This window comes from Triturus cristatus, chromosome 11 (assembly GCF_964204655.1).
Source record: "Triturus cristatus chromosome 11, aTriCri1.1, whole genome shotgun sequence".
Taxonomy (NCBI): domain Eukaryota; kingdom Metazoa; phylum Chordata; class Amphibia; order Caudata; family Salamandridae; genus Triturus; species Triturus cristatus.
In genome coordinates, this window is record NC_140594.1 from 398,684,030 (window position 1) to 398,756,118 (window position 72,089).

Consider the following 72,089-nt stretch of genomic DNA (forward strand, 5'->3'; position numbering starts at 1 on the left):
CAATGAAAGACCCAATAATCTTAAGGGATGGTTCATTAAATTAGAAAGAACCTATGAGAAAGAAATTAGAAAGTGGTGGGAAGCTACTTCCCTACAGCGGTATTTGGATGTGGAAAGGATACCGCAAGGGTTACGGATTTACACCGTTCCCTCCTATGAGAATCCGGATCTGAATCTACTAAGAAACTGGGCAGAATACACCAGTGCCTCGGCAAAAGGCATGGTAGAAATACTAATCCAATACGCCAAAAGCGATAGAGCAAAGTTGCTAGATGATATCAACAACATCGAGAGCAACATATTGACTTTCTCCGATAAAGAACAAGCAGAAAGTCTGAGGGCGAAAATGAAGACACGACTTGTCGCATATGAAAACGATATCAAAGGCCGCAAACAGAGTAAGTTTGCTCGTGATCAACAGGACTATGAGACAGGTAGAGTCCTAACATTCGCCAAACAATATGATGCTCCACGTAAAGCACTACAGGAAAATAGGAATACAAAAGAAGTGGCCCCACGAGATACATCAGAATCAGAATTGGACACTGACCTCTCAGAAACGGAATGAGCCAGGAGGGACACAGCTCCAGCCCCTAACAAGGAACAGAATTTTCCCCAGGAGTATCAACTCATCAAGGAATCATGGAGGAGATATCCTCAACGCACATGCCCACCACAACAAGGCAGTGTAAAGTCAGGCAGCGTATGACGAGAGGCAAGAGGGATGGAACAAAGAAGTAAACCAACTCTCTGTGGTAAATCTATCACAAAGACATCTCACAGATGTAGAAATACGAACTTTGCAAAGAGGATTAACCTTCTGCCCAACAACTGAATGGGACTACGCGCAAACAAGAATTGACATTTATCAATTTATTAGGAAGCTGAAACTCAAGAAAATCTTTGTTCAGCATCCTAGGCAAAATCGTAATATGGCAATAACATCTTCAGTCGCTACTGACAATTTAACCGGCAATGGCTATGTTGCATTACAGACCTTGCATGGACTACAGGATTCACAACTGAGCACAACATCAAGAGAGACATCCAGCATGAGTAAAACACTTGAACCCCTGGGAATTGAACAATTAAGTGGTAAGAGCAACTTGAAACCGAAATCGAGGTTCATTCCAAAGACCCCTTGTGATGCTATTGACTGCTTCCATGAGGCAATAATCAAAGATCTGGACAAATTGAGAACTGCACCAATTCAATAAGGAGCAAGGAGGAAATACAATCTCTCTAAAGCACAATGGAATGCAGTGAAATCTCTCAAAGAAGATGAGAGTATTGTTATTAAGCAATCAGATAAGGGGGGAAATGCTGTTGTTCTATCCAAAATCCAATATAAGGAGGAAGCCTTACGCCTTTTGGGGGACACTGATAGCTACAAGAAAATCAATAGAGAAGAATACAATACCAGTGTCCTATTGTTCTATGAGATGTTAAATCATTGGAGGGGTATAGGCTTTTTGGAAGAGGAAGACTTTCAATTTATGAAGATAGACCATCTGTTTCTGCCTACATTCTATCAGCTACCAAAAATACACAAGGACATATGGAGACCTCCGGGTCGTCCATAATGTCCAGCAAAGGTAGTTTGTTAGAAAAAGCATCTATCTATGCAGACTCTTTCCTCTTTCCTTTGGTAAAGAACCATAGTTCCTTTATCCAGGATTCAACTGATTTCATTAGAATGACACAAAATATTCGCTGGGAGGAGAATTTTCTTCTCATTACCTTAGACATCACAAGTCTCTAAACTTGTATTTCACATCAGCATGGCCTTTCTGCCCTTGAATTTTTCTTGAAACTGAGACCTTTACACCTACACAGCAAAATGATACTCCAAATTGTTGAGTTATGTCTGTTTAACAACATCTTTTTGTTTGCTGGCCAATTATATCGGCAAACTCAAGGTACTGCGATGGGCACGTGCTTCGCCCCCAGCTACGCAAATCTTTTCGTGGGCTGGTGGGAGAAGCACGTGGCCTGGGCGGACGAATGCGAAAAGTGGGTAGACAAAATTAAGTTATGGGCAAGATATATCAATGACCTCTTCATAAAATGGAGAGGTACAAGAGCAGAAGCAGAGGAATATATCAGATATTTAACCAACAATGATCTAAATCAAAAATTAACCAGCAATTTTAGAAGGGAGGAGATTGCCTTTCTAGACCTACTTGTTTTTAGATCTCAAGTTAAACTATGCACCAAGCTCTATCGTAAGCCCACTTCTGGAAACACAGTCTTGCATTCACAAAACCAGCACACCCGCAGTCTAATTAACAGCATCCCGTACGGGGAGCTGTTAAGACTTAAATGTAATTGTTCACTTTCTGAAGATTACGATGAGGCAGAAAGAGAATCGATTTGCAGATTCAAAGCCAGGGGTTACAAACAGAATGTTCTAACTAGTGCTGTAGAAAAGGTTCATGTCAGTAAAAGAGATGATCTGATAACTAAAAAATCTGAGAATAAATCAGAGATGACAGAAGATCAGACAACAAGGTTGATTCTTGCTTTTTCAGCAGAATCCCCGAAGATCAGGGATCTGGTCCAAAAGAATTGGGGGATTCTACAAACAGACAGTGTTATTGGGAACCTAGTATCTGATAGGTCCAATATCACATATAAGAAAAATGCATCACTAAAAGACATTTTAGTTCATAGTCATTACACAGAAAAATCTACTACCAGAATAATGCTAATCACAGGATTTTTTCCATGTACCAAATGTAAGGCTTGTAAAAACAGTATCAAAGTAAAGGAATACTCAGTCCCAGGGAAGAAAAACAAATGCAGTATCGACAAACTCATAAATTGCAATTCCAGTTTTGTCGTTTATTGTCTGGTTTGCCCTTGTGGTCTCCAGTACATTGGGAGTACTATTCACCCTGCCAAAAAACGTGTGCTGGAACACACAAGGGCAATCACAAACAGTGATACTTCGTATACAGTAGCGAGACATTTTTCTGACTTTCACTATGCAAAAAGTGATAAACTCCGCTATTTTTGTGTAGATCAAATTATTCTGACAGAAAGAGGGGGTGATAAAGTAAAACTCCTTAGACAGTTAGAATCGAGGTACATTGTAGAATTGAGAACTCGTACACCCCTGGGACTTAATACCGAGGAAGAATTATGGTCCTATATAGGATAATGTTTAAATTCGCTGCAAGATCTGTTTTGCACTCTCTTATATTGGTATGCACCACTTTCTCTTAATACATTACTTTATACATTTCTTTATATATTCCTCTTAACATTTATAAAAAAAAGTCTTGTGTTTGAACCCCTATAGATTACGTAGATTACGGAGTACAGTACATAGTATTTTACCGGTGATCAACATTTGACACTATGACATTGCCCATTCAGGTCATGATTGTAGGAGTTGAACGTATAATCACGAAGCGCGTGCCGATTCAAATAGTGTTAATCCAGGCCAAATTTGGCAACATTGCTTTTATGATAGGATCTATGGGTATTTACCGATCCTTATACTAGCATTAAATGGAAACACTAACATGAACAATATTATAAATCAAAAAATTAATTAAAAAAATAAAAATTGTCAAAACTGATTTTTTGATCTCAGCACGCATATTTAATGTGTAATTTTATGTTTATTGTGGTTTTTTGATTTTTTGATTTATCAAAGAACCTAGGAAATGGTCATTTGAATATGGCGGATATACTCTTAAGGATGTTGTGTCAAACTATTTGGTCCATTAACTATGTCAATTTCTCATGACGGCTGTTGCTAACCAATGAAATGTAATGTTGTTAAAAGGCCCAATGTGGCGTGAGTTTACTGACACAGACGAAGGCCAGGCGGCTGAAACGCGTTTGTCAGTTTTGTTTCCTTTGAGAGGCATGGAAGAATACATTTCTTTAAAATTTAATGAGCCTGAGTGCACTGAGTGAACTTTAGTTGTGTGTATATATATATATTTCATATATATATATATGTGTGTGTGTGTGTATATAGATGTCATCAGCGATGTCATGAGTGATGTCACTGACCATGTCATGGATGATGTAATATGTGAGGTCATAAGCAGTGCATTGTGGGGGCGTAAGTTATAGGTAACTCAGCTAACTATAACTGCTTAATTTCTCTGGTTTTGTAGAATTGCAATCTGATCCTAACTATAAAGTCCCCGTTACCTTTGTTTTTTTCACTGAACTTCTACGTTTTTTTTAAATTCTATATCCTAAATATAACATCCTTGTAACCTTTGTTTTTTTCAGTGAACTTCTAAGTTTAAAAAAAATTCTTTATCCTAAATATAACATACCTGTAACCTTTGGTTTTTCCAGTGAATATATAAATATATATATACATACATACATATATATATATATTAGGCCCGGGAAGTAAACTCCGCTTCGTGTGTGGAGTTTGCAGAATACGGGCACTCTACGCAGGAACACGCTAATAACCACACTAATTGATATTATTTGTTTGTATTGCTAATTAAAATGCAACAATGCCATATTTCAATTATGTTCTTCTTGTTTTTTTGCTTTTAGGTGCACAAGAGAAGAGACATCACCCACAGTAATGCCAGACAGAATGCCTGTGCATGACGAGATGCGTGACTGAGTACGCAACACCTGCATCTCTTCAGCTTGTGAAGCTAAGTCCCACTTCCAACTGACAGCTTGCAGAGAAAGTGGCCAGTTGGGAGGAGCAGAAGCAGATTTCCACCACTCGCATGCCAACCACAACCTTTTTCAGCAAAAGTTGTGCCTGCCACACGGATCTCCAGCGAGCAAGCTGAGAGCAGCACTCCTGCATCAACAGCACCACCCCCCAACCTAAGCCTAGGACCAGGTCTGTCAGTGAGGCAGCCAGTGCAATCATGTTGAAGCTGATGAGTAGTGACGTTAAATTGGATTTGTCCTTTTCACAAAGTAGTACACAATTGTTTCAGGAAACAGAGCAAATTGGACAGCAGCTGCAGCCAGCAATAGTACATTTGCCTGATGTTGGAGCAGAACAGGAGGTTGAGCTTCCAAGCAAAAAGTTGAACCTCCTTTTTTAGAATCATTGACTCCCATATCTCCAGCAAGGAAAAGGAAGGGTGCTACTGCACCATCTTCTCCAAGCAACACTTCTGATGATGATGATGATAGGGACATGGAGTGGGACCCTGTCAGCCTCCAGGAGACAACAGGAGAGGCAAGTGAAAAGAAAAGTTCCCTAAGGACTTAGACTAATGGAAGGGGCTGATGAGGAAGATGACAACAACGAGGGAGTCATGGTGGAAGGTGACAGTGAAGAGTCTGACATTGCTTTTCAGCCTGCTCAGAGGGATGTGGCACAGGTAGCACCACCACCAACTCCTGTATTTGCAAAGCCCCAGCGGAGACCTGCACCAAACCTACCTTACGAGAAGCAGAGGCAATCAACTCCAGTTCTTCTTCAGGCATTGGGATTGGGGCACAGTAAAATAAGTACTCCTCCCCAGTTTGGGACTTTTTTACGGTTACCAAAGAGGGGTAGCACATTGCAGTATGCAGCATTTGCAGCACGAGTGTTAATTGAAGTAATCTTCGTACACATTATGGTACTGGAGGACAAACGACCCATATGAAAAAAAACACACAATCCAGTGGGAGGAGCACCTTAAAACAATTGCTGAATGTGGTCATGGTGGTGAGGAGAGCCAGGGACATAATCTACAAGTCCAATGACGTAGATGGTGATGAGGAAGAATATGGTGACTTCATCACACAAAGCAACCCTGTCCCCAGCAGTGCGCCAGCAGATTCACCCACCTCTGCGACTTCACAATGGCACAAGATTTGGAGTGAAATGGAGACACCACGGCATACAGTGACTGCCCCACCATGACGCACATTGAGTCTACCACCACCTACTTCTTGAAAGATACCTGCATCAGTGACCCCAGAAAAAGGAAAATCCTGCATTCTATTTTGGGCATGTTTAGGCAGGAGGGGCCCTATGAGCAGAACCACCCAACCGCATGTTTGTACAATAGGAACGCTTGCAAAAATGTTAGCGCTTGGCCTCCTCCCTTTTTCTTTTGTGGAAGGAGTGGGATTCTTAGAATTTGTGGCAGTCATCTGCCCGAAATGGAAGGTACCAAGTAGGACCTATTTTGCCAGAGTTGCTGTTCCAGCGCTGCATCACGATGTGCTAAAGTTAGTTGGACTAGCTTTGCAACAAAGTGTTGTTCACACCATCCACCTGACGACAGACATGTGGACCAACTGTCAGGTGACTGATTACATGGAATGAAGCCATTGTACCCGACCGCTACCTGCTCCCCTGCTACACATAGCGCAAAGACGCCTCGGCATTCGTGCGATCCACAAGTTTCTTACTTAATATGTGCATCACTGCACACTGGATCTCTTTTGCGGGGTTAAAGCAAAAGATATCTTCAGGTCTTGGCCCTGAAGAAAGTTTTAAGAGCGCTCAGTGGCATGCAACAGTGGCCATGTTCACCATGGAGAAATCACATACAGCTTTAAACATCTTGGAGGAACTTAACAGCAAGTGTATGAATGACTGTAACCCAGAGGTCTCAGAATTGGGTTTGTTGCCACGGACAATGGCAGTAACAAAGTCAAGGCCATGTCAGATGGAGCCTACTTCAGGGTCCTGTGTTTGGCCCATTGCATCAACCTGGTGGTGCAAGATTTCTTCAAAAAAGAAGACATAGTCAGCAACATGCTGACCACCTGCAGAAGAATCTGCACTCTTTTCAGCCATTATTTAAAAGCCGGGAATCAGTTGCAGATTATTCAGCGTAATAATAGAGCCCCAATTAAATCCCTGATACAGGAGGTGCCAACATGTTGGAACTCGACCTTTTACATGTTGCAACATCTGTTTGAGCAATACAAACAGATCAATGACTGTGTCATTCAAAAAGGAGGGGAAGCAGCCGTGAAAGCTATGACCATGGATGCGGACAAAAGGGGCCTAGTCAAATGCCTGACACAGATGCTACTCCGTTTTGTCGGTTTCCCATGGGAAGTTAGCAGGGAGGACAGTACGATGGTCAAGCTAGTCCGTTGTTGCATCTCCTATAAGACCAGGTAAAGAAGGTGTCTGAAACGTTCGTCCCCACAGGTGTGAATGAAAATACAGAATCACATGACTTGGTTGAGACCTTAATCCCTCGCTTGGCTTGTAAGACAAGGCTGCAACATGACATCATCGAGTCCAAAGAGTACATCTGTGCCACACTACTTGATCCATGGTACAAAAATATTCTGCCCACTTTCATTCCCTTTTCTGAAGGGGATGTTTTAAAATACAAGAGGTGGATTGTAGAGCAAGCATGAGACTTGAAAGATGAACGGCTTGTCCTGTCGCCAGTGTGTCTGCTGAACGTGTGTTTAGTGCAGCTGATGAGGTTATTACAGTGAGAAGCACCAGTCTCTCACCTCAAAACGTGGAGAGATTGACTATGATCAAAATGATCCAACATTTTTAACCACACAATTACACCATTCCTGAAACAGCAGCACAGGAGGAAGAGGAGGATAATTGGTCTGAAATTGAATCAGATTTGTTAGCTGACCAACTTCTGGGTAAACCACCTGAGTTTGAGGACAAATTCTACTTCCTGGACTAAGTACGCCCATGACCCTATTACGTTTTTTAATTATATCTCGTTGAATTTTGTTTTATCTTCGCAAAAAAAGGAGCTAGTGAAACATTATTATTTTTGTGTCCGATTTAAGCTGCCACACCTTTCTTAAGCTGATAATCAATAGATATGCAATGTTTGGGGCCTGAGTAATGGGCAATCGTTTTTTTCCCTGGGGAAGATGAACTCTCCATTCTCACTTAGCCAGATTTAATTGCTGGGTCCTCTTCTTTTTTCTGGTTCTTCAGAGACTAGAAAAGTCACTATAGTTAACAAACAAAAAGCTATGTAAAATACTTAAATTCTGTTTCTCTACTTGTTCTTCAACAGCAGTGCACTGCACGTCTATCTTACTCGGGTCATGATGATGAGTGGTCTCGGACAGAGTTACTCGGAGTCAGGACTCAGGAGGAGGATGGAAGAACTCAGGGCAGGCTCTGCGGGACTACCTCATCAACAGCTATAACCAAGACATTATTGACTGCTGTGCTCTGTTCAAAGGTAAACTAAGAGTCTGAGGCCTAGTACTCAGCTATGTGGAATAGAGAGAGGTGCATTTGTGAAATGCTGCTGCGTGTATGTGTGTTGGACTTCTGGCAAAAGTGAAACTCTGAGTCACCCTCTTGGTTTTTTTGTTCCGCATCTGAGTCTTCTTGACACACTCCTCATGAAACTTACTTTCCTTCTGTCCTTTTCCTTGACTCTAAAATACAGTTTCTCTTTTACAATCCGCAGGCCTTCTGCTAGTCTCCTGCATAAACGAAAAGTGAAAGCTGAGCTCAACAACACTCCTGCTTCTTATCTACCGGGCCAATCCAGACAGACACCAAGGAGTGGACATTCCTGAGGAAAATGCAGATGCACCACCTAATTTTGCAATACAATATCATTTTTCTTTTAACAATTTGGAGAACTTGGTGGGTGGGTTCACTCCCCAACCTAGAAGGCAGAACAATTTGAGATGCCTGATAACTTGGGACTCAGGAGCAGAAGGACTGTTTGCAATGCATTTATCTGAACTCTGTCTTACTCATTCCTTTGTTTCCTTCCAAAACAGATTGATGATAAATTATTTGCTGCTGCAGTCATTGCCTAGATGAACGTTGTCCTTGTGTAGTATTTGTTTTTGTCAAACCTTTCCCCAAATCCCCCTTCCCATCCATTCACCGAACCCCTAACCCTCTACTTCCCCCGGGGTGTGTGATTTATTGAGCTGTGGCTTAATTTACACCATCAATAGATCACACTCTTGGTGGGACGGATGTTTTGAAAACAACACCAACTTACTGCAGGATCTTCTAAGCAATAGCCCACACTGGCCAAATACACTCCTGTGCAGGAAAAAAGATTCATATTTTAGATATAGAATGAAGAACATAATTTGTCAGCATGATCATTCAGGCCTTCTGTTACGTAACCTTAAACACCTAACCTAAGCTTGTCCACTCTAGACTTTGAGTCCATTTTTTATAACGCGAGGATTTCACAAATAATACTACTAGCTCAACATCAGCCACAACTTAACTTAGTAGTATTGCTATTTTTTTGTATTTTAGCACTATCAGGCATTCTCGTTGCATTATCATGCAGTACTAAGTGGTGTCAATTCTTTATAAAGCTTTGATAAAATATAACCCACTAACTCAGTCTTTCTTTTTCCATTTAGTTGCCTACAATGGATAATCAATCAATCATTCAGATTAATCCTACAGTTGAAGCTCAACTGGGTGAAACAGACAGTGGACCTTGCCTGTGAAGTTGTGATTGTGATGCTTTCCCTGTTATTGTTTCATCTATATTCATGTAAGACAACTAGTATGGCTACAATTGAACTAGTTAACTTAGTAAGTAAGTAACTAACTGCTACTATTGTTTATCTAGGTTGTTGTACACAATACAGGTAATCATGGCAGTATTACCCCTAATGGTGAAAATAGTTAGAGAAGTATAAATCTATAATTAAGCGCTACACTCTCTCCGAAGCACAGAAACAGCACATAAACAGGCTGTATAAAACTAGCTGAAGGCAGCAGTGCAAAGTAAAACAAACTACTGCAGGCATACATTTAGATTGAATAAAATAGTTTCCCCTTTATTTATTTACAAAGAAACCCACCCTCTCCACTTAAACAACATGCCCACCCCTCTCCCCAAACGAAACTGACCCAAGCCCCAAAACTCAAAATGTCCAAGGAAAAAGTCACTCCAGTCCCAAATCTCTTCCCACCCTCTCCACCAAGCCCCAACAAACAACAATTTCCTCCCACCAAAACAATTTTTTTTAAAAGATCTATAAAAGGGTGTTGTGTATGTCAGTCCGGAGCTAATGCAGGCACTACTCTTTTGTGGTAAGCTGGCCCTCAATGGTGTACAGTCGCTGCAGGATGCAGCGCAGCAATGCCCTCTTGTCAGTGTGCTAGGGGGTGGCAGCAGTTTGCTGGCACTGGCGATGGGGTGACCTGGAAGCTGGCAGCTGAGGGGGACTGGCTGCACTGGGGCCTGGCAGAGAGACATTTATTTCCTCCTCCTCTTCTTCTTTTATAAGATAGATAATTGCGTCCAATCAAGGGGGTCAGAGAGTATCATATTAATTTAAGGAAAGCTGCTCATGAAATAATAACGGCAAGAACTTGAGCTGCATTGTGGAATTCGCAGTCATTGTGAGAGACATTACCTACCGAAGGTGATTTTTTTCAGTCCACAGGCACTGTAATTGGATGGTTAAAAGATCTAGCAACCATGGAAGTGTGTTTTGGTAAATAAATGAACAAAAATGATAACATCAGAACTCTGGGGGAGACAAGCATTGAAAAAGGCGAATTCTCGTCGAAACACGTCTGCTTGGCACAATAAAAGGGCTGTGGAATCCGCTGCGTGCTCCTATTGGAGCATTGTTGTTGTAAATGTTAAATGCGTGCAGCCACTTCCACGCTAAAGGAGGCACCTGATTTGAAAAGTGTTCACCGATCTCGAGTGACATTTGGTGAAATGTTGAAGCTGAGGCTGCCATATCCATCGCTTCACTAAAAGCACAATCATACCCATGGACACTGAGTCCCCATTACTAAATGGTAAGCGTGATTTACAAAACGTCCCAGGAACCACTGCATGCTCTTAAAAAATTTAACAGAAACGTTTAATTTTTCTTGTTTAAAAGCATCCCGTTTTCCTTAAGGAAAATGGGCTGCATTTAAAACAGAAAAGCTGCTTTATTAAAGAAGTAGTCACAGACATGGTAGTCAAATTAATGAGGCAGGCAATTTGGGACCCCATTAGGAATCGCTAACAGTGTCTGAGATACTGTTGTGAATTGCATTTTGTGAGTCGCAAATTTTGAGTCACAAAGCGACACAATTTGCGAATCGCAAAATGTAAGGGTCGTACATCTGGCCCTTAGACAGAGCAATCATGGGGAGAGAAACTTTGAGACCTTATTTTCTGGAGACCTGTTTACGAGTAGGGGAAATAATTCTACAGGAGTGATCTTTTACATGCTTTTAACTAGCCCGAAAGCATCCGACTCCCTACTAGTAACTAGCATTGGCAAAGCCAATAGGTCTCACCTATGCAAGTGCTATTGGATTTGCCAATATGCATTAGCCATGTTGTACACCAGCGTGGCTGCTGTTCAGCATGACTAAAAGTTAGTGATGTAGAGGAGAGTGGGGTGGGGTGTAAAGTGGAATGGCGAAGAGTGAAGTAGAGATTTGTAGAGTGGAGTGGCAGAGAGTGTAGTGTATTGGAATGGCATAGAGTGGAGTCACGTAGAGCGGTGTACAGTGGAGTGGCGTAGAGTAGAGTGGACTGGTGTAGAGTGGACTGGTGTGATTTGGATTGGCGTAGAGTGTTGCAGAATATAGTGGTACAGAGTTCAGTGGCATTGAGTGGAGTAGAATTGAATTCAGTGCTTACAATGCAGAGTAATTTAATGCAGTAGCATAGATTAGAGTGGTGCATAGTAGAGAGGTGTGGCACAGAGTGGAGTGGTGCAGAATGACATGTCGCAGAGTAGAGTGGTGCAGTGTAGAGTGGCGCAGAATACAGTGGGGCATAGTAGAGTGCAATGGTACAGAGTAGAGTGCAGTAACATAGAGTACATTAGCATAGAGTACAGTGGTGTGGAGTGGTGCAGAGGGAAGTGGTGCAGAGTAGAATCGTGTGGCATAGAGTGCAGTGACATTGAGGGGTGCAGAGTAGAGAAGCAGAGTGGTGCAGAGTAGAATATCGTGCCATGGAGTGCAGTGGCCTAGAGTGGAGTAGCGTAAATTGGAGTAGTGTAGAGTAGAGTGGTGGAGAGTTCAGTGGTGCAGAGTGCAGTGTTGCAGAGCAGAGTGTCAGAGTGCAGTGGTGTACAGTGGAGTAGAGTGGCATAGAGAGCAGTGACGTAGAGAATAGTGATACAGAGTATAGTGCTGTGGCGTGAGTGCAGTGACAGAGTGCAGTTGTATAGTGTGCAGTGGTGCAGTGGTGCAGAGTACAGTGGTTTAGAGTAGAGTGGAGTAGAGTGCAGTAGCATAGAGTGGAGTGGCAAACAGTGGAGTAGAGTGGCATGTAGTCCAATGCAATAGAGTACATTGTTTCGGAGTAGAGTGAAGTCGCGTAGAGTGAAGTGCTGCAGGGAAGAGTGCAGTGTGTAGAGTGGCACAGAGTAAAATGGCATAGAGTAAAGTGGTGTAAAGTGCAGTGGCATAGAGTGCAGTTGTGCAGAGTAGATTAGAGCGGCATGCAGAGGATTGGCATAGAGTGCACAGGCTTAGAGTTGAGTGTTACAGATTAAAGTGCATTGGCGCAGGAAGTATTGGCAGTGTTGCAGAGTGGGTTGGAGTACAGTAGCATAGAGTGGAGCTGTGCAGAGTAGTTTGGTGTGACCTAGACTGGAGTGATGTAGAGTGCAGAGTCAAGAGTGCAGCAGTGTAGAGTAGAGTGGTGTAGAATAGATGGTAAAGAGTGCATTGGCATAGAGTAGAGTGGGACACAGTAGTGTAGAGAGACATAGCGTGAAGTGGCATGGAGTGCAGTGGCATAGAGTGGAGTAGTGCAGTTTGTAGTGCCATGGGGTGGTGTAAAAGTGGAGTGGTGCAGAGTTGAGTACAGTGGTGTGGTGGCTCCCTGCCATTACAGACAACACATTTTCAATTGAAATGAAAATTACCATTACATTTGCACAAGCATATGCTTTTAGTAATATAACTATACAGTGCACAGATGAAAATAGGTGGAAATTGTATCACCTAAGTGCAATGATTTGTTTAGATCATATTTGTTTCCAACACACTTAAGAAATAACAAAACATGTGCTTTATTTGTCTTCCTAATTCTGATTGATATATTCAGAAATACTTACACAGTTTAAATGTTGTTGTGTGATAGAAAATAACTCTTTCCTACCTACCCCCAGTATCCAGCAAGATTGTCACATAAATCCTCTCACTTTGAAGTCAGAGAAAGAAAAGTAAACAAGTGACCTCAGAAGCCAGTACCTATCATTTAACCTCGGTCTTGGAATGCGCAGCAAATGTGACAAGATAAAGAACAAAATTTACAGGCCTGTTTACAGAAAGAGAGCACTCAGATGGATAAGAAAAGCTCTGACATTTGTCCTTGGTCTTTGAATGCCCAGCAAACGTGACGAGATAAGAACAAGATTTAAAGGCCTGTTTACAGAAAATGCATTAGTGGAAGAATACTGTAAATACGGTTTAGGCAACGGGAGGGACTAACTGAATCTGACAGCCTAAAGCAAATAAAGCCAGCAAATGGAAAGCAAGATAATCTGAGTTACAAACCACAAAGCCAATAGCAAGCAACGGGCGGAATGTATTCCTAGGTCAACTTTCTGGAAGTCTATAAGATGTCTTTAGCAAACACAGACAGCTGCACTGTCTGGTAGGCTGCAACCTAATATGAGGGTATGTTCCTTTCTAAATGTATTAATTGTACATATTATCTGACTTTTCTCATTTTATTCTCACTTTGGATGTTTTGGGGCAAATTCACAAGAGCATGTAAGAGTATGTAAAACAGTACTACAGGGATACTACTTAGATACTCCAAAATCCCTTTGTGAATCCACCCCATGCCTGTAAGAGACTTTGAGGACTCAAGCCTTTACACTACCAAACTATTGTGTGCTCTCATTTCTATATATAACATAACAAGGGTAATGAGAAAGTAGGGGTCATTGCATTACATGTTGCAGAGGTCAATTACAGTTAACTATTGATAGCATTTTTTATAAGTTATAAACTATTTAATGATGTATTAACGTAAGTACAGTTTGCTCAAACTCAATTAAAAGTGATAACTTTTCATTCAGTGCTTAATTTGTGAAAGAAAGAGTACCAGTTCCCGAAGCTCCACTCAGAAGCCAGCAGCTGGTGCAATAAAATTTCAGCATGACGAATACCAATGCTGGTAGTCTGTAATCCACTATCAGGCACTCCCTGCCCCCTTTTCTTCCACTTACAGGTTTATGCTTTCTGTTTGTGACAGTTTTGTTGTCTTTTTCTTCCTCTTTCTTTCAAATCAGTGTGTTTTTTCATCTCTTGACCTCGGTTAATATTTGATAGGGAACAATAAGTACCAGTTCCCCAAAATAAGTCCCAGTTCGCCCCCCCACCGGCAACTACTGGCTCAAAACTAGTTGTTGTGCCTAATTTATTGCCCAGACAGATATTAGGCCACAGTAAGACACAAAAGTTCCCCTTGCAATAGCTCAGAGACCAGGGTGCTGGAATCCTGAGATTCAATTGGTGATTCAACCACTGTTGTAATTCTATACGCAGAATTTGAATTATCATCTGAACTCCTTTCTAGCTTTGTGCAATTTATGGCTGCAATAAACGAAATAGCTCTGGGATCCCCTGGAAAGATTACACAGCAGAACCGGAAGGCTCTTCCCATCATCTGACTTTCTTAAGTACATTTTAACACTTCATGTCAACTATACTAATAGGGCCCCGATTACGATGTCAAACAGACCTGAGTCCGTCCAACATCGTTAGGGAACTCGGACCGAACGACCTCCTGTCATCGGTCCCAACCCACCAATTAGGATGCGACTGAACACTGTATAGTCGCATTCCTAATTTTTAGAGTAGGAGCATGCATTCCGACCAGAATGCATGCTCTCATTGTAAAGAGCTGAGGTGCAGTTCATCCCTGTACCCGGTGGCAGGCACCTAAAGGTGCCTGACTCCGGATGCAGGGATCAACAGGGTGCTAGGGCACCATAGGTGCCCCCTGGGACACCATCTGGAGCCTTGCAACCATGGGGCCCTGCTTGGGGCCCCCAAAGTCGGATTCCCACAGCCTTTCTGTGTCGGAAATACTGTGGGAACCTGCCATTGTAATCCATCGGGTGGAAAGAGCTACTGGAGGCTTTCTCTCCGAGCCCTTCAGAGGCCATTCAGAAATCCAGTTCTCAGTCCTTTCCGACCGACCCCATCAAAATGGGTCGGTTGGAAAGGAATCCAAACAGCCAATTATGATGCCGTAGGAACAGCTCCGACCAAGGGTCGGAGCCTTTTGCTACGGTACCGTAATCGGGCCCTAAATTGGAGACTTAAAAAAAAAGTGTAAATTACTGATATGGGCCTGTAATAGAGAAAAAGAAGCACAAGAATTCCTCCAAGTTCAAAATATACAATATGCTATAACTGGAGAACACATATGGGCCACTTATATTTCCAGTGGCAGCCGCTACGGAACGGGGGTGGGGGAGCGGGGTGGCGGGGAGGATAGCATTTTTTTTTAAAAACACTTTCCTGTTTACGGCCGTAACTTCTCCCCCATCCTCTTCTCTTCCTGGCTCCAGTACACATGCTCTCCTAAGCCAATTATGACACTGCTGTCATCAGCATGACAGCAGCATTGTGATTGGTCTGAGCAGCCTGTTTGGCCACTCAGACAGTGCCTGGGAGCCTTGAGACTGTTCTCCACCCGGCTGTGCAACACAGCCAGGTGGAGAAATGCTAAGTGCGCATGACTGGCTGGCCCAAGACGGCCAGTCAACCTTTTGTGCGCACTTATGGTGCAAAAAACCACTCCTCCTCCCTGTTACCTCAGCCCTGCCCCACCCTAACAGCTCCGTAGCCACTACGAAAAATAAAATAACAATAACGTTATTATCATTTTATTTTTCCTCCTTCCTATGCTCTGAGAGCAGAGGGGCAACGCTCTTCCACCTTAGCAGAGGAGCCGCCGCTGTATATTTGTCAACGGTGCTGGTGATCTTCGTTATGCCTAGGATTCTCCTTAATCAGTGAAGGAAACTCAGTTTCTGATGTACAGCCTCCTTTGGCATAGGCTATAAAACAAATAACACCTAAAACAAAATTGACCAGAGCTCAGAGACAAGATATTGAGCCAACATCTGTGATAAAAAAAATCCAGAACAAGGTGCCAAGATTGTTGGACTAGTACGTGCAGCCTGTTTACAGATTGGTCGAATGCCATTCTTTTGGAGCAGTAGCGTAGTGTTGCCATATATAGAGAAAGGTTCCCACTCTTTGCCTGCAAGCTACCAGGTGATTCCGATACTGGATGCGATTGAAAAGATGTTTGCGATACAACTGTCCTTGATTTGGAGTTGGTCAATAATAGTAAAGCCGTAAATTTGTAGATGAGATGCTGAATACAGAGGATGCCTCAGCAGAGGAATATCCTTCACCGCAGAAATACGATGGTGAAAGCAATTCCATGAATACATTTGCCTTCTGAATTAGCTTTTTCTCCAGCAATCTCTGGACTTTATATTAACCTTGAACTCTTAACCAGTCTTTTTGTATGTGGTCGACAAGATGCTTCATGGCGTTTCCAGTGCATTCCTATCAAGATGCTTCCGGACATTCCTTCCAACGAGGGACCAGAAATCATTCTCTTACAACATACTCTCCATCTGTCCGTCCATCCATCCATCCATCCAGATACAGAATAGTTATAGCCTGCTCCTGCACTCTTAATGATCCAAGCACTGGAGCGCCTTTTGGGCACTTCTCATAGTTATAAAAAATTTGCGGAACCGTGATGACACCCCTCTTCTGCTCCATATATGCCTAGATTAGGTGTCATCATGCAGGGCACCTCCTGTCTGTTGGGTGACTGACACTGACTCCCTCGGCCCACAGCATTCATTCACCTAGGCAGGCATGTCCGAAGTTCTTGCGGGGACCAGGCCAGAATATTGAAGTGGGGCCCTTCCTAGGCAGGGAACGTCTTTCAAAGTTTAAAAATATGTCCTGTAGGGAAAGAGAAAACATGGCAGACAAACACCATCAGCACCTTGCTCCAACTACTGCATTTGTTTTTAACCTTTTGACTTCTCTGGAACACCACCACCAAATCACTATTGGAAGCCGGAAGGTCCAGCCTAAGCAATTTTTAGGAAATGAACCTCACAAATGTACATAAGACTACATAAACAGGTATATATCAATAGAAACACAATTTATGAAAATGTTATTTAATTCACAAACAACAAATACACACAGATTCAAAGTGTTATTTTAATTGGAAACTTGGAGCCTTTCAAAATTTGGTTTTGTTTATAAAAGACAAAGCTCTGTACTTGATTTTACAATTTCAATTTGTCTTTTTGCTCCTAATGCAACCTCTCTTTTTGTGACTTCAACTGATGTAACCAATTGTCCATGATACTGTTTGACATAATTCTCCCATGAATGAGGCTAAGGATATCAACTTAATTTTTATCCCCCCAATTTCAAATTCCTTCATATTTACAGAGCTTTTTACATTTAAAAAAATTATATTTGCTTTTTTATGTATATATACTTTATTAATCTTCTAACATCATTTAGTTTTCCATACAGTCACCGACTCCCTAAATAAGCATTGCGGAGCACCGAAGGTCTGCAGACACGGGGTTAAAAAGCACGGATTAAGTGGAATAAGTCATGTTAGCTACCTCATCATTAATAAAGGCAGAAGTTTTTGTGTTCAAGATATTTTATTCAATTTTTAGAAACAAGCACATTCACAAAGACCATACAAAAAAGAGCACCAGAGAAGGTACATAATAATAGTATCAATAAATATTTAAACTATAAAACAATAAAATATAATGTACAGAAAAATGTAGACAATTAAATATGGTACCTATTCTATACCAGATATGCTAATATATTAACAAGTAAATAGATTCAACAATACAAATACTTCTAAGCAGGGCTACAAATTCAACCAACACACTTATTCTTAGAGAAAACCACTAACAATTATAAATAAGACTTATTTAAAGATATACAGGCACATGCATCAAGGTAGGATTTAATAGCCATATGCATTTCCTCTAAAGTTATTGGTATCTCTAGCTTATTCTTAACTGAAGGAAAAATTTGAGGTAGGCCACACTTCTCCAAAAATTGATCAATAAGTAGCCTATCTTGAGGAGGAGGTTTGTTATATAAGGTTGAAAAATAATTCAAAAATTAATTAACTATTTCTTTATGGGAAATAACCATTATATCATTGGAACTCTTCATGGCATTAATTTGATTTTTGTCTTTCTTGATGTGAAGATAATTGGCCAGAGGTCTTCCAGATCTATTAGCTTTGAAACACAGTGTAGCTTTGTTGTTAGATAATTGTATGCCAGCCTTTTTGCTTGATATAGAATTCAATTCAAACAAAGTTTTTGTAAGTGTGTCTTATATTTAATGTAATTAGATCTAATAAAAATATGTTCATATTTTGCAATTTGTTTATTCAATTTGTTTAATTCTTGAATGAAATTATTTATTATTATGAGCCATAATAGAAATCGTCACCCCTCTAACATATGCCTTGAAAGCAGCTCATCGATTAACCATTGAAGTCGAACCTTCAGGACTGAATGAAAAGTAATCATTAATTGCTGTTAAAATATGTAGGTCTGTTTTCATCAATAAGAACAACTTTGGTATTCATGCGCCACTGACCCTGTGAATGTTGAGAGGAAGTCGACATAAAATGCATGACACAAGTGCATGATCAGAAATATCAATATTCTGGATAGTAGAATTAAAAACTGAAGGTATTAAGTGATGGGATATAAAAAAATAGTCAACTCTAGAGTAGGACAAACATCTACCAATTTAGTAATTTGAAAAAGGGCTTTCAAAGCAAAAAAAAGCTTTTGAAGGACGAAATTTGGCTAGAGAAGTTCTATCGAGTAAAGGATCACATATAAGGTTAAAATCACCACCAATAATAAGTGGAACTTTTCCCAGTTTTAGCACTTCTGACGTGAAAAGAGACCAAAAATCCAGATCATCATTTGCAGGACCATACACATTGATTAGGTGTAAGAGCGTAGTATCTAGTTTGATTTTAACTATGAGAGAGCGGCCTTCAGAATCAGAATATTCATGTAATATCTGAAGAATAAATCTTTTTGCAAAAAGAATAGCAACTCCATAATTCCTATGCAGAGCAGGAGAAGAGATAATATTACCAACCCATTTTCTATTCATGTATACTAAAACATTATCGTCTATATGGGTCTCTTGCAATAAACATAGATCAGCTTTATGTCCGGCTAAATAATCTAGAACCTTAATACTCGCATCCGTATTTTTTTACGTACGAATCGTACAAGTCCCGTACAAACGGCGAAGTAGGATTCGTACTTGAAAAATCCATACGAATGACTTCGGGAAAAGTCTACGAGACGTCCCCTGACATTTTTACATACAAATTGTAAAAGTGAAGTCCGAGCGCGCAAGTACGATCCGTACCGGCCGTCCGAAAACACAAGCGCATGGGAAAGGCTCCGTACGGATCGAACGCCGTACCACTCGTATCCGGGTAAACTTGTGCCCGGGATACGAGTCGTTCAGCCCCCCCCCCTCCCCCCAGATGTCTGCCTCGTAACCCCCCATGTCCGCACTGTACCTCAGCCCCGTACGTGTATGCACCATACCCCACCACTGTACCCCAGCCCCATACCCCAGCCCCGTACATGTATGCACCGTACCCCACCAACCTACCCCAGCCCCTAACTTGTACGCACCATACCCCACCACCGTCCCCCAGCCCCTTACTTGTACGCACCATACCCCACCACTGTACCCCAGCCCCGTACAAGTACACACCGTACCCCACCACCCTACCCCAGCCCCTTACTTGTACGCACCGTACCCCAACACCGTCCCCCAGTCCCATACTTGTACGCACCGTACCCCGCCACCGTACCCCAGCCGCGTACTTGGATGCACCGTACCCCACCACCATACCCCACCACCGTACCCCAGCCTCGTACATGTACGCACCGTACCCCCCCCACCCTACCCCAGCCCCGTACATGTATGCACCGTACCCCACCACCCTACCCCAGCACCTTACTTGTACGCACCGTACACCAACACCGTCCCCAGCCCCATACTTGTACGCACCGTACCCCACCACCGTACCCCAGCCGCGTACTTGGATGCACCGTACCCCACCACCGTACCCCACCACCCTACCCCAGCCACGTACTTGGACGCACCGTACCCCACCACCGTACCCCAGCATCCCATATGTACGAACCGTACAACAACATTGCATATGTGAGCACTGTACAACAACATCGCATATGTACACACGTTGCATATGCTAAAACGACTCGTACAGAACCAGGACACTGCAAAACAGCACAAGGAGGGTCAATTTGAATCGCACAACACCACAAAACACATCTACAGTACTAAAAACATCTAAAAGACTGACCTGGCACATCCAAACAGGCAAACAGAGGCCCAAACTCACAACCACCTCTTATAACACACCCACCAAAATTTCAAACCCAGCCACACCCACAAATGGACCAATAAAAAGGGCCCACACTCACAAACCATGAGCCTTTGCAACAGACTCACTGCTGACAGACACCACACACAAACAACTGCACCCATACACCTTAACTTACACACCATCACACAACCTCCTTTACACATACCCCCTGTAAACATTCACACACACACCTACACATTCACACCCACACACCCACAACCATCCACACCCACACCCCACACCATGCCCACAGGCAAGAATCCAAAGTTCACAAGGGAGGAGCTGAACATCCTTGTCAACGAAGTCATCAGAGTCGAGCCACAGCTCTTTGGAACATTGGTCAGACAGACCAGCATAGCTGAAAAATCACACCTGTGGCAGAGGATCGTTGATCGGGTGAATGCTGTTGCGCCCATCAGAAGGACCAGGAATGAATGCCAAGCCAGGTGGTACGATCTGCGCAGGGCAGTCAAGCGCAAAATGAACGAGGACTACGCCCAGAGTAACATCACAGGAGGTGGGCTGCCCCGCAGACCGGTACATTACCATCCCTGGGAGGAGAAGGTGATGGCCCTGCTTCCACCGGTGGGAGTACACGGAGTCGAAGGAGTTGCCGAGCCTGGTGAGTACACAAACAACTTACGTAACATGGGGGTTATGACATCCACACCCCAACTACAACAAATGCACACACCTACCCCCAAGCCCTCACCGGACACAACCACACTCAAAAACAACGCTCATGCCACTAACATGTGTATGCCCCATTCACAAAGCAAGGCCATGCCATGTCCCAGGCTACACAAACCACAAACCCAAGACTGGATGTCCGGGATGCTGGGAGGGTGGGGATCACTAAACATATTGTACAACTCAGAAACAGACACCATTGCCCTCAGCCCATATGGGCCAGGTACATACCCATGCACCATGCGCAATGCACAGGGACTGTCAAAGTACTGACAAGGTAGCTGACACTTGGCCCTGCTGTAGCCAGCACAAGGCCCTCCTGTGACAACTGCAAAATATAACACAAACACAACCAGCTCAGATATCTAGGACAGGAACTCACACTCACTGACTGACATGGCAGCATGCTCCATGGGGGGACAGATACATCACCTGGGAGACCCACTGCCAAATCACACTACACCCACCAGCAGGCACCGTCAATCAATCAACAATCAATCAGGGTACTTGTAAGGCGCACTACTTATCTGTGAGGGTCTCAAGGTGCTGAGGGGGTGGGGTTCCACTACTGCTCGAAGAGCCAGGTCTTGAGGAGTCATCTGAAGGCAAGTAGGTCTTGGGTCAGTCGTAGATGGGTTGGGAGGGTGTTCCAGGTCTTGGCGGCGAGGTAGGAGAAGGATCTCCCACAGGCGGTTGTACGTTGGATGCGGGGGATAGCTGCGAGGGCGAGGCTGCCGGAGCGGAGCTGGCGGGTGGGGTTGTAGAAGCTGAATCTGATGTTCAGGTAGGCTTGTCCGGCGTTGTGGAGTGCCTTGTGTGAGTGGGTGAGGAGCTTGAAGGTGATCCTCTTGTCGATGTGGAGCCAGTGCAGGTCACTCAGGAGGGGGGTGATGTGGCTGTGGCAGGGGGCGTTGTCGATCAGTTGTGCGGAGGCTTTTTGGAAGCGTTGTATCCGCCGTTGGTATTTGGATGGGAGTCCTGCGTAGAGTGCATTGCCGTAGTCCAGTCAGCTGCTGACGAGGGCCTGTGTCACTGTTCTACTTGTTTCGGTCGGGATCCACCAGTCGATCCGGCGGAGCGTGCGTAGGGTGTCGTAGCAGGAGGAGGAGACGACGTTGACATGCTTGGACATGGAGAGGGAGGATGCGAGGATCAATCCTAGGTTGCGTGCGTGGTGGGTGGGTGTTGGTGCTGTCCCCAGAGCGATCGGCCACCAGGAGTCGTCCCAGGCTGAGGGTGTGTGTCCCAGGATGAGGACCTCCGTCTTGTCCGAGTTCGGTTTCAGATGGCCGCTCCGCATCCAGTCGGCGATGGACCTCAGCCCTTGTGGATGTAGTATTTTGCGGTGTGAGGGTCCTTGGCGAGGGAGAGGATGAGCTGGGTGTCGTTGGCGTAGGAGATGGTTTTGAGGTGGTGGGGGAGGGCCACTTGTGTGAGGGGGGCCATTTGGATGTTGAACAGCGTCGGGCTGAGGGATGATCACTCACCCCTTACACAAGCACACACCCCCGGGGCAGCCAATGGAGTTTCCCACTCTCACAATGGACATGTGACACAACAAGATCAAGCCACAGCCAAAGAAGCATCCAAGGCCAAATTCGACATGTCGAACACCGTGGAGAACATTTCAATCAGTCCCCTGCAACATACCCATCCACAAGTGAACGTTGATGTGAATGCTAGGCACATACAACTACCTTGAGGAACTGTGGCAAATAGAATATGTGTGAAACATGGATGTCGCATTAAACAGCATTAACATTGTCTCTCTCTCACACACAGGGCAATGTCATGGATCTCCCCCCAACAATGGGGGAAAAGAACCACAGTCCCAGGCTCGGGAGGAACCTGATCCCACCGGGAGCGACACCTCACAACACTCCGCGGATGACCCCAACCCACCTGGCCCCTCTGGTGTCCAAGCCCCTGAAGCACCTGCTTCAGGTACATCTGTGCCAACCACCACCCCCATTCCTTCCACATCCCAGGAGACACCCAGGAGCCCTGCCCACTCTGAACAACTGAGCCAGTCTGACCTGGAGGGACAAGGTTCGCCGGGCACCCAGGAGGAGGCAGACAACACCAACACTGCCATCCCTCAGGGGTCCCGAAGACCCGATGTGCCCACAACAGCAGGCCAGGCCTGTGTGGGCAGGGGTGGTGGGAGTGGAGGCAGGCGGAGGCGAGAACCTGACCAGCCAGCTGAAGGGACCGGTATGTCACACGTCCGCAACATCATGGAGGCATACCGGTGTGACACCAGGGCCATCAGTCAGGTAGTGGTGACCCTCACAGACATTAAGAATCAGCAGGCCGAGCAACACGCCAGTCAACAACAACACCAAGGACGGATGGAGGCAAGACTGGCTGAGCTCATGGCGGTGCAAAGGAACATAAACCATTCACTCCGTTGGATCGCCGACAACATGGGCAACCCTCCCTGTGACACCAGGCGCAGGCCAGCACCAGCCACAGGGAGGGAGGAGGAGGAGGAGGATTCGTCCGACGGAGCGTCCCAAACATCGTCAAGGCCTGCATCTGAGGGTCCCCGGAGGAAGGTGGGTCGTCCACGGAAAAGACCGTGAGAGGCAGCGGACCATCCACATCTCCCAGGTCACCTGGCCTGGCACCTGGCCTTCATGCGCAACAGCAGCACATCATTCACTGACATTCTCTGCCACATGGACTTGCTGGTCACAGTCTGACCAATGATGACCAACACTGTGGTCTTGACACGTACGTGTCCGCAATGGTAGTACACATACGGGTACATGTACTACCAGTGCCTACACGTACGTGTACTCACAGTGCCTACACGTACGTGTCCGCAATGGTAGTACACGTACCCGTACATGTACTACCAGTGCCTACCCGTACGTGTACTCACAGTGCCTACACGTACATGTCCGCAATGGTAGTACATGTACGGGTATGTGTACTACCAGTGCCTACACGTACGTGTACTCACAGTGCCTACACGTACGTGTCCGCAATGGTAGTACACGTACCCGTACGTGTACTCACAGTGCCTACATGTACGTGTCCGCAATGGTAGTACACGTACCCGTACGTGTACTACCATTGCGGACACGTACGTGTACTCACAGTGCCTACACGTACGTGTCTGCAATGGTAGTACATGTACCCATACGTGTACTACCAGTGCCTACCCGTACGTGTACTCACAGTGCCTACACGTACGTGTCCGCAATGGTAGTACATGTACGGGTACGTGTACTACCATTGCGGACACGTACATGTACTCACAGTGCCTACACGTACGTGTCCGCAATGGTAGTACATGTACCCGTATGCGTACTACCAGTGCCTACCCATACGTGTACTCACAGTGCCTACACGTACGTGTCCGCAATGGTAGTACACGTACCCGTACATGTACTCACAGTGCCTACACGTACGTGTAGGCACTGGTAGTACACGTACCCGTACGTGTACTACCATTGCGGACACGTACATGTAGGCACTGGGAGTACACGTATGTGTAGGCACTGGTAGTACACGTACGGGTACGTTTACTACCAGTGCCTACACGTACGTGTACTACCAGTGCCTACACGTACGTGTCAAAGGCACTGTGCAACTGGTGCCGTAGGGGTACGTGTGAAACGCACCGTACCTGTGTGTGGATGTGAAAATTACATAGGGGACACATAAGGGACAAGTATTAGGCACTAAATGCATGCTGGTTGTCATGGATACAGAGTTTTCTGTTCAAATTTTCCATCAGATGGCCTGGAAAAGTCAGTTGGCCACAAAATACAATATGTTTCAAAGTGGTTGTTGACTTGACATGATTCTGAAATTTTGAACGATGCAAATGCTGTCACTGGTGTATGTGGAAAGGGATTGGAGTAAACGTAAGATGCGAATGAATGTGACCAATCACTATGTACTCCTCCAAATGAATGCCCCCTCAGCAAGACAGATATAAGTCAGCCAGAACCCATGAGAGGGCACTTGCCTGTACAAGTTTCCTGTCGACAACACTGCTGCTGTCCGTGCTTCCTCTGGCACCATGTCAAGGTCTGTTGAGAGGGCCCAGCCATTCACCCAGGAGGAGAATGAGGCATTGCTGGATGTCATCCTCCCACAGTACCCCAGCCTGTATGGGAGACCAGGGGAGCAGGTGAGTGCTAACTCCACTAGCTTTGACTGTGCACCTTTTTTGTGACTGTCACTTCTGGCATTGTGTCCAGGTGTGACAGACATGCAATGTTGTTTAGAGTGGGTCCCGGGGGGGGAATGGCTTATGTCTCCCATGCAGAGCATGATGTAGTTCATGTGTGCACTCCTCACTTGCATTATGCTTACTGTGACATTCACTGCATAGTGCATGACACATTCAGCCTGGCTAATCCCTTGTGGCATTTTTTGTCTATTGTCCTGAGGTGATTCAGTGGTCCCCCTCGTGTGACAGGTGACTCTTCCCACAGATGTGTGTGAGTTGAGTGGAGCTGTGGTGAGAGTGTCCAAGTGATGTGTACGCCCCCTGGACATTGATGTGTGTGAATGTTCCTTGTCATGTTGGTGAGTGTCTATGTGAAGTGTTGCACCACAGCTGCATGGAGGAGGCAACAGCTCTACCCATCTGATGTGAGATGTAAGCTGTGCTCTGTGTCTGACTTGCTGAGCTAGCCCCACACCTGTGACACCCCACAGGCAAGTGGCACATGTGCAGAGTGAGGTTTGCATCCGCTGTTGCCAATGGCATGTGATTGATCTGTGCCTGTGTGTGTCTGTGTACTCTGCTGAGGTTGCGTCAGTGGCCTGGGGCATGTAACTGCTTGGAGGTGCTGTCCATCAGCCTGGTGTCTCTTGTGATGCACAGTGTGTGCCATGTTCATGGGGTGTGTCGCACCCCTCATGCCACCTGTGTACTTTACATGCCATGTAGTGCATTGGGGCTTCCACAGAGGCCAATGTCCATATGACTAAGATGCAATTCCTTGGCAGCATCCTATGCCCTGTTCAACATTTCAAAGATGTTCAAATGCGTGTCTCTCTGACATGGAGCAGGTGTAGTGATGTTGTCTCACTTTGTCATCCTCACAGGTAACTGCCTACGCCAAGGGGGAGATCTGGAAGCAGGCCGTCAGGGCCGTGAGATCGGTGGAGGCTCGCAGTCGGCGCCTAGCACAAGTGAGAAGATGGTGGCAGGACATCCGGTGCTGGACCCGGAGGATCGCCCAGGTCCTGCTGGAGGACTCACCTCCACGGCGCCACGGCGCCACGGCGCCACGGTGGACGCCGACGCCTGACCCACCAGATGAAGCGTGTCCTGGCGGTGGTCTTCCCTGAGATGGATGGGCGGTTACAGGAGAAACAGCAGCAGCAGCAAGGGGGTAGGTACATGTGTGTTTGTTGTGTGTCACCAGCTTTTGGAAGTGCTCAGTCGCCTGGATACACTGTCAGGGTTTATATGTGCAGTGCATATCCTGTTCCCCCAAGTCAACCGGTGCTGTTCTTCCTCCCTTCCCCTCCTTGACATGTGTTCCCTGGTCTGTGTGTAAACACTATTGCACATGGTCATCTAGGCTGCCAGTTAATCCACGTGCACATTGCTTTCTGCATCATGTGTGGGGGTGGTCTGTGACATGTGTTGGTACCTTGCCTGTGCCCTGTCCTGTTCAGTCATTTGGGGGTCCATATTTGTTGGCACTGATGCTGAGTCTCAACATAGGAGTGTGAGGATTCAAATTAACAGACTTGCAGCATGCAGGACCGATGTTGTGGCCTCTGACATGATGTGCATGAGTGGGGGATATGCATAGTGCCGGGACGGTTGCTCATGTTACAGTCAGATCATACCAGGACCATGGAGCAGTGTGCCCACTACAGTCCCCTGAGACACCCTTGCCTCTGATTCATGTGTGTCATCCAACACTGTGTCCAATCTCTGTGTGTTCAGCATTGGTAGGCCTCTGTGGCATTGTTCCCTGGCCTCATTTGTATTAATGTAAAGTGTGCTACATGTGTCCACTGGACAGGGTGACCCCATTTGGCTTGTGCATCCTCACACTGGGCAGTGCCTGTGTGTCTATGTACAACTATCTGTTGATGGTTGTTTGTCACAAATATGTGTTGGCAGCCTCACAAGGTGATGTGGAGTACATTTGGGATTTCTTGATGCACATTTGAGTAAACCCAGATTAAGAGGTGTAACTTCTTGATCTGTCTCAATCTCATTGTGTCAGGTATGGGGGGTTTGTGCGGGCAAGGCCTACATGTCCAAACCTTATGGCTCTTGCCAAGTCTGACCTGTGTGTGATAATTTTCTGGACAGACACTCAACATGCAGTGACCCAGTCATGTTGTGCAGGGTTTAATTTTAGTGCTTTGCTGCATGGGTCAAAAGTTAAAATACATGATTCCTGCTCATCCATTTTTGGAACCAGTGTGTGGTCCAGATGCACGTAGTTTGGTCTTTGTGTGGTTACATCTGTGTGGACATTCTTGCTTGCCATGAGTGTGTCTCCTCAGTGCAGGTGCTCCTTATTCCGACACAATTGCAGGCCCATTATCTTATGCATTGTCCTGTGTTTGGACATGTGTGCCACTCCACATGACAGACAGTGGGTCAGATGTGTTGGCAACTGTGTCATCATGGTACGGATGGCCATGTGACAGGTGGCATGATTCAAGTTGTTAGTCAAGAAGTCTTGTACCCTGGCACTCACTACACTTGTCAATATGTCTTCATGTTTTCAATGCTTGACTTTGATGTTTTGTTGTGTAGGACAATAATGTGCCTGCATGACAGATGTCTCCCACGGAAGTGCACAAGAAACCACCTTTACACTTTCAGGGGACACGCTGGCACATATTAAAGAAAGGCACAGTTCGAATAACACTTTTTTTAAGGTAATACATATCCATGTTCCCACAGTGTGGTGGCATTTGGGTAAGTCCTTGGTTGTTGCTGATACCAACTTACGAGTGTCAAGTCATCCAGACCGCCGTGGGGCCATGTATATGTACTTACTGAAACCCCATTTCTTTCTAACAGTGGCTTGTTTGAATAAGGCTGGCAGCTCATACAATGATTGTGTAAATGTAGTTTTGTGTGCACCTCCTTGTGTGACTTCTTTTATACAGGCACATATGTGTTCTGTTCACAAAGTGGCACATTCACACATTCTAAACATGTAGATTGTGTGAAGCGTTGTGATAACCAAGGGATAACAATATATTTCGTTTGGGTTTCCAAAGTACTCACAGGTCTCTGATTGTGGGGACACCTTCAGCATTGCGGTCTGCTATTTAGCCTTGGGTGCACCAATACTGTTTTGTTCACAGTAAACAAGAGGTGGCATGCCTTCATAGTATTGCTGTACTCAACTGTTCCCAGACACTAGCTTCTCAGTATAATTCGATATCAAGTCATTTGCTGTTGTGTCCTAATTTTCCTTGTTTCCAAGTGGCATGGTGGGTTAACCAACTGGGGAGTGCAGGGCTTACATATGTGCGGAGAAATGTAGATGTTACTCATGATGCTTTTCCTGATATGCACTGTGACCTATTTTGTTTGGACTCATGTGTCAGATGTATACAGTTGACTGATTATTTTCTGTATCTTCACCTTGCCCACAGCATCATCGGAGGACACCGAGGGAGACACCTGCACGGACCTTGAGGAGGGATCCAGCACCGGTGCCACCACTGCTGGCGAGTCTGCGGGAGCAAGTGGCACGGAGGGCGAGGGGAGTCAGGCGGAGGACCTGTCTGGTGGCGACACCGACTACGACGCTGACGGGTCTGAGGCTGAACTCCTCGAGGGGGCGGAGGCTGCTACAACACCTGGCAGCAGCACAACATCTGTCACCGCCTCCTCCATTCCCATCACCGCCCTCCCAGTTGCTCCGGTCCCTTCTATCCGTGCAGGGCACCACCATGTCTCCTTCGTGCCAGGCACCGCACCCCCCGCCCCTGTCCCCCCTGCTGCCCTCACTGCAGAGTCTGTGGACATTCAGCGGCAGTTGCAGGTTGGCCAGACATCGATACTGAATGTCCTCCATGGCCACACCAGACTGCTGACACAGATGGTGTCGTTCATGGAGGGCATGTCAGCAGCGATGTCTGACCAACGGATGTTGCTGAGGTCCATGGACTCTTCACTGATGGCAGCAGTGAGTCTCCTGCAGCACTTCGCCCCCCCCCTACCCCTGCACCATCCACACTTCCCACTCCCATGCCTGTCCCATGCACACCCAGACATTCCCAAGCACGCACCCCACCAGACACAGGCAGCACACAAACACGTAAGGGCAAGCACACACCTCCTGGCAGGCACACTCAGGGGGATAAAGGCACACCCACTGGGTCTGGGGCACACAGGCATACACGCAGCCACAGTCTGAGTCCACGTGCCTCACTACCTAGTCCCTTCAAAGACACTCCCCTTGGCTCCCCTGCCACACAGTCAGACAAGGAGAGCTACTTGGCTGTGCTGGGCCTCAGCCCCACTGGCTCCCCAGCCCGCAAACGGGCAAGGCGTTCCCCGGTTAGGGGAGTTGATCCCCCCCCCTGTCCACCCCCTCCCCCAGTAGCGCTGCACCCCATCCCTCCGACCCCACCCCCTCCTTTGTGCCTGTGGTTTCTTCCGGTGCAGGGGATACTCTGGACGACCTGGCAGAAGTGTGCAGCGCCGAGCTCTCCTCCACCTTTGGCACTGCCCCACCCCCTGTGGTGGAGGCGTCCAGCCCTGCACCCACCACATCTACCCTTCCACCTCCTGTCCCTGCGGTGCCTGGTCCTTCCCCACATGATGCCCCCCCCCCAGTCGACGAACCTGAGGGTTCTAATGTGCAGGCAAGCTAGGGGAGACACATGCCCATGTGTCCCCCAGGGACTTCTATTCTGGACTGGCCATTGGCCTTTGTATATAGTGTTGTTGATACAATTTTTATCTTATGCTGATTAAAGCATTTTCTTTTGACTTTGCACACTATTGCATTTCAGGTATTGATGTTGGTGCTGATGCTCCAGGAGTTGGGGTTGTGGTAATGTGTTAAGTTTCGGGCAAAGGTTCGAGTCTGATGGTCAGGAGGTGGGCCATGGGATCTGCGTGCCATCACAAGGTCTCTGCAAAGGATCTTTGGTTGTGTGTGTTATTTGTTTTTTGAGACATTGTACCAAGGTGTGTCCCTTCCTCCGTGGCACCTGACATCTTCCCTGCAGAGAGTTGCACAATTGTTGTGCTGACCTGTGTATACATTCCCTTTGTTGGTGACGGATCCCTTCAACTATGGCCATGCCTGCTCAGCAATGTCTCCGGCTGCATCGTCTGTGCCATCCTTGCTAGTCGCTGTACTTGTGTATTGAGTATGTTGCCATGTCTTCAGGGAGTAATTCTCCCTTTTCCGCACTATGCATGTGTGTAATCCCAGCCTAGCACACATATAGTACTTGTTCAGCAGGGTATTTGGGCACCTGACTCACAATTGTGGCCATTGTATCTGTGGGAACTCCACACTATTCCTTCCATGAGAGACAACATTTTGTTGGCTGTTTCAGCACCTGTACATTCCTATCTGTCCTGGGATGTGCGTGACAGTGTGTGTTCCCTTTGGCTCTCTGAGTTTAGTAGGCATTGACATGACTATACAGTGTTGTGGCATGATCTCTGTGTGTGTATTGTGCTGCATCCGCCAGGGGTGGGTATGCATGTGTCATTTGTCCTCACACCCACATGTGGAGTGTCATGCAGTGGCGGAAAGACATCCATCCTCATGGGAGTGGGACACTGCTGTCAGTGATGTGTTGTTATGGCACTTTCGACATAGTCGCAAATTAGGGATGCGTACATTCACCCATGGAGTTGTGGTCATCTGATAATGATGTACACACCCCATGTCTCTGTCCACTGCTGGGAGTGATAGGCACCCACCCCTCACATGTCTCTGTCCACTGCTGGGAGTGATAGACACCCACCCCTCACATGTCTCTGTCCACTGCTGGGAGTGATAGGCACCCACCCCTCACACGTCTCTGTCCACTGCTGGGAGTCCTCTGCACCCACCCCCATGTCTCTGTCCACTGCTGGGAGTCCTCTGCATCCACCCCCATGTCTCTGTCCACTGCTGGGAGTCCTCTGCACCCACCCCCATGTCTCTGTCCACTGCTGGGAGTCCTCTGCACCCACCCCTCACATGTCTCTGTCCACTGCTGGGAGTGATAGGCACCCACCCCTCACATGTCTCTGTCCACTGATGGGAGTCCTCTGCATCCACCCCCATGTCTCTGTCCACTTCTGGGAGTCCTCTGCACCCACCCCTCACATGTCTGTGTCCACTGCTAGGAGTGATAGGCCCCCACCCCTCACATGTCTCTGTCCACTGATGGGAGTCCTCTGCATCCACCCACATGTCTCTGTCCACTGCTGGGAGTCCTCTGCACCCACCCCCATGTCTCTGTCCACTGCTGGGAGTCCTCTGCATCCACCCCATGTCTCTGTCCACTGCTGGGAGTCCTCTGCACCCACCCCCATGTCTCTGTCCACTGCTGGGAGTCCTCTGCATCCACCCCCATGTCTCTGTCCACTGCTGGGAGTACTCTGCACCCACCCCTCACATGTCTCTGTCCACTGCTGGGAGTCCTCTGCATCTACCCCCATGTCTCTGTCCACTGCTGGGAGTCCTCTGCACCCACCCCCATGTCTCTGTCCACTGCTGGGAGTCCTCTGCACCCACCCCTCACATGTCTCTGTCCACTGCTGGGAGTGATAGGCCCCCACCCCTCACATGTCTCTGTCCACTGATGGGAGTCCTCTGCATCCACCCCCATGTCTCTGTCCACTGCTGGGAGTCCTCTGCACCCACCCATCACATGTCTCTGTCCACTGCTGGGAGAGATAGGCACCCACCCCTCACATGTCTCTGTCCACTGATGGGAGTCCTCTGCATCCACCCCCATGTCTCTGTCCACTGCTGGGAGTCCTCTGCACCCACCCCCATGTCTCTCTCTGTCCAATGCTGGGAGTCCTCTGCACCCGCCCCTCACATGTCTCTGTCCACTGATGGGAGTCCTCTGCATCTACCCCCATGTCTCTGTCCACTGCTGGGAGTCCTCTGCACCCACCCCTCACACCTCTCTGTCCACTGCTGGGAGTGATAGGCACCCACCCCACACATGTCTCTGTCCACTGATGGGAGTCCTCTGCATCCACCCCCATATCTCTGTCCACTGCTGGGAGTCCTCTGCACCCACCCCCATGTCTCTGTCCACTGCTGGGAGTCCTCTGCACCCACCCCACACATGTCTCTGTCCACTGCTGGAAGTACTCTGCACCCACCCTTCACATGTCTCTGTCCACTGCTGGGAGTCCTCTGCATCCACCCCCATGGCTCTGTCCACTGCTGGGAGTACTCTGCACCCACCCCTCACATGTCTCTGTCCACTGCTGGGAGTGATAGGTACCCACCCCTCACATGTCTCTGTCCACTGATGGGAGTCCTCTGCATCCACCCACATGTCTCTGTCCACTGCTGGGAGTCCTCTGCACCCACCCCCATGTCTCTGTCCACTGCTGGGAGTCCTCTGCATCCACCCCCATGTCTCTGTCCACTGCTGGGAGTCCTCTGCACCCACCCCCATGTCTCTGTCCACTGCTGGGAGTCCTCTGCATCCACCCTCATGTCTCTGTCCACTGCTGGGAGTACTCTGCACCCACCCCTCACATGTCTCTGTCCACTGCTGGGAGTCCTCTGCATCCACCCCCATGTCTCTGTCCACTGCTGGGAGTCCTCTGCACCCACCCCCATGTCTCTGTCCACTGCTGGGAGTCCTCTGCACCCACCCCTCACATGTCTCTGTCCACTGCTGGGAGTGATAGGCCCCCACCCCTCACATGTCTCTGTCCACTGATGGGAGTCCTCTGCACCCACCCCCATGTCTCTGTCCACTGCTGGGAGTCCTCTGCACCCACCCCTCACATGTCTCTGTCCACTGCTGGGAGATATAGGCACCCACCCCTCACATGTCTCTGTCCACTGATGGGAGTCCTCTGCATCCACCCCCATGTCTCTGTCCACTGCTGGGAGTCCTCTGCACCCACCCCCATGTCTCTGTCCACTGCTGGGAGTCCTCTGCACCCACCCCTCACATGTCGCTGTCCACTGATGGGAGTCCTCTGCATCCACCCCCATGTCTCTGTCCACTGCTGGGAGTCCTCTGCACCCACCCCTCACATGTCTCTGTCCACTGCTGGGAGTGACAGGTACCCACCCCACACATGTCTCTGTCCACTGATGGGAGTCCTCTGCATCCACCCCATGTCTCTGTCCACTGCTGGGAGTCCTCTGCACCCACCCCCATGTCTCTGTCCACTGCTGGGAGTCCTCTGCACCCACCCCACACATGTCTCTGTCCACTGCTGGAAGTACTCTGCACCCACCCCTCACATGTCTCTGTCCACTGCTGGGAGTCCTCTGCATCCACCCCCATGTCTCTGTCCACTGCTGGGAGTACTCTGCACCCACCACTCACATGTCTCTGTCCACTGCTGGGAGTTATATGCACCCACCCCTCATATAGCAGGCCACTGCTGGGAGTCCTCTGCACCCACCCCCATGTCTCTGTCCACTGCTGGGAGTCCTCTGCACCCACCCCTCACATGTCTCTGTCCACTGCTGGGAGTCCTCTGCACCCACCCCTCACATGTCTCTGTCCACTGCTGGGAGTGATAGGCACCCACCCCTCACATGTCTCTGTCCACTGATGGGAGTACTCTGCATCCACCCCCATTGTCTGTCCACTGCTGGGAGTCCTCTACACCCACCCCTCACATGTCTCTGTCCACTGCTTTGAGTACTCTGCACCCACCCCTCACATGTCTCTGTCCACTGCTGGGAGTCCTCTGCATCCGCCCCCATGTCTCTGTCCACTGCTGGGAGTCCTCTGCACCCCCCACCCCCATGTCTCTGTCCACTGCTGGGAGTCCTCTGCACCCACCCCTCACATGTCTCTGTCCACTGCTGGGAGTGATAGGCACCCACCACTCACATGTCTCTGTCCACTGATGGGAGTACTCTGCATCCACCCCCATGTCTCTGTCCACTGCTGGGAGTCTTCTGCACCCACCCCCATGTCTCCGTCCACTGCTGGGAGTACTCTGCACCCACCCCTCATATGTCTCTGTCCACTGCTGGGAGTGATAGGCACCCACCACTCACATGTCTCTGTCCACTGCTGGTATTCCTCTGCACCCACACCTCACATGTCTTTGTCCACTGCTGGGAATCCTAGGCAGCCACCCACCCATCCACCCGCACCCTTGGTGCAGTACACTGCTGTCCTGGCCATACACCCCCCCCCCAATGTTCTGGTTATATGCTGCACCAGGCCCTAAGCCAACATTTGTGGCGTGTGTACGCCTTGTCTCACAAATGTACTGGTGCCCTAGGGGTACGGGTGATGCGGTCCGTACCACCGCATTCATTGGTTGGGTACGGTCCGTACCACGCGTACCCCTACTTCACCACTGCAATGGTGGTATGGACCGTACCCACGCTCTGAGGGCGTGGGTACGGTCCGTACCACACATACCCCTACATCACCACTACAATGGTGGTACAGACTGTACCCACGCTCTGAGGGTGGGTACGGTCCGTACCACCATTGTAGTGGTGATGTAGGGGTACCCGTGGTACGGACCGTACCCACGCTCTGAGGCCGTGGGTACGGTCCGTCCCACCATTGTAGTGGTGTTGTAGGGGTACACGTGGTACGGACCCGTACCCACGCTCTGAGGCCGTGGGTACGGTCCGTACCAACATCGTAGTGGTGATGTAGGGGTACGCGTGGTATGGACCGTACCCACGCTCTGAGGGCGTGGGTACGGTCCGTACCACGCATACCCCTACATCACCACTGCAATGGTGGTACGGACCATACCCACGCTCTGAGGGCGTGGTTACGGTCCGTACCACGCGTACCCCTATATCACCACTACAATGGTGGTACGGACTGTACCCACGCTATGAGGGTGTGGGGACGGTCCGTACCACACGTACCCCTACATCACCACTGCAACGGTGGTACGGACCGTACCCACGCTCTGAGGCCGTGGGTACGGTCCGTACCACCATTGTGGTGGTGATGTAGGGGTACGCGTGGTACAGACCGTACCCACGCTATGAGGGCGTGGGTACAGTCTGTACCACGCGTACCCCTACATCACCACTGCAATGGTGGTACGGACCGTACCCACGCTCTGAGGGCGTGGGTACGGTCCGTACCACGCGTACCCCTACATCACCACTGCAATGGTGGTACGGACCGTACCCACGCTCTGAGGGCGTGGGTACGGTCCGTCCCACGCGTACCCCTACATCACCACTACAATGGTGGTACGGACCGTACCCACGCCCTCAGAGCGTGGGTACGGTCCGTCCCACCATTGTAGTGGTGACGGGTACGCATAGACATCCACTTCCGTTGTGGCGGTACGCAGGGATTGGTGGACACGCCCCCAGAAGTGACCCGAGCCTGGAGGTAATGTGTGTACAGAATATAGTTTTTTTAAATTGGGTAGGGGTTATGTCTCCTGCCCCTCGCCCCCCCCTTTCCCCTGGGTGTTGTTCTGACCTTCTGCGGCGTGCGCAGTGGTTTCGGTGCACCAGGTCATAGGCTAGGAGGGCCGGGATGACACGTAGGATGGGGTCCATGGCTGTCCGTCACGTACCGGTGCTCGTTCTTTGCGTCGTCCTCAATTTCCCGGGAGTTTTTGGCTGCCGTAAAATATTAGCCGTGCGGAGTGACGTAGGCACGAATCGTACTTGCTGGTCCGTAAAACGCTGCCTGACTCCGTCCGGACTTCACGTACGCGATGTCCCGGATCGGAATTGTGGGTATTTTTTCACCGCACGTAGTTTTGCACGATTCGTACGGAAATGGTATTTCTGTACGACCATTAGTACCCGGGTTTTACAGGATCGGAATCGGCCCCTATATGGAACAATTTTAATACATTGAATATTATTCATTATTAGAGAAAGTGAAGACAGTAAAAGGGATTGAATCAGTAAAACTGAGAAGATAAGAAGTCGCCCAGATGTCAAGAAAAAGGAAAGACACAGACAAACACAAAAAAGACAACATAGAAACACAAATATTACTATTAAATCGCACCCACACACAATCCAAGATTGACCTCACTATAAGTGCCCTTATATTATACTCTGAAAAAAAGGCATGTGCTCAAGTAGTAGACTGATTTGTTTCCATTGCTAGTTGAGATTATTGATTTAAGAAGAGACGAAGATATTAAGGATACTGGAATGACTTAGTAAATCCATCTTTCCAAATGTGCATAGTAGAAGGATCAAACAAGCCATATTTATAGGCACAGCTTCTCAGTCTTGGTCGAAGATCAGTGAATTGTTTGCACATTTTAACAGTCTCCCTGGCAAAGTCTTGGTGGATGGCAATTTTATTGCCATTAATCATCGAAGATGGAATTTCTCTCCCCGCTTTCCATATTAACACTATGATGACGCAGAACTTTAAATATCATTTGACAAGGTTTATTCTGTCGAAGATTACGATGTGAGGGGATTCTAAGCGTCTTATCAATTTCAAATTTTTCTGGAAACTTGATAACGCGAAAGACCAAGTAGTACATTTTCCAAGTACAATCTGCAGTCTATACCTTCAACATCTTCTTGTAGATTTAAAATTTGCAAATTGTACTGTCGGTTGCAATTTTCTAAATCAATAAGTAAATTACTCATTGGCTCTATTTTTGCTGTTAAAGGCATTAAACTGCCAATTTTGACTTTACTATCCTGTATTTTCATGGCATTGTCAGACACTTTCATAGAAAGACCAGCCATGTCTTTGCGAATATTTTTAATTTCTGTCACAATAATATCTGTATTAGAACGAACAGCTTGTAACTCATCAAGTAGTGTAGATAAAGAAGGTTTATTTGAGTCTATCAATTTTGACTTAACAGGCAGTGGATAAATATTTTGTTTACGTTTGTTAGGCTTTATATGTTTATTTATTTCCTTCCACATCAAGAAAAAACTTGTATTTGAAATAGGCGCAGTAATATTAAGGAAAAATGGCAAGTAAAAATAGTATTTTGCAAAATGACTCATTGCAGCAGCTAAAACTGGCTGTGGGAGTGTTCTAGGCCTCAGCCTCGCCCTTTCCTAAAACTGACTCCACCCCTCTGACAGAACAACACGGCAATCCCTGAGCGAGCTCACCAGAGGAAGACCAAAAGCAAGAGGCTCTTGAAAACACACCATAAAAGCTGCAACAAACGATGTCCTGGGAAGTGCTGGTTACAGGCAGTCTCTAAAGGTAAAAAAACCAGCTGTAAGAGCAGTCTTAATCATCTTATTTTCGCTGATTAAGGACAGTCTCTGCTCCAGCTCAGCGGGAGGCAGCCATCTTGATTTGCGCGACTGCACAGCTCCTGCAGCTATGCTTTTAAATCTACAAATATGTTGCAACTGGAGGGCGGGCCGCAAAACATTCTGTGACCTATCCACTTGTGATGGTCCCCACCAACAAGTTCTGAGGACTGTATGAGTGCCAGTCAGATTGCCACCATCAAGGTCTTAACATCTACTATCATAGAAGACCCTTGTGAAAGATGGAGTTAAGATCCAGGCTAAAGAGACTTTGGGTCTATTGCGTTAGTATAAGCCCCTGCCTACCCTTCACAAGCCCTCTGAAGGAGCTCCATACACTTTGCAGAACTCTATAAAGCCATCACCCCATATCATATATAAATAAATAAAATGATTCCTAGTAAGAAGGTTAATAAACAATATGTGGAATGGTGTTTTCGCACACCCCATGATATGAACACAGAATATTGCCAAAACTGGGCTCCAGGAGATGTGCCTGGAATGTTCTGAATAAAAGAGAAACACCTTTTATTACAAGAAGTGTAGACTTGAAGGTTTGTGTTCTCCGAGTGCGTTGTTGATTATATTTAAGACATACTAGGAACAATATTATTAAAATTAAGAGTGTTGAAAAGTGACACATCACTTTCACATTTTTTGCATTTAGCAGGTACCTACTCGCAGTTGTATTTGTATGTAAGAAGATGGGACTCTAATTTTAATGGCCATTATTTGCTATAAATACATTTTGAGATGTATATTTTCAATCGGCTGAAAGTTCCCAACTATTTCTTTTAATTGATTATTTTACTGTAATAATATTCAATGAAGGGGCAATTTCAAGTGTTTAGTATTTTATGAGTATTTATAGCCAAATTCTCAAAGTTTAAATGTATTCGAATATTGAACCTATTTATTGAGGACGATTTTATGTGGGGTATTATTGTTTTAGAACTGACTGGAATTGTGGCTCTAGAAGTAAGACCCAGATTGCTAGTTATATACATTTCTACCGATAATTACTCTACTGTAGGCAATTCTGCAAGCACTGGCAGCCGAAACAGACAGCCTAATAACAATGTAATGAAATGCTTTTATGTATGTTTACAAGCAACGTTTATGGCCTATGGCCCACATAAAGTTTAACTAACTAACTATTCATAAAATTAATATAATTGTATTCCTATGCTTCCACGGAAGAACTGGAGTAGATGTAAAACCTTACTCTGTAGCCCCAGAAATCACAACATCTTCTGGATGCTTTTTTACACAATGAAGCAAGTCAAGACAACACAGCCGGGCCTGTAGCTCAATTGGCTAATGCATACACTGCAGAAACATGTGTTTGACCTCTTGATCACAGGTTGGCTTCCCAGTGGGTCCACTCAACCTTTCATCCTTCAGAGGTCGATAAAATGAGTACTATTGGATAGGAATAAACGCCTGTCATGCAGCACCAGGATGCCACTTAGGGTAAAGGTGCCCTTTAGAAATAAACTTATTATGTTAACATTTGTAATATATTTTATTAAGCTTGTTAATGAGTTACTGAAAGCACAGCTGTAAAGCAAGAACGTTTTTCAGACATTCTCTGTTGCACGACAATTTAGTAAATGTGAATTTATTTTTATTCATCTAGACATCAAAAGTCTCAAGTTGCATAAATACCACTTGATCTTCTGGATATGTCATCAGTTTTTGGTACTCTTTGTCAGATTCATACAAAGTTGGATGCAATAGGTTTGATGGGTATTGCACCATGTGTGTTCTATATGTTAATCCGTATCCTGAAGAGGGCTCCACGCATTTGTGCCAAGAGGGCTGAAATGTTGATACTGTCCACAACTGACTCATAAACTGTAAAAACTCTGTATGGCTGTGCATAGACAGAACTACTGATCACTGATGTTTATCGAATAACCTATGGCTCTGGTTATATATTTGTTTTTGAAATATGCCAATTATAGATTAATAAATACGACCTTATATAAATTAAGATGTATTTTAAGCCATCTATAATGTAGTTTAGTTGTGAAATGTATGCAGATAATTGTATATAAAGTCTAACTCTGTGAACCAAAAAGCATCTACTAAAAGATATTAAATAAATGAATATGCAGATGTACCTATATAATACTCTCTATAATTATGATTTATTTTCAAGAATAGGTACCCAGCCTACTACTAAAAGATATTAAATAAATGAATATGCAGATGTACCTATATAATACTCTCTATAAATATGATTTATTTTCAAGAATAGGTACCCAGGTAAATCCCTGAGTGTTAGTCCATGCATGATAAAATAGTCAATTATTGGTGATAAACTTTTTACAATGGCACCATAAAGAAAACAGAGCTTTTTGCAGATGTCCCCCCACTTTTTGCCCCCGTTTGGATGGATGCTGGTTTTCGACTCTGATAGTGAACTGAAGCCTGCTAACCAAGCCCCAGTGCTCTCTCCCTAAAACTGTTATGAGTAAAATGGCAATCCAAATTACCAAGGACTTTACCCCCAATTATAAGTCCCTAGCATGGTTTTGTAAAGGGTTCCCCAGGGCTTACAGCGCTGTTTGTGCCACCCTGAGTGACCCAAATAAGCTATTAACAGCAGGAACAGTGCAAACTTCTCGAATTTGACTTTGCCCTCACCATGTGCGGCAAAGTCAATACACAATCACTGATATATGCCAGTCACCCCTAAGAAAGGCCTCATAAAGCCCAGGAGGCAGGGTGCCTTTCTCAGAGGTGTGGACATATAAATGCAAGCTTATATGACTCTATAGTGCCTTTTACCATTAAAGGACACTTTAAGTGATAAACAGTCCATAGTATAACAAGAGCTGTCACCCGAACAAACTTGAGGTTGGCAGTTACATTATGGTACTGCCTACATATGTTGTGTTTGGTATAAAAAAAAGTGCCTTCTCACCCCTCACACGAATCTTGGGTTGAGGGCAATGTGGCATGCACCGAATGGCTACCTTAACGGTCACTCACCTGGTTGCCCCAGCTTCTCTGTGCTCCGACTGGCAATCACTCATTTCACACATTTTCTGCCACCAAGACAGGATTCACCCTCCTGCCAGGCAGTGTGATCACTCCCAAAAGTCAGGAACAAAAGCTTGGGCAGGAACAAAGTCACACCTCCCTCCTCCCAAGCAGGCTATTGAAGTGGCGCATCAAGGCGGTGAGCTTCAAAGGCTGCATAGCCTCTGATAGGCAGCAGGGCTGACTCTCAGAGGAGAAAACAGCCATCCTCATGCCACAGGCACATTTGCACCGGACAGGTGAAAATTAGTTTGTCAAGGAGGTTACCAACCCCAGAAGGCTAGCCACCTCCTGATACCACAGCTCTTAATACTTCAGTCTCGTTTGAGACGTTAATAGCCATGGGTTAAGAAGCTTTTTTGTTTTGCTTTGTCCCGTTTCTAGATTCAAATCAAATTCAAACTGACTTTACGTACATGGCAACATGACGCGTTGTGGAATATTTCAACAAACATAAGTTCTTGCAATTTGATTCCTTGGTGGCCCCTTTATGTAAGTACTTAATTCAACTAGCGGCATTCAGATTTGCTCATCTATGTTTCAAATCATAGTGCATTTATTTAATTTCAGCTCTACAATTGGTTCTTTTATAGTATATGTCATGTCGTGTTACCCCCCAATAACGACCGACACCGTGGTCTTTGTCTACGGAGCTTTATTTCCTTTCCTCACACTTCGCCGTCCCTACTCTAACTGCCCGCTTCTCCCATCGCTCCTCCTCTTCCCCTCATCCCAAGGCTCTGCCCACCCAACTACTAGAATGCTTACAATATTACATCTCCCCCATTGTTAACAAAACTTGTGACCAGTGTTCACATCTCTTCGATCAACCGTCTAGGTCTTTGAATGTCTCTTCTTGGCCGGAGGGACATACCTTCAGACACAGTTCCATTGCTGCCCTCAGCGTCCCGTTCCTGACCTATAGGTATCCGATCATGTCCTTCACAGTGTTCAGTCACAGACGTTGTAGGCCCCGGCGTGAGTGTCTCTCTCACAGTGGGACTGCATCTTTGAAAGTGGGAGACATTGCGAGTGATGCGCCTGTTCTCCGACTCAGCCGTCAGCATGGTGCCTTTTTGTCTAGTGACTGTGAGGGGCTCCGCTCTGAACCGACAGTCCGTTTTCTTACTTTGTTCTTGCTTGACCGCGGCACGGTCCCCTTCATGAAACGAGAGAGATCTAGCTCGTCTCCTGTGGTCCGCATAAGCTTTCATGCTCTCCTTGCCAGCGCGATCAGCAATTCTTACTTCTTGGTGAAGACGACCTGGTGACACCGGTCTTAATGCACCCTCCCAAGTGGGTATCCGCGTCCGAATGGGGCGCCCTAGCATGAGTGTCGCTGGACATTTGCCTGTAGTGGCGTGGGGTGTTGTTCGATATGCTCGAAGCACTTCATTGAGAGCCGTTTGCAGATCTCGTCTATCAAGGGTAGCTTGCTGGAAAGTCTTTTTGAGTGTGGCCATAAACCGTTCAACAGTGCCATTGGCTTGTGGCCCCACGGGCGTTATTCGTCGATGCTGGACACCTATTAATTTCGCAAAGTTACTGAATTCCCGTCCAGTGAAAGGTGGACCATTTTCTGTTTTCAGTTCCTTGGGCACACCCCAGGTTGCAAAGACGTCATCGAAAACCGCAATGGTGGCGGCGGCACTGGTGGACGGCACAAACTGGGCAATGGGAAACCGTGAGTATTCGTCCATTATTACAAGAACATATTTGCCTGATTGCATTGGGCCATAAAAGTCGAGGGTTAGTTCGTGCCACACTCCAGGCGGTGGCGGTGTCATCTGAATCGGGGCTGGAGGATCACTGTGCCCTACCACTTGACACTGCGGACAATCCTTCAGGGTGAGTTCCACCATCCTCTCAAGAAGTGGGAACCAGACACGCTCTCTGAGAGCCCTTTTTGTCGCAACCACTCCCCGATGACTTTCGTGGGCCAGGTTGATAACCCCTTGCCTCAGTCGACTGGGAATGACAATCTGGTGACCCCTTAGCTGCAGACCCTCTGCGGTGACAGACAACTCCTCACTCACGTTTTTGAAAGCCTGCAGTTCTTGACGTGTTGTCGGATCACTCTCCTCATTGGGCTCTTCTTGCCTCCAACGGTGTGTTTGTACTCTGCGTATCACCCTCTGTAATATCTCATTGTGCAAGGTGGCGTGTTGAATGGCCTCCAGGGGAACCGCGGGTGGTCGCGCTTGATCCACCACGAAATGGATACCTTCCTCCGCAACGGACAGTCCAGGTGTGTGTGATGCCCTGGGGTGTCGCGACATGTAATCAGCCGGGTTGACTGATTTGCCTGGCTTGTGCACGATGTCAATGTCATTGCTGACGCGATAAAGAACTTCCACCAGTCGCAGTCGCTCGGCCGTCGGCAGACTAAGAAGACAGTCAGCCTCCGGCCCTTCTATGACGTGGATCACAGCGGGAACTGACATTGTTTTGTGTCTCAGCGTAGTTGAAAACTTCCCGAGACAGGGAAGTGGCTTCCTGGACATCCAGGTGTAGGCCCGAACATATGCAGGACTCAGACGCGGGAGAGGGTTCATTTTTTTGTACTCCGTCACCGGAATGTAATTTAGTGACGCTCCACTGTCCATTACAAATTTTGTGGCATGTTCACCGACGCTGATGTCCAGTCGGGAATATTTCTTAAGTTGGTCCGGGTCAGCAACCATACTCGCATATTCAACTGAATATTCTTGTTCATCCGATGTTGATCTGGAGTCTCTGGATGATGATCTCCTCGACCATCGGGATGTCTGCGACCCTCCGCTGGAGTGGGAAGATCGTGACGAGGACTTTGGGCGATCATGCACCGCTCGCGCGTGGTGCCGGCAGGGGTCCCCTCGCGACATCCCATGTGTGCTCTTTTCCTTCTCCCGGCGATACTCTCCGCACATGGCCTCGAAATGATTGCTCCGCCCACACTTGCGGCACTGCTGTCCCATAGCTGGACACGCACCTGTATGTGGGAAATCATACCCGCACCTGTAGCATCTTCTCACGGGTGCCTTTCTCGCGTGGTCATGGCGTTTGTCTCTCCTCCCTGACTCAGGCCGACGGTGTCCAGAATGGCGGTGACGCGATGATGGCCACGAGTGCCGCCCTCTCACTCTGGACCTTCGGCGGGGGCGACTAGCTTGCACTTGACAGACTTGCTCTCTGCGTTCCGTACGTCCTGCTTCCATGTTCTTGGCCTGTTCCAAGCCTGATCGTGTAGTCTCGTCATTTCTTCGATTTCGTCAAGATTGTGGCTTTTCTTCAACAGTTTCCTCCGGAGCGTCTCAGACTGACAGCCGTCGATGACGCGCAACCGGATGGCGTCGTCTGTTGAGAACACTTCAAAGTTGCAGTGGCGGGCTAACCGGCGTAGTCGAGTTATGTATGCACTCATCATTTCGTCTTTTCCTTGGTGTGCCCGCTGGAACACGTACCGCTCGTAGTCTACGTTTTTCTTGTGTAGGAATTTCTTGTCTAACGCATCTCGTACCTTGGCATACGTCCCGGCATCTGCAGCCGGAATCTCCTTGATCATTTTGCTAATGTCTTTTCCTACAAGATTGCGGAGCGCAATTAGTTGATCTTCATCACCGATTACCTTGGAGCCTTTGATGTAGTCTTCAAAATCTTCGATCCATTCCTCCCATCGAGGCCCCATGCTGCCCCCGACCACGAGCGCCAGGGGCTCTGGAGGGCGCAGGTGTGACAGTCCCATCACGATGGGTTTCACCTCCTGACGTGTGGGCGATCCGTGGTTTGACATCGTTTTCTTCTCTCTTGCCTTTGCTTGTGCTTTTTTATTTCCGTTCTTGCCTTTGCTTGGGCTTGTTTATTTTCTTTCTTGCCTTTGCTTGTTTATCCTCTTTCTTGCCTTTGCTTGTGCTTGTTTATTTCCTTTCTTGCCTTTGCCGAGGCTTGTTTAACTTCTTTCTTGCTTTTGCCTGGGCTTGTTGTTCATTGGTGACTCCTGGGCGCCTGACTTTAAAATGGCCGCCTACTCAATTCAAAGGGAGTGTCCTAATGCAGCCGCCTGGTTCAAAGATGGCCGCCGGACCGGCACCACACACGGGCTTGACACGAGGCTCAGCAGTTCCTCGGATTCCTCCCCACATGAATCACGCTACATCGGCGGACTCACTCACCAGCTCGGTGGGACCTTATTCACAACAGGGTAGGTGCACGCTGTTACTGCCACTTCTCCTGGCACGCACGTGTCTCTGGCTTCGCGCTAGGGGGGGGGCTTGACTTTCACACGGCGAATGACTCTTCGCCTCCGACCGACGCTGCCCTCTAGTCCACGCAGCAAGTGTCAGGGCAGGGGTCAGGGTCTCGCTTTCGCCCCGCTCTCTTAGGGCACTTGATCCGGCACAGGCTCCGGTTTCAGCGCAGACAGCGCAACGTTCAAGCTTCTTCTCTGCGCCTCGCCCAGGGGACAGACCACGGATTTCCTCGGGGTTCGGGGAGCATGCCGCTCATCCCACCTTCGTCGCCAGCTGTCGTGTCGTGTTACCCCCCAATAACGACCAACACCGTGGTCTTTGTCTACGGAGCTTTATTTCCTTTCCTCACACTTCGCCGTCCCTACTCTAACTGCCTGCTTCTCCCGTCGCTCCTCCTCTTCCCCACATCCCAAGGCTCCGCCCACCCAACTACTAGAATGCTTACAATATTACAGTATATGGACCACTCATGAACATTTTGTAATTGTTGTTTTTCTGGCATTGAAGCCCATGAGCTCAACTTTTATTTATTTGCCCACAGTTTTTTTTCACAGTTGAAGAAAGGTGAGCCCACGTGCCATGCATTTAATGTATAATGTATAATTGCTTCCAACAGTAACCCATATCATAATTAGTGCCATTTCCTTTAAAACAACCCATAGGTGGCTCCCATTGTCGTGCTGAAGACCCAGTTTTAAGGAATCATTGTCCCTCCCATCCTCTTTGGGGTCAAAACGTCAACTTTTCCTCACACCAACCTGTACTACAATTTCATCCATGTGTAGATAACAGCAATTCATTTACTGTACCCCTTTATTGTGGTTGTCTTTAGTTATATGTGTATAATTGATTGTCAGACAGGTTCTTTCCACCACTAAATGTAAATGTTGTGATATTTTTTTACCCTCATCACTTACCTCGTACGAGCACTTCCTTGAGCACTTGTTTTTCTTCACTTATCCTTGGAGCACCTATTACCATTATGTTGTAAAAATGGTCTTTGTCTTGATGAATATAATATAATTTGTGAAATTGATTTTCAAAAATTGTTTAGGAAAATGTGTTTATTTTGAGTTTTGTAGTTTGTATGTCTTTTCTGTCAGTTTGGACCAATACTGCTGTACCACATCTCCAGAGTGAACAGCCTGGTTACAATAAAATTCAATTTCTGCCCCCTTTAGAAGATGCAGAATAGAGGTTTCTAGGTTGAAAAGGTGACCTACACCCCTGGATATGGTCACCACATGGGCGGCTTAGCTGCAGAGATGAGCTGCCTATTGGCTTCTTGCTTCACATCCCTGACTCCAGAACCTGAGCTCTGACCTAACTTGCATCAAAGAGGACACAGATGGGACCCATGTCATCGGTAACAGGAACTTGCAGAAGGGACCCATGTCATCGGTAACAGGAACTTGTACAAACAAAGAGAAGCATACTCTGTATCTGTGGCAACACTCTTGGAACTGAATGAATGTGGCTAGTCCTAGGCTAAAGATCGGTTCCCCCAGACTGAGGGACCCCTTAGAGTGCCAGAAGCAAACTCAGACTCCCATGGACTAGTGGTACTAAACCCCTGCAAACTGCAGGTAAAACAATGCTCAGGAACCAAAGAATCACTAGTCATTGGACCCTCCAAGTGATCAGCCAAATCCAAATGAGCTAGTGCTTTGTGGGAGGTGTAGTTTCAAGCGGCTGCCGTCTTTCCCGGCAACCTCCAGACGTTGAAGAAGCTCCCAGCTGAGCTTACTGCTGCCAAGGCTTGTTGGTCACCAGTCCAGTAACCGATCTGCTGCATTGATGCTGCATCAAGAGGGCATTCCACAATGCCTGCGAATTATGTTGGCAACAACCCCGCTCTTGTGTTTTTGCATCTTATTTTCAGTAGCACCGTGTACAGCGGTAAAAGCAGCTATCCCGCGGCTCCCGTTCAACATCAGGGACAGCTAGGACAACTCTGCACCTGGGCTCCACAGGCCAGGTAAAATTGAACTGACTGTCATGGTTTGGTCCTGGGACCAGCATCAGCTTTACCCTGCAAGGGTACAACACAACTAGACCTGCAAGACACCGATTGTCACTAGTGGTTTGTAGCATTGAACGCAATGCTAAATTGTCACTGTATTATTTTGCACTGATTTTCTATTGCTTCAAAGATCTCTAACTCCGGTTTTATGTATGCTATTACGTTTGTTTTGGTGTTTAAATTAGGATACAAATACACTCTATTTTTATAAATGGGTGTCAGATTTCTCTTGAGTAGTGTCAATTACTTATCGTCCATGTTGGTACTCTGAAATGCTTAACACATGTTCCTCTAGTAAAGCCTGGCTGCTCTTTGCCACAGTACCAGAACTGAGCTAAAGATTTATTAGTGTAAATCTAAGGACCCTCTATGGCATTTCATGACAGAATTTCATGGTGAGGACTAACCCTCACGCTACAAAATATTCCACTTTCCTACAGTACCTGTAAGCGTTCATATTTCCTAGAGCAATTGGGTCCATTTTGTACCATCACACATGTGAGGTAAAGAGTCATAATATTAGGAGACAATAATTACAGGTGGGTGAAGTTGCACAGTTTTTTTCTCATGCAACGCATTTAATTCTCACATTAACTCTGGGCTTTATACGTATCATGCGAAGAGATGTGTGTGCATTAAAATCATGAGTTTCACAATGTTTTTTTTTCAAGATCCCTATTTTCACCACTTGTTCTCAAGCAGAAATGATCTTATACACAAAACATGGGTAGCTGTAAAATTGAAATCTATGAAGGAAAATGCTAGCTTAATAAACATTATGCATGGGGTTACTGTTGTTGACATAGAATATGGTTAATTTTGTCTTTAATGGCAGCTTGTGTCATATAATTAGCTCTTCCTAGATGCATAATTTAAGTGCTCTGAGTCTCACAAAGGGCAGGAAAGTGCTATATAAAGAAAATACAATATAGTTAATCAGTAAACGCTGCACCATAATTTGGTCCTCCATTACTCCATTGACCCAGATTATACTACACTGATTAAACATTTTATTTTAGCACCCAACAGTCAAGATAATGTGGAAAACTTCACAGATTTCGGCAGCGCATGCGGGACCTGCTGAGCTATTTTCCTGTCAGTGAGCCAAAACTCACTTTGTGGACGGCTCCATGTACTACACGTTTTGAAACCACTTCCCAGTGTCCTGGCGTGGTGTAAATACTTTACTAGAAGAATCAACAACAATGAAATTGATGATGATGATAATGATAGTTGCTATTATTCCCACTAGTGTTGTTATTATCATTAATATCAGCATATGACATTGCAACCCAGTGATTAGTTTTGTGACCGTAAAGTAGTTTCTTTTAGTCCGTGTAAATCTACCCAAATTATGCGATTCTACGGCTTTGGTGTTTTCCACATAGATATGGATTTGTCACGTAACCCATCATCTGATGCCTAATTCGCAGATTTTACCAAAATAAAATGTTTGCTCCTAGCTCAAGCTAGGATCAAACGTTACTAAAATGTGACGATGCGTTGTCACTAAGTGGAAGGTCCTTCGCAAAGACTGACTGGTCGCCATCCAGTTGCTTATTGCTATATTTGGGTGTTAAACTGGTACTAATGCGGTTTGAAACATTTGCCCAGTGAGGTTTAGCTTGTAAAAATTACATAATGAATGCACAAAATGTGCCGCAAATATGCCACATAATTGCCCTTTTCTTCCTACAAAATCTGTCTGTTAGAACCGGGGTCCCAGGGACCACTGACTCCGACACCGTAGCTTAGCGCGAGGCAGGTAGGCCTGCCCAAGGCTATGTGTGAAGTAGTTGTGCAGCACACCCCCACACTGACACAGTAAAGCACACACAATAAAGAGACACCACTCCAGTTTCGTTTAGGAGAACAAGTTTCTTTATCTACCTTCTAGTCAGAGTTGAAAAGGTGAGGCTTTCACAGTATGCAGGTTGAACGGTTTTTGTATCCTTAGGTCAATGCAGGCACAATTCTGTTGCAACTATTCAATACAGGTCACCATTCTTAAGCAACGATTCAATGCAGGTGATCATTCTTAAACATCTATGCAATACAGGTGGACATTCTTAAGCCTCTATTCAATACAGGTGATCAGGCTCATTCAGGTATGCAATTCAGGTAACAATTCTTATGCAGATACTCAATGCAGTTTCAGAGAGGACATTTCAGTAGAGGGGGCATTTCCCAGGTGGTTTCACTCTCATCGGGCTAACTTCCCCCGGTATTCAGGCCCCAGGAGCCCCTGGGGCTATCCCTGCTGTCAGTAGGACGGGGCCTCCGCGTGGGCGTAGGCCCCAGATCTCCCTGACTCACCATTCAGTCCCTGCGGGGGGGGGGGGGGGGAATTCAGTCAACGGAGTAGCGCCGGCTTTGGCAGGCGCAGGACGCCCCTTCCCCAGTAAGCCCGCTCCTCCCTTCACTCGGGGCTTTGACTGGGGGGCGGATCGACTCTCTGCCTTCACCGGGCTCTCTGCTTTCAGGAAGTCGGTCGGGGGAACTCAGGGGCTCCCTTGCTCCTTGGAGCCCCTCTTACGATTGCCTGGGGTGAGCCCCGGGCCTCCGGGCCGGTTCTGGGTCTAGGAACCAATCAGGGCACGGCTTCCTGGGGGCGCGGCCGATGACGCAGCAGGCGCCCCTGTTGCCAGGCGACGCTCTCCTTCCACACTCCACACTCCTTCCACATGGCCTGCATATAGGCGGACATAAAGTTGGTGCCCCTGTCCGACACCACGACCTTGGGGAAACCCACCCGGGTAAAAATCCCCATCAGGGCCCGCGCCACCACAGGTGCAGTGATGGCCCTCAGAGGGATAGCCTCCGGGTACCGGGTGGCGTGGTCCACCAGAACTAGGATGAACCGGTGCCCAGAAGAGGTCGGCGGATCCATTGGCCTGACAATGTCGATGCCCACCGGCTCAAAGGGGGGTACCAATGACCGGTAGTAGTTTCAGGGGGACCTTCAACTTGGTCCCTGTCTTTCCACTCGCTTGGCAGGTCACGCAAGTCTTGCAAAAGGCATCAGAGGCAATCCTCATCCTGGGCTAGTAGAAGTGTGGGACCAGACGAGCAAAAGTCTTATCTTGGCCCAAGTGTCCCGCCAGGGGGAGCTCATGTGCTAATGCCAACAAAAAGGCCCGATAGCATTGGGGGACCACTAAGGCCCTTGATGACCCATGCACAGGCGCCTTGGGCTCACTGTAAAGAAGGCCATCTTCCCAGTAGATGTGGTAATTTTCAGTAGCATTTACGGCTGCTTGTGCTTCGGCCTGTTGTCGCATGCACTCAAGGGTGGGGCACTCCTTCTGTGCCCGACAGAAGTCCTCCCGGGTAGGCCTTCCTTCCACCTGCCACTCTGAAGGGGTTGGCAAGTCCCCCAAGGGAACAATGTCAACCTCCGTGGACTCCGGTGCGACCGCAGCGGGTGCCCCATCCATCTCACGGGGTGCGTTCTCCAAGGAGTTTTCCTGGTCAGCAGTGGGCTGGGCCATTATCCCAGGCTCCAGCCCTGGTTGACTCCCTCGCCGGGCAGCCATGGACCGTGTGATCACACAGGTCCATTCTGGTAGTCCCAGCATCTCTGCATGTGCTTTAAACTCTACCTCCTTCCAGGCAGTATGCTCAAGATCGTTTCCCAACAAACAGTCGACTGACATGGCAGGGCTCTTCGCAACTCTCAAAAAGCCTGGAACCCCTCCCCACTCAAAGGGAACTTGGGCCACGGGGTAGTGACCCACACTGTTGTCAGCCATCACAACCGGGTGGAATACGTCATGAATCACTTGCTCCGGGGACACCAGCTGTCTCCTTACCATAGTCATGCTGGCACCTGTGTCCCTCAAAGCCTCCACCACCTACCCATTGACAAGGACCCTCTGCCTGTACTTGGCAGTATTTGAGGGTACCTGGGTCTGTGGGACCATCTCCCGGTCTCCCAGGGATACTAGAGTCAAGCCTGCCCACTCAACCCCCTTATCTAGGGACAACTCCTTCCCCAGCGCTACTCTCACCACCCCGGGCTTCTTACCTCCAGTAGGGGCGGGGTCCTTTTACGACACTGGGGATCCCCCTTGTAGTGTCGAACCTCCCCGCACTCATAGCACCGGACAGTTCTGGGCTGCTGACCATTGTCAGGATGAGTAGGCTTCTGGTAGCCAGATTGGGGCTGGGATCCAAACCCTCTCCCTTGCGGTCTGTTTTGGGGGCCTTTGGAGAACTCCTTCTTTTTATCTCCCTCCTCTCTCTTCTGGGGGGAAACCCTGTCCACCCTTCTGGGGGTCCCCCCCGGAACCCTTGTTGGACACCCTGGTACTGACCCAGGTGTCCGCCTCCTCCGCAAGCTTCCTCGGGTCGGTCAACTTGCGGTCAACCAGGTGTTGGCGCAGCTCTGGAAAACATTTATCTAGAAGGTGCTCTCCTAAGAACAAATCGTACAGCCCTTCATAATTAGTCACCTCGCTGCCCTGCACCCAACCCTCCAATGCTTTGCGGGCGTAGTCCAGGAAATCTACCCAGTTCTATATGGGAAGCTTGTGGCTATTTCTAAACTTCTGCCAATACTTCTCAGGGGTAAGACCAAACTTCTTAAGTAATACTTCCCTCATGACAGAGTAGTTGGTCTGGTCTACCTTGTCTAGCGTCAAAAGTGTGTCCCTCCCAACGGAGGCATGTACCTGTACAGGCTACCCCCCCAATAATTCTCGGGGATCCCGTGGGCTGTTAAAGACACCTCATAGGCCGCTAGCCACTTGTTGATATTGTCCCCCACATTAAAACTGGCCACAACATCTTTGGGCATGTAGAACCTAGACTCCCGTGAAGCTTCAGTAGGTATGCTGCCACCATTTGTGTTGCTGTTAGCCCCTATTTGTAAGGCTTTGATTTCCAGCTCCTTCAGGCTAAGCTCATGGACAAGTTTTCTTTCCTCAATAGACAGCCTCTTCTCTTCGCGCTCCTTCTCTAACCTGGCAAGCTCTAGCTTAAGCTGTCTTTCCTCCCTCCTGTCCTTGAACTCCTCAGCAGACAAACTCCTCACTGAGACATTGCTGCCTGCCCTGGAACTCCTTCCTGGTAATACATTTTCGCTAGTATCTATATGCAGTAGGTCCAGCTCTCCTGGAGCATCATGCTCCCCCTGCCCCTCGTCCCCTCTCCCTTCTGGGTGGGCCAATGCCCATGCTCTCAAGGTTTTTTAAAGCTCCTCTCTCTTGGCGCCCCGCTTGAAGAACAGCCCTTTCCTCTGGCAGAACTCCCTAAGCTGCGCCACCATGTACGTTTCCAGGTTGGCCAGCTCAAATTCCATCTTGCTAGGTAGGGCTCGGATGATTTTAGGGAAAACCACTAGGACATAGGTAACAGGCTTAACACAAGAGCACTTATAATCAGGCAATCAGGGAGAATTTTGAGCTTGCATTACATCAGGTGTCAGATTGTGGCGCACACTGAGTCCCTGTAGGGTGCTGCACAAACACAAGTCCTAATCCCACCGCTGAACACCAATGTTAGAACCGGGGTCCCAGGGACCACTGACTTCGACACAGTAGCTTGGCGAGAGGCAGGTAGGCCCGCCCGAGGCTATGTGTGAAGTAGTTGTGCAGCACACCCCCACACTGACACAGTAAAGCACACACAATAAAGAGACACCACTCCAGTTTTGTTTAGGAGAACAAGTTTCTTTATCTACCTTCTAGTCAGGGTCGAAAACGTGACGCTTTCACAGTATGCTGGGTGAATGGTTTTTGTATCCTTAGGTCAATGCAGGCACAATTCTGTCGCAACTATTCAATACAGGTCCCATTCTTAAGCAACGATTCAATGCATGTGATCATTCTTAAACATCTATGCAATACAGGTGAACATTCCTAAGCCTCTATTCAATATAGGTGATCAGGCTCATTCAGGTATGCAATTCAGGTAACAATTCTTATGCAGATACTCAATACCGTTGGCAATTCTTAGGCAGAGATTCAATGCAGTTTCATGGAGGACATTTCAGTAGGGGGGGCATTTCCCAGGTGGTTTCACTCTCATCGGCCTAACTTCCCCCGGTATTCAGGCCCCGGAGACCCTGGGGCTATCCCTGCTGTCAGTAGGACGGGCCTCCGTGTGGGCGTAGGCCCCAGATATCCCCGACTTACCAGTCAGTCCCTGCGGGGGGGGAAATCAGTCAATGGAGCAGCGCCGGCTCTGGCAGGTGCAGGACGCCCCCTCCCCAGTCAGCCCGCTCCTCCCTTCACTCAGGGCTTTGACTGGGGGGCGGATCGACTCTCTGCCTTCACCGGGCTCTCTGCTTTCAGGATGTCAGTCGGGGGAACTCAGGGGCTCCATTGCTCCTTGGGGCCCCTCTTGCGATTGCCTGGGGTGAGCCCCGGGCCTCCGGGACAGTTCCGGGTCCAGGAACCAATCAGGGCGCGGCTTCCTGGGGGCACGGCCGATGACGCGGCGGGCGCCCCTGTTGCCAGGCGACACTCTCCTTCGCACGCGCTCAGGCTCAGCGCGGCCTCGGCGGCAACCGCAGCAGCCCTCACTCCAGCTCAGGGGGCCGCGGCGGTGATCTTGGCCTCCACGATTCTGCTCCCAGCAACTCAAGGGGATGCGGCGGTGATCCTGGCCCCATCGCTTCTCAGTCAAAGTGCTGACATGAAGGTCCTGGCCAGCGGCGGTGAGTCTCCCACGCCTAGCGCTTCTTCTCATCACAGCGCGGGGGCCATGGCAGTGATCTTGGCCACAGCGCTTCGCGGGCACCACGCTTAAGCTCAAGGTCAGGTTCTGGACACGGCAGCGCTTCGAGAGCTCAGTGCTCAGGGTCAATGGCCAATTCTGGTTGTACAGCGCTTCGCTGGCATAGCGCTCAGCATTAAGGACAGATGCTAGATGTACAGCGCTTCACAGTACCTTAAGGATCCCCAGGCAGCAGCGGCACCCTCAGGTTCACAGCGCTTTGCAGTCACAGTGCTGGTAGTGGGCTTCAGGTGTCAGCTATAGGGGCAGGGAATATGGCAGTCCTGGGCAGGCACACTGGAGTTGGTATCCCTGGTTCCCCTCTCACAGGGCAAGGTCAGCAGGCAGGCAGGGTAACTCATCTAACTTGGGGCAGCAGTTCCTAAGACCAGTCAGACTCAGTAGTGTAGCAATCCCCCTAGCTCATCAGCCTTCACTCCAGTGGAGTGTCCCCAGGTTCAGTGGTGTAACTGACTTATCAGGTTCCCTCCTTTTCTTTTATACCCCTAGGTCAGGTGACCCCTCAAAAAGGCGACAAGTTCTGGCGGCAACCTGGGGGGGTTGGAAGGTTCTAGAAGAATCTGGGGACTCTGTGGTGTCTGTCTATGGTGACAAGAGGCGGGACATTCAAGGTTACAGTAGCATTAGGTCCCAGCCTTATTCCAACCACTAGTGCGCAGATAGGACAATGGCCTCACCGCAGTAGCAGGGGCCTGTGGCAACCATGTTGTTAGGAGAGAGCACCTGCACCTCAGCACTGTTCAGCAGCGGTAAGGCGCCCTGAGTGCTATGTCTGTCAAAAATGGCGGTCTACAACGAGGCAAAAAGGGAAAGAAGTGTAGGGGAAGGACGCCCTAGGGCTGACAGGTCTAACACAGGCCCTCCCCGTTGCAAAATTCCATGAATGGCAAAATATTTTTTTTTCTGTATGGTACATATCACCCAACCTTTGTGGTGCAATGGTATGTTTGTCAATCTCTAACCCCTAGTACATGTTGTAAGCCACATCCAATGTTAATTATTCTAAAATGTTTTTCAAATGTTTAAATGTTTTGTGTTATGTTTCTGATTTCAGTTTCACTCCAGAATAAAGAGATGGATAGATGTTTTCAATTTGATTTGATTTTGTGAAGAGCGACGAATGCCCGAGGACGTCTTGGTGCTAACATCTGCAAGGACAATTACTGCTGAATGGGACTTAAACCACAGTAATTTACATTGGTAAAGAAAAGAGTCATATTTTTAGATGTTTTCTAAAAATCCATAGGTTGGCAGCTTGGATGCATAGGCCATTGATTCTATAGCAAAGATGTGGCATGAAAATAACTTCTGCCACCCCAACAAGCTTTATTGATTTTAGAAACCAACAGCGTTTAGATGTGGCTGACCAGAGGCATCTTCTGGGTGAATACCACTTCTGGTATTCTGGACCTGTGCAATGGAGAGCTTTATGTGCAATACAGAGCGGTTTAAAAGACATTTTTTTAAAGGGGAGTCAATGTAGCTCCAACAGCCCCATAGCGGCTATGTGTTCTATCCTTTTCAGTGCAAGTACTACTAATTACTGTTCCTACCAATAGAGTTATAGTTTGGGTAATTAAGTCTCATTTATGCGTTTCACCCAGTGCTTTAAATGGGAAAAAATAAATGCAGGTACTCATTAAAATGAGCTAGAGGAGTTGCAAGTGGGCGGGGATAGGGGCGGGGCTAAGGGCAAGACATGATTATACATAATGACTTCTATGCAAGTTGCAGCACATATTATAACACGAGAAATGTGTTTATGTAAACAAAACAGGCTTAATCATCACACAAAATAAAAGCCAAACAGGATGATATTTTAACATTTACAGATATATATATATATATATATATATTTCATACCAAAGAGCGTCCACATTCGAAGTGCACTCAAGAACAGGCAGACCTCGCCACACTTGCAAGACCTTTATTCAGATTGAACCAGCAGAGTCCTCGGGGAATTCTTTTCGTAGCCCTACGCGTTTCGAAGCTTCAGTGCTTCTTGTTCACGGGCTGTGCAGTGGCGGCAGAAATGAGCACCAGGTGTCATGATATTTGTACCTCCCACTGATGAATTAGTCCCAAAAGCCTTCTGGGACTTGTAGTGCTCGTGAAATTTTTACCAGCAATTGGTTCCGCCAGCCAGACACAATCTTTATTTTCTTATGCCCTCCAATGGGCCCCCAGCGACGCCTTTGGTTCATGTGCCACAAACCTGTTCCTCTGCCAAGTGATCGCCGTGTATCCGCGATCAGCAGTCCACGCTGTTATTCGGTGGCGGTGCTACTTCACGACCTGGACAGGCCGTCAATAATTCATACCAAAGAGCGTCCCCATTCGAAGTGCACTCAAGAACAGGCAGACCTCGCCACACTTGCAAGACCTTTATTCAGATTGAACCAGCAGAGTCCTCGGGGAATTCTTTTCGTAGCCCTACGCGTTTCGAAGCTTCAGTGCTTCTTGTTCACGGGCTGTGCAGTGGCGGCAGAAATGAGCACCAGGTGTCATGATATTTGTACCTCCCACTGATGAATTAGTCCCGAAAGCCTTCTGGGACTTGTAGTGCTCGTGAAATTTTTACCAGCAATTGGTTCCGCCAGCCAGACACAATCTTTATTTTCTTATGCCCTCCAATGGGCCCCCAGCGACGCCTTTGGTTCATGTGCCACAAACCTGTTCCTCTGCCAAGTGATCGCCGTGTATCCGCGATCAGCAGTCCACGCTGTTATTCGGTGGCGGTGCTACTTCACGACCTGGACAGGCCGTCAATAATTCATACCAAAGAGCGTCCACATTCGAAGTGCACTCAAGAACAGGCAGACCTCGCCACACTTGCAAGACCTTTATTCAGATTGAACCAGCAGAGTCCTCGGGGAATTCTTTTCGTAGCCCTACGCGTTTCGAAGCTTCAGTGCTTCTTGTTCACGGGCTGTGCAGTGGCGGCAGAAATGAGCACCAGGTGTCATGATATTTGTACCTCCCACTGATGAATTAGTCCCGAAAGCCTTCTGGGACTTGTAGTGCTCGTGAAATTTTTACCAGCAATTGGTTCCGCCAGCCAGACACAATCTTTATTTTCTTATGCCCTCCAATGGGCCCCCAGCGACGCCTTTGGTTCATGTGCCACAAACCTGTTCCTCTGCCAAGTGATCGCCGTGTATCCGCGATCAGCAGTCCACGCTGTTATTCGGTGGCGGTGCTACTTCACGACCTGGACAGGCCGTCAATAATTCATACCAAAGAGCGTCCACATTCGAAGTGCACTCAAGAACAGGCAGACCTCGCCACACTTGCAAGACCTTTATTCAGATTGAACCAGCAGAGTCCTCGGGGAATTCTTTTCGTAGCCCTACGCGTTTCGAAGCTTTAGTGCTTCTTGTTCACGGGCTGTGCAGTGGCGGCAGAAATGAGCACCAGGTGTCATGATATTTGTACCTCCCACTGATGAATTAGTGCTACTTCACGACCTGGACAGGCCGTCAATAATTCAAACAAAAGAATTCCCCGAGGACTCTGCTGGTTCAATCTGAATAAAGGTCTTGCAAGTGTGGCGAGGTCTGCCTGTTCTTGAGTGCACTTCGAATGTGGACGCTCTTTGGTAGGAATTATTGACGGCCTGTCCAGGTCGTGAAGTAGCACCGCCACCGAAAAAGCTAAAAAGGTAACAAACAATACATTTCACAAAGATGCGCAAAATATGTCCCCCATGTGCGCACGGTGCGCGAAGGGCATCGTGCGTACATGGCCCATCCCGCTTAACGTGGGCACGCGGTGCGCGCAGCGCACCGCGTGACCACTGTGCGTGCACGGCACTAACTGCGTAAAGTGGGCGCGCGGTGCGCGGAGCGCACCGCGTGCTGACTCTGCGCGCACGGTGCGCGAAGCGCACCGTGCGCGCACGGAACGAACTGCGTTAACTGGGCGCGCACGCCACGAATGGCGTAAAGTAACTTAGCATTTAAAAAACCTTGCAAATTCACTGAAAAAACCATAGGTTTCACACATGTTATAGTTAGCTGGACATTTTACTGATAAAAAACCAATGAAATTCCCCCGTTATAGTTACTGCAGGCAACTATAACTCACGCGACCGCAATCTTCTGCTGATGACATATGTGTCTTTATGAAAAAAAAATATTTGTAATATATGTAAAGCTAAAATTTAATGGAAGAAGACATGGGCAAATAAGTGTCTAAATACAGTATTAGCATCAGCAGAGGATTGCGGTCGCGTGAGTTATAGTTGCCTGCAGTAACTATAACGGGGAATTTCATTGGTTTTTTATCAGTAAAATGTCCAGCTAACTATAACATGTGTGAAACCTATGGTTTTTTCAGTGAATATATATATATATATATATATATATATATATATATGTATGAATATTTATTAAAGTTAACAAGATATACAGCAGATTTTTTACTTTACACAAATTTGTGTTAAAATGCCATTTCTAAGCTCCATTTTCAGAACTGAACGCATATCTGGTATTTTTAATCTGCAAAAGTGTCAATCCTAACTTCACCTGTCACATCACTTTTTTACATTCCTCCCTCCCCCTTCCTTCTATGTTCATCTCGGTTTCCCCCCAACCAGACCCATTGTCAGTTGTAATGTGAGCTCATTCCTGGAGATGCAGCGTTCCCTGCTATTCATTGCTCTTTGGGCAGGGCTATCTTCACATCCATGGATCTCTCTCTGTTATGTAAATGCAGCCATTAGTGTTGGAGGCGCACACAAAGGGAAGCAGCTCCTGGGCTGAAAAAAAACTAACATGAAAAGAAAACCGGCTTTGAGGAAGGTGTAGGATTGTGCTGCACTGCCACTCGCTTTTGTAAGGTCAGTTCAATACCGCTTAATGGGACTGGATTACTGACCGCAGCCCCAGCCTAGGCCATTTCACACACCTGATGGGTAGAGGGTGGCTAAAGCACTTTCACCTGAATGCTCGTTGCACGCCTAATTAACAGTGCAGGGTCTGCCTAGAGTGGACCCTGCACTGGTAATCACAACGTGATGCAAGCCCTCTCAAAGCCCTGCAGTGTGGGTAAATTCAAAGGGGCGCCTCTAGCCTTTAGCAGGGTCCCTGCAAAAGTCTACTTCAGACCCTCAGTGCGATTGCGAGATTCCCTGTGTTGGAGGACATACCGAACCTGAGCCTGCTGTGCCATCAATCAGGGTACCGGTACTCTCCCTGACAAAAGAAAAGTGCCGGTACTGACGGCTAGAAAATTTGGAAGTGCCGGTACTCAGTACCGGTGAGTACTGGCCCATTTAAAGCACTGGTTTCACCTGAAGTAGAGTAATGACAATTACCCCAGGCACTGAATGCTCAGCCGGTACTATGCCATCAACAGTGTTTTCCTCACTTTCCTCTCCTGCAGTCGGCTACATAGCAGTAGTTCTGCATTGGTTGGAGAGGGGGATTCAGCACTGCCATTGTTGCCAAAATCACCGGCAGATGTTCCTTTGTCGTGTCCCAGTGCAGCTCATTTGTGTCGCTGGTGGCCCTCAGTTTGTATGCCGACTATTGGAGCTCATTTAAAGAGCGTCCATCTTGTGGTGGCCTAGCTCCACCCTCTGAGAGATGCTTCCCTAAAGCCACTTTTCTTTGCAGAACTCAAATATTAGCTAGAAGGTATCTGTCAGGCTGGAGGAAAAAAATAAAACGGCAAAAAAAAACTGGAGATAATTCATGGGAGGAAGCAAGAAGCATCTAGGAGATGAACCAGGAAACAGCTTAGAGATGACTGAGGAGAAAGGAGAAAACTAGAATAGAAGAGAGCACGCACAGCACAGGCCAGAGGCAAAACAAGTGTGAAGTACTTACAATCAGACCACCAGAAAAAAGGGACCAAAATAAAAGCTTTGGGACAAATAACCCACCGAAAAATACTCAGCTGCTTTCCAGCACAGTGAGAAGGTCTATAGACCTTTATTTTATGGATATGAGGCAGGAAACAGGATGTAGAAGGTCACATAGTACTTGGTAGCCAACTCAGTTTGAGCTCTTAAAAGGAACAGTAAAATAATAGCCATCTTGGATAGGACCACTGCCCCATCCCCCAATATTTTATTTTAATTCTCAAACTTTTCCGAATGGTTTTGCGCCCGAGATGTGAGTCTGTAAAATGTCAATGTTTTGCGATCATATTTCAGTCCATCAGATACATCTTCTTCAGAATTGTTATTTGGAAGAAACGCCTAAAACGTGTGTAAAAATGTATGACTCCCAAAATGAGGTTAATACATAATAAATCATGTTTTGCTGTCAGTAACAGGGATTCAGACTGTTTGAAACCTTTAAAACATTTTGTCCATCTGACGCAGAATTCTGTGTTTGAGTTATTTAACGTAAACCATAGATCACTGAGTGATACTAACAGCCAACTCTATCCTCTCAATTGCTTGCCTTGCCAAAATCCTCAGCCCTCTGGGAATCTGTGCTGCATGTGTCAGGGACAAGCAACACACCAATTTTATAACTTCCCCGTTGTTATGAACTTCAATAACTACTTGCACTCCTGTAGCTCTGCTGCAAATTGCTTTTTTTTATTCTGAGCTAAACTTCACATCAAAGAATTTTAGATCCACTGAAACTTCCTCACAAGAATGAGTCATTGTCATTTGTCCATTTAAATTATGTTCATTGCCAATAAGTAGATATAGATGCAGAAACATATTGTGCCGCTCAAAATATCGTGCGCACAATGAAGTAATACTCATACAGGCACATGCATCAAAGGAAAAACCGGTCGCAAACGGGCAGATTCTCAGAATCTGCCCCTTTGCGACCGGTATTTTGATGATGCATCCCAAATGCAAAAATCGCAATTTAAGGAATCTGTAAATTGCGATTACTTAAATTGTGATTGCATTTAAGAAATCCCAAATTGAGATTCCCTAAATGCAATGCATTAAAGTAAAAAGATTAGCGATTTTGCTAATAGGGGGAGCAAATTACCATGAAGTTGAACTTCATGATAATTTGCAAAAACTTTGAAAAATGCACCTTTGTGCATTTTTCAAAGTTTCATGTTGCGCACACACATGCCCTTAGGACATGTGTGTGAGCAACATATGTGCACAGATCAATTTCAGGGGTGCAAAAGGGTGTCATTTTGACACCCTTGCACCCTTGAAATTGCATGAGCAATTTGTGAGTACCTAGTGGTACTCGCAAATTGCCCATGCAATCTCCAATTCATTCCTATGGGAACTAAAAAAGCCATACAAACGCCCATTACTAAAGAAAACAAACCTGGACCCGCTGAACCCTGACAACCACAGACCGATTACAAATGGACCTTTCACTGGCAAACTGATAGAAAGCGCAGCATTCGCCCAGATGTCAAAATTCATTGAAGATACTGTTACACTTTCAGACTTTCAAATGGGAGTCTGTCCAGGAAGAAAAACAGAATCTGCCCTCATTGCCATCTGGGATGACCTTAAGACCAAAGTTGACCGGAATGCACTACTTCTCTTGGACCTTTCAGCTACCTTGGACACTGTTAACCATGACACTCTGATACCAAGCCTCTACGAAGCCGGCATAGAAGAGACTGCTCTCGACTGGATCACATCCTACCTTCACAACAGATCTAATGTCATCCATACCCCCCTCTTCCTCTTCCAAACCGTACTTTACAAAAGCAGGGGTCCCTCAGGCCTCTATCATCTCACCCATGCTTTTTAACATCTACATGAAGTCATTACAGGCACTGATAAATCAATTTCGCCTCATGTGCTATAACTATGCAGAGTACACACAAATACTCCTTCAACTGGAATGCCTCTAAGACATTGGAAACTCACCAATTTTCAGTTGTCTCAGAGCCGTGGATCAATGGATGAGATAGAGCCATCTCAAATTGAATGCTTCCAAAATGGAAATACTCACATGTGGCAATTGAAAAAATTATGATCTACTCACCCATGGCCTGATGATCTTGGAACACCACCTAAAGTATCAAAGCAAATAAGAAACCTCGGAATGGCCATGGACTCCAATCTATCAATGAATGGGTTGCACATCCTTCTCTGTTCAAGCAGCCAAACTATGGACCTCTTTACTACCAAACATAAGATCCACGGATAACCTCCTTATCTTCAGAAGACTACTCAAGAGTTGGCTCTTCCCAACATAACCACCATAAGAAAACATACATTATACAGCATATCCTTCTGTATATAAGCATTAATTTGGACTAGAGATGTGTACCTACATATGTATATTGCTTTGTATAAACATGTATCATAATTATGTTTTCAAAGATATATATATATGTGTTAGTTCTGCTTAACAAATGTACACATTACTTATACTTACATTATTCTATGTTTTACATGAATATAAGTGATTGCATAAATAAGTACATCTTTTATCATAACTATCTACAATTTAATTTACTATTGAATTACAAAAAAAATACATTAATTTAAAGTACAGCAACACTTGAAAGTCTGAGATTATTAAATGCAACTTTATTCTACATATATTACCTTCCTTACACAGGTGTACCTTCCATGTACTTATGTATATTTATATTTATTATTTTGCTTCTAATTCAGCATATCCAATGCACTACCCTATATCTCACCCTATATCGCTTGCAATGTATCCCCTACCTCATCTCAAACTTCATTCCACTACTCTTTCCAATTGACTACCCTATTTCTCACCCTCTACTGCTCCCAACATATCCTCTACCTCTACTCTCCCATTCATCCCAAACCCCATACCACTACTATGAGCCGCAAAAACATTTCTGGACTCTTCCCTCTTCTAGCCATCCTTAAATCATTGCATGCCTCTTTTACGATTCAGATCTCCCAAAGAAGCCCTTCTAAAGCCTTCCCTCTGACTCTTCCCCTCCACCTCCCCTCTACTCATCCCAAACCCTGTCCTACTGCTATGAACTCCAAAAGAAAAACAAAACACTTTCTAGACCCTTCCTTCTTCTATCCACCGCTCAGATCAATTCAATTTCATATCTCTCTACACTAATTTACCACTAATCATTTTTGGGTTTCAGAGTAGCCTGCTACTCACTGAAAAGTGATTCAACAACCTCATCAGGGGTATCAAGCACTACATAAATGCAAGTCCTTCCCTCTTCCATCCCTCCACTATTCTTTTCAATCCAAATAACAGACTAACATGTCCACTGCTCAAATTAATTTAATATTTCTCTATACTAAATCACCAATAATCCTTTTCTGGTTTCTGGTTTCTGGTGTCCAGAGTAGCTTGCTACTCACCGAAAAGTGCTTCAACACCTCATATGGGGTAGCAAGTGGTATATAAATGCAAACCTTTTACTCTTCTATCCCTCCACTATCCTTCTCGATCCAAATAACACACTAACATAACCACCACTCAAAGTAATTTCATATTTCACTATACAAATTCACCACTAATCCTTTTCGGGTTCCAGAGTAGCATGCTCCTCCCCGAAAAATTGCTTTGACGCCTCATCAGGGGTAGTAAGCGTATTATGCATGCAATTACAAAAAAATACAATCAAACAACTGTCGTTGTGCTCATTTCAAAATTATAGACAGTGCCCCCATGTGGCGGACTGCCATAAGTGCTGGTGTTGATAATAAAGTGCTGGTGCCAAGCACTGGAAACCACAATTTAATCACTGAGAGAGACTCCAATGCACATTTTTTTATGTGCATTCACATAGGTTGATTTTCTTTCATAGGTTGGATATATGTATTGCACCTGTTCAAATCAATCCCACGGAACCACTGTATTATGTTCGTATTTGTGCACCAGCATGACGTTCCCATCTTGCAGGTTCCTTTTCATACCTGATTTCTCCCATCCTAACTATTTACTTCCCTTTCTCTTCATTCTTCTTTCTCGCTTTTTATCTCACTGCCTCTTGTGCTGGGTCAGAGTCAGATGATAAAAAAAAAGGCTAGGACCCCAAAAGTGAGTGCCAGTAATCAGCACCTGCAACCACCGGTACAAATTAAACAGTCTCCAGTCACACTTCTATATGTCTCTAAGTGAGAATTTGGCATGAGCCTTGGGAATTGGCGTGATGACTCCACCAATGGCTTTGTTTGTGCTTCTGGCTCTTTTTTGTGCACGTATGAACCTTTATAACGTTTGGGGTCAGTAGTTGGTCATGGAATCATATTTGATCTATCATTTTGCCTCGACTTTATTCGCCTTCAGGTATGTATTCAATCTTTAAAATGGACTTACAGTTACGGCCAGCACTGTTGTTTGCTCAACTCTTGCCTTGCTGTCCTTTTTTATCAGTCTCTTGTTAAAATCAGTAGTTTTGTCTACTGAGATTTCGATTTGAATTAGGTTGTCCATCCGGCCCCAGGGTGATTAGTGTAAGCGTGTACCTGGACCATTCACTCTGTTGATATTGATTTCTTTGGTCGGTGGCAATCATCCATGGGCTACATGACATTGAAAGAGTAGATGCCATTTTAAACTACAGAAAATAAACATGGGCGCTCTTAGCCTTGTTTACTTCCTGTTTCTGCCTTCATCTCCCGTGAGACCAGGATATGCAAGGGTACTGGTACGGGTGACCAGGGCCGGCTTGAGCGCTGGTGGTGCGTGGTGCGACAATGTTTGTTGGCGCCCTCTAATTACATCCTTCTCCATGGATTTCCTCACTACCCCCCTTTAACAGTACCCGTCAAGTCTCCATAATCACTCTCTCTCTCATGCAATTCATTTGTTTTAAAGCACCAGTCTTACCAGTGTAAGGTGTCAGAGCACTTTACATCACATACACATTACAGAGACAAGGAATCGTAAGTGTGTAAATCAGTGTATAGGAAATGTTACATAAGACAGAGGACTAAAGTAAAGGTGTAGGAGTCCCATATCATCCAATAGTGATAGGCAGTATAGTTTAAGAGTGCTTGGTATGGAGAAGCTCAAACTCAGGATTTAAAAAGTAACACCATGGTTGGAGGTTGGATTTACTAGTAAGAATTGATTTCTACCCACATGAACCCGTTTTGAAACATTAGGATAAAAAAAATACTGAGGGAAAAATCATACCACTCTAATCTATACCTTGCAGTTTGCATGCAGCTCTTTGATGATAGTTAATAGCTCACTGTTCTATATTAGGATTTAAACTTATAAACTGTAAGTAACAAAAGGGTCTCTCTGACAGAAGCAGTAAAGCAAAAACCTATGGCACACGTTCTTTGCAGCAGGCATTTTAACCGCCTGTGCTACTTCATGATGAGTCAAAACTTCGACTAGACAAAACTCCAATCTCTCTGCAGCAAGTCCACTAATCACCAGAGTTATCTGGACATTTTGATGGTTGTCAGAAAATTGCTGGAGGCAAGGAACGGGACAGAAGGTCCTTTTAAAACCATATTGCACTTGAAAATTCAGCGCCCGGAGCAGTGGCACCGATCGCACCACCCTAGAGCCGGCCCTGCTGGTGACAGACGGCAAGCCAGTAATAGCAGCTGCTTTACCATGGCTAGTCATGATTGGCGACTGTTAGACCTGACATCCTTGGCGTGGGTTTTTCCCCTATCCTTTGCCTCTGCTACCTGGATTTTTGATGCTGTGATGGATTTCGTTTTTGCTGGTTTCGATGCTTTGGACACTCTGCCACTGCTAATCAGTTCCAGAGTGTAAGTGCTCCCTGTGTAAAATATCATATTGATTGGATATACCTGATTGGCGTATCTGTATCACCACGAAGTCCCTAGTAAAGTGCACTGTGTGTGCCAGGGCTGGTGATGACAGATGCTACTAGTGGGTCTGCAGCGCTGATTGCGCCACCCACCTGTGTAGCCCTAAAATGGTGTCTCAGGCCTGCCACGGCAGGCCTGCCTGCAGACCCCGGACTGCCATGTCCTCCTGGCGGGCCTAACCCTTCCCTTTTTATACGCGTCAGTCATCCCTATGGAAGGCCCAAGGTACCCCCCTGGGCAGGGTGCAGTGTATGCAAAAGGTAGAGCATGTACTAGTGCAGGTAACATGTTCTGGTAGTGAACAACGGCCATTTTGTGTGTTCACTGCTGTAAGGTTATCTTGCTCCATAGGCTAACATGGGGGAGGCTGGTGCCAATGGCTATCCGCCTATCTTCTCATAGGAACAAGATAAGACATGAGTGTTTGATATCCCTGAGCTCAGCATTTAATAACACATCTTTTAGGAGAGGTTGTTTTTAAATCCTGAGTTGGAGAATAGTACTTTTTAGAGAGTAGCTGTTCTCTTGTCTGACCCTTCTGTGTGCCTGGGCGTGCTTGTGGATTGACTGTCTGGCTTGAGAGTGACAGGGGCTGGGGATCCCCCAGGAGGTTGGCTGAGTCAGCCCTCTGCTGAATGGCGACATTTGCAAGGAGAGTGGAGGGAGGAGATAGCACCTGGGAGTGAATAGGGTTGTGCCTGCCTACCACACTGCTGGCTCCACCTCCTGCTGGGCGGCTGACGACTCTGCCCCTCACTCTGAAAAGAATGTAGAAGCCAGGAAAACAAAGTGCTCCAGCAACACCCAGAACTGGATCAGACCGGGCTCAGGACCCACTTGCACAAAGACTTCAAAGACTTTTAGGGGTATAAGTACAAGACCCCTGACAACAGATTTTTAGATTCTACCATCAAGAGGAACCTCTGCTGAAAGACGGACCGCTGAAGAACTAAAGGAAGATTGCCTTGCTGTGTGCTCTAAGGGCTGACCTGTTCTGCTGTACAACTGAAGCTGAGGAGGAGAAGGGGTCCTGCTGTGTGCTGACCCTACCCACTTGACCAAACAAGACTTTGCTGTGTGCTGTGTCTTAAACCGAATCTCCAAGGGCCTGAGAAGAGCTGGCCTCCTGTTTCGCAACCCAGGGATAGAAAGGTTGCCAAGAACTCAAGACTCTGCTGTGTCCCCCCTGCGCTGCTGTGTGCTGCAGGGACCGTGGACTGTTCTACCAAGCTTCTCAACATCTGCCTGTGAAGTGGGCTGGCTGCTCTCTGTCTTGCTGGAGAGTGCCGCACTGACCCGGGCCTGACACCGGTTGCCGCATCAAGAAGACCGACGTGCTCATCGGCACGTGCCTTGCCGCGACCCGGAGGCCTGAAGCAGATCGAGAGTCGTACTTTCCTGCTCTACGAAGCCGCACTGTGAGTGGCTGACTCCGGTGACGTTGACATCGTCACTGGGGGCTCGTCGAGGGAGTTGTGGAAACCTTGCACCGAACAGCCGGAGGATCGCTTTTACAACGAGCGCAGCGACACCGACGGAGCAACGTAGCTGCCTAAACAACAAGAGCCTACGAACTGATTCATTCTCAGTGAGTATCGAATCACACAAGAGACTAGAGACTATCGTCTTACGATCCCGACCAACCAAGAAAGCGAATATAGTGTAAACCTGTGATGCTTGATTTCAACTGCGTAAACTAGATAAAGATATATTATTTTTGATATAACTCACCTGTGTGGTCTAAGTTTGTGGTGTGCGGAGGGGGGATCATTGTGGTGTCTACGTGCAAATACCTTACACATTGCCTTGGGGATAAGCCTGTCTGCTCGAGCCAAGCTACCTAGAGGGTGAGCAGGGGTTATCTACCATGTGTGTCCTTGTACCCTGACTAGAAGCAAGGGTCCCTATTTGGTCTAAGGTGTATACCTCTGCCAACTAGAGACCCCCAGATCTAACATTGGTGGTCAGCGGTGCGGATTAGAACCAGTATTTGCACTTGACCTGCAGCGATTCTTCGTACATCACTAATCTAGTAAGCAGTTGCATTGCACGAAGTTTTTGCGAAGACTATTCTTGGAGGATCGACGGAGCATCATGTCTCTGAATGGAGTAGGTGAGGAGGTGGAATTGCAATTTGAAGTAGAAAAGTTGCTCACGTACAAGAAGGATCAACTAAAGCAATTCTGCAAGCAGCTTGGATGCCCAGTGAAGGGCGGCGCCAACAAGACGGAGCTACAGAAAGCTCTAAGGGCCTGGTGGGAGGCCAAGAATGGCGCAACCGAGGAAACTACTGGGGGGGATGGCACACCGGAGCACGGATTTGGATCCGATGATCTGCCAGTGAATAGGCCAGCGTCTAGGGCTGGCAGCACCCATTCCAGTAGCAGCCTTTCTCCAGAGGAGCTGGAGGAAAATCAGAGGATTAGGGCCCATGAGATTGAAATTTTTAAGCTCAAAGCTCAAGTGGAAGAAAGGAAACTGCGCCTTGACAGTGAGAAAGAGGCGGAGGAGAGGAGGAATGCTCTCGCTTTGGAAGAGAAGAAACTCCAGTTGGCTCATGAGTTGAGCATGAGGGAGCTGGACATTAAAGCCAAACAAGTGGAGTCCAGTCCGAATGGTGGCAGCGCACAACCAGTACAGGCGGGTAAAGTATACATACCGAAAGATTTGGTACAGAATTATCAGAGGGGTGAGGATATCTACGCATGGTTTAGATCATATGAGCTTGCCTTGAAGATGAATGAAGTGCCTGAGAAGAGTTGGGGAGCAGGGTTGTGGAAGCATTTTGAGGCCTCTGGGAGGGATGTCTTAGCACCCTTAGAAGCAGCAGGGACCTTAACCTACCCCACGATGAAGGAGGCCTTATGCCTCAGGTATGGGCTTACACCAGAACAGTACCGCCAGAAGTTCAGGAACTTCAGGAAACTTGATTCGAGTACTTGGGTGGAGTGTGTGAGTATGTACACGCGTGCACTGGAAGGTTGGATAAAGGGCAGCAAAGTAACTGATTATGTGGGGTTGTGTCACTTGATTAGTTGGGAGCACTTGAGTAGTCTATGTGTTCCAGAGCTGCGCCAGCATCTTTTAGACAGCAAGTTAACTGATCCCAGTGAGCTTGCTAAAGAGGCTGACCGCTGGACTAGCACCAGGGTCAACAAAGGGGTGGTAAGTATGCCAGCCAAGGGTGGACAGGGTCCCCAGCAGAAAGGTGGGGAGGACAAGGGTAACAGTAAGGAGTTCTCTAAAGGGCCCCAAAACAGTTCCCAGAAGAAGGAGTCCCAAGCCCCCAAGCCGAAGAGGTCTTGGCCCCCTAAGGGCAACAGACCACCGCCTACTTGCTATGCTTGTAGGGACGTGGGCCACATAGCCCCTAAGTGTCCCAAGAAACCCCCAGCACCAGCTGCTGCTCCAGTCCCAGGGTTAGCTAGTGTAGCTTTGGGAGGGGATTTGATTTCCAGTGGGGAGGAGGGATTAGCTATGATGACCCTTGTCTCTTTAGGAGACCAAGAGATGGTCCAAGATACCTTGATACCCGCTAACACTAAGAAATACGGGCAAAAGGTGACCATCAATGGGAGGGAGTTAGAGGCTCTGAGAGACACCGGGGCTAGTGTGACATCTGTCAGGTGTCAGTGGGTGTCTGAAGAGCAAGTTATTCCCAATGTGCTCCGCCCAGTAGTGGCAGCTGACACTTCAGTGCGCCTCTGCAAGATGGCGCGTGTTCCCTTTACATGGGGGGGGAGTCTCTGGTACCTTGGAAGTCTGTGTCAGTGATGCCTTGCCAGTAGATTGTCTGTTGGGTAACGACCTGGAGAGTTCTCCATGGAAGGACGTAGAGCACAGAACTCACTTGGAGATGTTAGGACTGCCAGCGTGGATCTGTGTATCCACACGTGCCATGACAGCCAGTAAGGGTGGATTAGTAGAACCGGAGCCTGGAACAATGGCCCAGGGACCTGTCAAGAGAGGAAGGGGCAGAGGGCGCGGGAAACCGGCCCCCACTGTTCCCACGGTCCAGGAGGAAGCAGAACCTGAGGGGGATGCCCTGGAACCTACAGGGGAACAGGTAGCCGAACTGGGGGAATTGCCTGAGCTGACCCATTGGCAGCAAGAAGGTGGTCCCTCCAGGGAGGAATTCTGCCAAGCTCAGAAGGAGTGCCCTTCTCTCGTTGGTGTGCGGCAGCAGGCTGCATACCAGGCAGCGGGCCTAGGGTCCAAGGAACATTTGATTTACTGGGAGGATGACTTACTTTATAGTGAGCCTAAGTTCGCTGAGCCCGGTGCAGCCCGTGTGCTGGTGGTACCCGAGCGCTTCAGGAACTTCTTACTGGGTCTGGCTCATGACGTACCTCTCGCAGGACATCTGGGGCAAGACAAGACCTATCACAGGCTTGTCACCCACTTCTACTGGCCCCAGATGAAGAAGCACGTCGGTACCTTTTGTAAGTCTTGCCAAACCTGTCAAGCCAGTGGTAAGAGCGGAGGGAAGTGCGTGGCGCCCCTCCAGCTGTTTCCTGTAGTGAGCACCCCTTTCGAGCGGGTGGGCATCGATATAGTAGGGCCCCTGGATCCCAAGACCGCCTTAGGCAACAGGTTTATCCTGGTCTTGGTGGATCACGCCACTCGGTACCCGGAAGCAGTCCCTCTCAGGACAATCACAGCATCCGTGGTGGGCCGTGCATTGATGAGGATCTTTTCCCGTGTGGGGTTCCCCCGAGAGGTGGTCTCCGACCGGGGTACCAACTTCATCTCTAGGTATATGAAGTCTCTGTGGGAGGAGTGTGGGGTAACTTATAAGTTCACCACTCCTTACCACCCTCAAGGAAATGGGTTGGTTGAAAGGTTCAACCGCACCCTGAAAGGTATGATTATGGGCCTAGCGGAGCCCATGAGATGGAAGTGGGACGTCTTGTTACCATGCCTGTTGTTTGCCTACAGGGAGGTGCCTCAGAAGTCCTTAGGGTTCAGCCCCTTTGAACTGCTGTATGGCCACCCTGTTAGAGGACCTCTCACACTGGTGAAGGAGGGGTGGGAGAAATCCCGTGGGAAGACCCCCCAGGATGTGTTCAGCTATGTGCTGGCCATCCGCAACCAAACGCAGCGCTTCAGGAAGCTCGCTCAGGAGAACCTAGAAGCCAGCCAGGAGGAGATGAAAAGATGGTACGACCAGAATACCACTCTGGTAGAATTTCATCCTGGGCAAAAAGTGTGGGTAATGGCGCCGGTGGAGCCTTGTGCGCTCCGTGACAAATGGACCGGGCCATATGAGGTGGTAGAGCGCAAGAGTGAGGTGACCTACCTGATCAACATGAAGACTCCTAGGCAGCCCCTTAGAGTCTTGCATGTGAACCGCCTCAAACCCCACTTCGAGAGGTCTGAAGTGACGATGCTCATGGCTACAGATGACGGTGGGGAGGAGGATAGTGATCCTCTCCCTGACCTCCTGGCAACCAAGGAGCAAGACGGGTCAGTGGATGGTGTGGTCCTCTCGCCCACCCTGACCCCAGAGCAGCAGAGAGACTGTCGCCAGGTGTTGGGTCAGTTTGCCTCCCTGTTCTCCCTGACACCAGGTGTCACCAATTGGTGCGTCCATGATGTGGACACTGGAGATAGCCTGCCTGTGAAACAGAAGTTTTACAGAGTAGCTGACAAGGTCAGGGCCAGCATCAGGGAAGAAGTTTCCAAGATGTTGGCGTTAGGGGTAATTGAGCCCTCTAGCAGTCCCTGGGCTAGCCCAGTGGTCCTCGTTCCCAAGAAATCTGCTACACCAGGTGGTCCGGCAGAACTTCGGTTTTGCGTAGACTACCGTGGGCTCGATGCGGTCACCAAGACTGTCGCGCACCCCATCCCCAGAGCTGATGAGCTCGTGGATCGGTTGGGAGCTGCCAGGTACCTCAGCACCTTCGATTTGACTTCGGGGTTATTATTATTATTATTATTAATTTTTGTTGAGCGCGTAGTCACCCTGAGGTATCCCAGCGCTGACAAGAGAAACCCTATCTCTTCAGTTCAGCGGGCCGAGGGCAATGAAAAAGAAAAAAGGGGGGAGGGGGAGGACCGAAAATCAGGGTTATGTGTAAGCATGAATCACTGGGGGAAAAGGTGAGTCTTGAGCCGCTTCCTGAAGCGAAGGTATTGTGGTTCGAGTCGCAGGTCGCGGGGGAGCGAGTTCCAGAGGCGTGCAGTGTGGACTGAAAAACGTCTTCCTCCTCTGCGTGCTTTCTTAAATCTAGGGGTAATGATGAAGTTTTCTGAGTCCGAACGGAGGGATTTTGCGGATTTATAGGGTGTAATGAAACTCCTGAGAACAGGGGGGCCTTGATTTTGTAGTAGTTTGTGGGCTAGGCACAGGGCCTTGAATTTGACCCGCTCCCTTATGGGAAGCCAGTGGAGGAGTTTTAGGGCAGGTTTAGCCGAGTTTCTGGCAGGGGTGTTTGTGATAATCCGGGCCGCAGTGTTCTGGATTCTCTGAAGCTTGTTAAGAGTTGCTTCAGGAGCGCCTAGGTAGATCACATTGCTATAATCAAGCCTCGAAAGTATTAGGCCTTGAATTAGCAATTTTTGGGAGTTGAAAGGCAGGAGGGGCGGGACTTTCCTCAATGATTTTAGGAGCCCGAAGCAGGTCCCGGCTACTTTCTTTGCCTGCGCAGTGAACGAAAGGTCAGTGTCGAGCCACACCCCAAGACTTTTTACCTCTTCTTTTGGATCAGGGGGGGGGCCCAGACAAGCTGGCCAGATGTTCGGGGAGAGTGAGAGTCCTTTCGGGCCGAGAAGCAGAACTTCAGTTTTCGTTCCGTTTAGTTTTAGTGCTGAGTTGTTCATCCAGCAGTGGACCTGCGTAAGGCAGTTAAATAAGTC